We start from the raw sequence: 52,546 nt of genomic DNA on the forward strand, positions 1-52,546 counted from the left end.
AAGCTAAATTATGCAGGTCATTTTGGGATGGTTGTCAGGAGAGATATATAACTGAAAAAAATAAGTTTGTTAATTGCAATACTTTTTTTTTCCCTCTATTTGAAATGCTAATTAAAAAGACAAGTGGATGATCATGAAGTTTATGCATCTAAACAAAATGTTAGTCCTCATTTATAATACACCCAAAGTTAGAACAAATGTAGTAAATGATGTTGCTGTCTTCTGTGGAATGAGATTGCATGACAGCTAAAAGATGGGCAGAAGCATTTGAAGGAAGTCACTATGTGTTATTGGTATTATTATTCATTCTAAACTTCCTTAATACTGCAGCTATCACTGACAGTTCAGCACCTTGGCTGTGAGGTTCTCTCACAAGAAGCAAAGATCCTCCACAGTACATCCGCATTGTTAAATGAAGAAATCTTTCCTGTAAATTTGCAACACAGCACACCAGTGTTTATTTTAACCATGTCCTTAGCTGCACAGATCTACCTGTTATACACATACTCATAAAATGTAAATTTAAAAGAGGCCAAAAAGGAGTGTTATGCAATTGAAACAGTATTCTGAATATTGTATGTTCGACTTTTAAAAGTTTGCTTTTAAAAGCAAAACTTTTTAAAAAGTAAAACTATGTCAGGAATCAGACAGTAATTGATTGAATTGATAATGCAGGTCAGTGCTTTAAAGGAAGCTGATGGTAAATTTAAACAGTAAACCCCAACCATAGTTTTAACATTTGAGAGAATATGGAGGCAGTAGAGTCACTCTACCTTCCAGAGTGTGGCAATATACAGTTCAAGCATACGTCTCCATTCTCAGGGTGCTGCCCTGCAGCTTTCCCAGATCAAAGCTCCAACTCTGCCCAGGTGAGCCTCAGTTCACCAGCCACCAGCCAGACAGGGTAGCCAGCCTAGACAGCCAACTGTAGATAATCAAATCCTCAATTTGTACTGTAGAGGAACCTCTCATTTCCAACAGGTTAAAATTCAGCTTATGCAAACTCATGTCTTTGTCAGGTTTAGGTTTTGCATTCACACAAATCCACCTGTTACTGGTGTGATGAAGTTTTTTCCCCACCACTGCCCTGCTTGCCTTGAAACACACATCTGTCCTTCCTCAGCCATAATGTGGAGGGTGGGGATGAGGAAGGAATGTGCTTGAAGAAGCAGTGAGGGACAAGTTGGATGCAGGAAAAGCCATCAAGAAACAATGACAGATTATATGGCTCCATATAATATCGTAGTGATAACAGCAAGATTTGTGCAGGAGAAATAAATGCCCAGGGCACCACAGCAGCTAGAGACAATGACACGTGCTGGCCTGCAACTTTCCAAACCTTCCAAATTCAACAGCGGGACTGAAGAGGACCTTTATGTGTAGAATGAAGAACCCTAGTTCTATACTGCTTCTTGAAATAGCTTTAGCCAGCTGAATTACCTGTGTTTTAGGATATGTCAGTCACTAAAGGCTTTCACCAGACTCAGTGCCTACAGGGTCTGGGAACAGATGCACCCTCAATTTGACCCGGAGTGACACCAAAGTGGAGGCGTCACCTTGCAGCCGACGGCTTGGTGGATTGTGCAGGCCCAAGACAGACACCCACCACCACTGCAGGATCGGGTGAAGTCCCAGTTTAGCCAGATCCCAGAGTTTCACATTAGGATCCATGTCTTCAAGAGTCCATGGTGGAAAATGTGATGCAAAGGCTCTTCAGTTATTGATGAAGGCGAGCTGCTGCAGCCTACAAATACCTCTGTGTGACTGGGCGCTGTGTGACTCCTGAGGGATTCATAGCCTGTGGCATTCCACAGGCAGCGTGACACCTGCTCCTGGGGGAGTGCTGGCAGCCGAGCCATTTCCTACTCGTTTCATGGCATTTCTCACACAGCCGAAGAGCTGAACGTGAACTAGTGACAGCAGAGGAGTTCTAATGGAGCCCGTGACGTGCTTTGCACAGGGACAGGCGCTTGGCACACCAGAGACCAAAATGGCCGGACCTGCCACTCGTTCCATTTAATGTGAACACCTGCAACATGAGCAATCTCAGCATAGAGAACACAGCGCTCAACGTGCCGGGCCGCCGAGCTCTCTACCCCGGTGGGAGGCACAGAGCCACAGAACCAATTAGGCTGGAAAATACCTCTGAGATCATCGAGTCCAACCTATACCTGATACCACCTCGTCAACCAGACCCTGGCCCTGAGTGCCACATCCAGTCTTTCTTTAAACACCTCCAGGGACGGTGACTCCACCACCTCCCTTGAGCAGCCCATTCCATTACCTAATCACCCTTTCTGTGAAGAATTTCATCCTAATGTGTAACCTAACCCTCCTCTGGTGCAGCTTAAGGCTATGTCCTGTCTTCCTGACTATAGAGCAGGGGAAGGGGCGGTCAGGGAAAGCTCAGAACTGGCCGAGCTCCCACCCCGGCGCCCAGCGCTGCGAAACCCCAGGCCAGCGGGAGCGCGGGGTGCCGAGCCCCGGGTGGAGCCGCCTCAGCGCAGCGGGAGCAGCCGCCCCAGCGCAGGCGCCGCGCCCCCCGCCAGCCCCGGCCGGTGGTGCCCGCGGGCGGCGGGGGCGGGGCGGGCGGAGGGGCCGGGCCGCTCCTTCCCTCCCTCCCTCCCTTCCTTCCCCCGCGGGGCTGAACTGCGCAGGCGGCGGCGGTGCTGGCGCGATGGCGGCGGGAGACGGCGGCGACGAGGTGCGGGTGCTGCAGAACCTGCGGGGGAAGATCTGTAAGTGCGGTACTGCGGTGGGGCCGAGCGCCCGGGGCCGCCGCGCTCAGGTGTCGCTCCTGCCCCGGCTCCCCACCCGGCCCCGCTGCTGCCGCTCTCTCCCCGCGGCGAGACGGGCGGGCGCTGGCGCGGCGGCCCTGGAGGCGGCGGGGCGGGGGCGGGAGCGGGAGGGCGCGGAGGGGCCGCGGCGGCCACGGGCCGGGTACGGGTCGGGCCGCGCGGAGGCGGCCCCGTGGAGGGGCTTTGTGGCGGAGCGACGACACGTGCGGGGCTGGGCCGGGGTCTGTGCGCTCCGGGGCGGGAGGGAGGCGGGGTGGGTGGGTGAGCGCATGGATGGATGGACGGACGGACGGACGCGGCGGCGCCGCGGGAGGCCCGGAGTGGCAGGGAAGCATCCGTGGTTCCGAGGGATCCCTGGAGTCAGCGGGCGGGCAGAAATGCCCCCTCCTGCCCGGACCTCGGGCATTAGAGTCTGTTTGTCAGGCTGAAGTTGCGAAATTAGCGATGTGCAGGAAGTTGGTGGTGAAGGGCTGTTCTGGAAGCGGTCACCAGTACTCCCGTGCTTCTGTGCAGCGTGTGTGCGAGCGGGAGGAGGCGGAGAGAGAGGCCGCTGGCCTTATTTTGGTGGCTGGGAAATGCTGACTGCCAATACCGATAGCCTCGGTAACGTGGGAAGCCGGCGGATGGGCTGGGAGGAGAGCTCGGGGAGGCGCACAGATAGTGAGTGCGGTGCGGCTGGGGAGCACTTCAAAGCGAGTGGGAGAAACAGGATGTGCGGCGGCTTCCTGAGGGGTATCGGAGTACATTCATAACGCTCGGACGCGGCCTGGTTGTTTCCTTTCTCACGCAGCCGATCGACTTTTTTGAGAATGAAGCGAAACAAGTTGAATCGGGCATGGCGCTGGGGTTGAGAACCGGTTGTGAAAACATGTTGAAGGATTAGGTTTGGTGAAGGAGTGGAGTCGTGTTTACTTAAATATCGTCATGCAGCCTAGATGTATTTACCGTGTCTTCAGTAAATAGAAGACTGGCTCATGAAAGCAGGAGATGGCCTGGAGTGGAGCTGGAGGTGCTCTCATTCTGAGGTGTGAGCAGTAAGACGTGGTTGGGTAAGCAAGGCTGAACACACGCTGGGATTTGCTGCTGTTAGCAGTTAGCACAGAAATAATACAGGCCAGCTAGCCTTTAAAAAAGCATAAGCATAGTGTTAGTTTTGGGGTTAAAGCATGAATTCACAGAATCATAGGATTATGAAATGGTTTGGTTTGGAAGGGACCTTAAATATTTTCTCATTCTGATGCTGGTGCCAAGGACTACCTTCTGGTAGACCATCTCAGAGCTCCATCCAGCCTGGCCTTGAACACTTCCAAGGATTGGGGCATCCACAGCTTGTCTGTGCCAGTGCCTCACCACCCTCAGAGTAAAGCATTTGTTCCATATAATTAACCTAAATTTCTGCTCTTTCAATTTGTTCCCATTACTCCTCATCGTGTCACTGCAGTTCCTGATGAAAAGTCCCTCTCTGACTTACCCCATGAGATATTAGAAGGTTGCTGTGAGGTTTTCACACAACCTTCTCCAGGCTGAGCAGCCCCACCTTTCTTAATCTGTCTTTAGTAATCTCTAGCAACCAATGTTTTATGTATTCCCTAGGAAGCAGGTCATAGTACTCCCTAGGAAGAAGGACTATGACCTGCTTCCTAGGAATACATAAGAAATTGGTCGCTAAAGATTATTGAAGCTGGCTTATTTTTTGATACTATTCTGCTTCCTATCTTTTATCATAAGGTTTGGTCAACACTGGACTAGATAACATTCAGTGAGTTTTACATTTTGGGGTACTCGAACCTGATGAAAGTTTTCCACTAAGCATTAAAAAACAGAGCAAAATGTCTTGAGACTTATGTTGAAACCATATTTCAGCATAATAGTTGAATAGTTTTACTATTGCATTATATTAGAAATACTAGAATTATGAATTATATCTATTAAATTATTAAAATTATAAATTTTACTATTATAAAACAATAGTTTTATTGTCCCATTTATGTGTTATAGATTGAGCCTGTGGTTGTACCGTAACTTTGAATGGTAAGTTAGCTGACAAAAGAGTTGGTAAACAGAGGACTACTTCTACAAGACCCTTCTTCCTGGAGAATATATGAAAAGTTCATTGCTAAAGATGAACCTATAAGAGCCCATTTGAAAAATGTGTGGAAGTAACAGCTGCAATAAAAGACATGTCTTGAAACAGTGTGAAAATCACTTTGTAAGCATACTTATTTCTTCTAAGAAAACAAAAACTGTTTCAAAACTCAATGAGTTAAATAAGCTGTGGAAGCTTCGGCACCCTCTGGTGCCTAGATGCTCTTTTGGCTTCTTTGCACTGCAAATACTGCGTTATTTTCACTTCTTGCTAGTATTTTAATACTGTGTTTTGTAGGGGAAAACCCTCTGAATGAACAATAATAAACAAATGTAATAATGTAATCCTCCTTGATCTGGAGGGATTAGCAGTAATAGACCTCACTTTGGAAGGCTGATGTTCATAGTCTGAAGGAATTCTTTATAGCATATTTCTTATAAGGAAAATACATTTTGGTGCCCAAGCTTTGCTGGCAGTTAAAACTTGACACTGACTCATTTTATGTGTGTTGCATGAGAGAGCATGGTAGTTTTAATGAGGTAATGTCAGTTCCGTGTAATTCTGCATGTATAGAAAATGCCATCTGCAGAGAGTTGTTATTTATACTGTGTTTTGCAATGCAGAAATCAGTGGCAAAATCTAAATTCAGTGATGTTATACAAATCATTACACCAGATTTAGAACTGAGACACGTTCTTAAAGGTGGCATAAGCAGCCATGGCATACCTAACAGTGAAGAGCCTGAGACATGTTTTCAGTCCTTGGTACACTGTGGGCTGTTAATGTTTGCAGCCAGTCTTCTGCCTCTGGTTTTCAAGTGATGTAAGATGAATTGGTCTTGCCTGTTTAAGACCCTGTAATATTTTTGGAAAAGGTAGTACTAGTCTTAAGCAGGTTTTCACCAAAAATCCATTCAAAGACTGTCTTTCCATTTTGACAATGCTTTTGTATTGATGGCTCTATTTTGTATGCCATAGTAATGACAAAAATGCTTTACAAAGGTATGTGGTGTCAGGTAGCTTTAGGCATATCTGGTAGTGCAGTGTTTTCAGGCTGTGGCTTTTGTTTTCATTTTATGCCGTACAGAAGTACAGTAAGTGATTTTAGTTGCCTGATTTATGGAGGGTTTACTGAAACCTGCGTTAGTGAAGAACTTGGAAAAATGTCCCAGTTGTCTCCTAGAGTTCATTTGACAAAATTCAGGATGCATTCTTCTTCAAACTTGGGCTGTGTTTTTGAAAGTGCATTATTGGATTTTGCTGCACTCCTGGTGTGGAATTTATTGTTGCTATATAGTATGTTTAGTCCTTCGAAGCAAATACTTCAGAGTTTGTGTGCATAAATGTCTTCTGGCAGGGACCCAGAACAAAGACATTTAGAAGATGGATAATAATTGCACACTTTAACTCAACAGAGGATATTATATATATGTACTGAAAATGTAAACATTCAAGCAGATATCTGATGCTGTTAATCTTTGATTTTAATGCAACCATTATAGCTTTAGGTTTCTCAGAAAAAGAAAAATGTAGTGTAATTGAAGACTTAAGTTTTTTTGGTTTTTTTTTTTTTTTTAATAAGGAAATAAGCTTCTGTTCACGTCTCAATCTGTCAGCATGAAGTCTGGTGCTTAAAAATAATGCATATACTTCCTCCTCTCCTGCATCAAAGCTGGTGAAAAGCTTGTTGATGCTTCTGAGAGCACAGGTTTTAGCTGTGGAAGTTCCTTAAGTATCTGTTCATGCTTTCCATCAGTGTACATATCCCTGACCTGGAAAATATCATGATTGAAGTTCAGTCTCTGTTCCTGTTAAACTGTCACATTCTCTGCTCACAGACAGTCAGGGAAGACTTTTCCTGTGCTGGGCATTACTTACTTACCTTCCAAGGCTGTAATAGGTTAACCTAAATTAACCATCTAACACAAAAAGAGTGTGGAGGAGAGAAAAGACAGAATTTTGATTTTTACATCTTACCAGCATAGAGAATAAAGCTTACTCACTGTGCTTCATATCTGCATTTTTAAAAATATAAACATGTATGACATTTCAAATCCAGTTTCAAACAGTGCTTTCTGAAAGATCTTAGGCTATTCAAACATAAAGGTAATTAAAACTCAATACTTGGATGTACTTTTAATCCTATTTTTAATATCTTACATAAATAGATAATGTTTAGATAAAGCTGATTCCACATGTCATCAGGGAGAGGTATTTCCAGCAGCAGGCAAGGATGGACACTACTGTGAGAGGTCCTGGCTAAGACCTAATGCAATTCTTGTTGCCTGTGGTATGGACAACCAAGTGGAACAGGGACAGATCACCTGCTTGGTTTAGGACCCTTTCATGGGAAAGAGTACCAGAAAAGCTTGTAATTTATTTTAACAAAATAAAAGGCAGAAAGGGGTCTGTTTGGTCTCTTCAGACGTTCGAAGTGGGAGGAGACATTTGGGCAGAAAGTCACTGTTTAATCTAGAGAACATGTTGCTATAAATTAATGTAGATGTCTGTAGCATTTGGATTTTGGAAGAGCTTTCCAGCTTCAACTAGTTTTAGCTATGATTGCTCAGAGAGAACCATTTCCTAAGAGATCTGTCTTATGTTCAGTGTGTAATTGTAGTGGCCTAGATTCAATACCCAGCAAATCTTTTTATTCTTGTGCTGACAATTTCTCTTTCTTATTGAAAACTTCCTTTTCTTTTCCATGTTGCATTGAATTAGGAGGTGATTATTTCCCCCTTCTACTAGTTAGGAAAAAATGAACAGTACTCATGAGGGATATATTTTCAAAGGCTCAGTCAACTCAAAATCTGCCATTCATTGTGGAAAATTAAATAAAGATTTGATGGGCAAGTTCTTATTAATCAGCTTCCTTTAGCCAAAGTATTTGCAGAGAAAATACCAAGTGAACAATAGCTCAGGCAGATTATGTCTTGATGTTATGACCTAATGCCATATGACCTCAGGCTGTGAGTGTCTCGGATTTAGCAAGTTGTGCAGGGTCAAACCAGAGAAGAGACCTTTCAAGGGAAAGTGCAGGTGCTGCAGGAAGTGGTGTTCATGAGTCAGTGTGTGTCTCTTCCTGTCAACTCTCATTCCATATGAAGCTGGATATAGCAACTTCTCTGCCCTCTTGAATCTTACAAACTGAAAATGAATAGCACAATGCATGCTGAATGGAAAAGTAAATTTTTTGAACACACTAAAACTGTAATATTCTTGTACATAATATTTTGTAAGTTTTTTCCTGCAATATTTATAGTATTTTTTTTAATTTACAGATGATGCCAAGCACTTAGTACCCAACAAAATGAGAGACTTTTTCTGTACCATAAACTTGGACCAGGAAGAAGTTTTTCGTACACAGGTAGTTGAAAAATCTTTAAGGTAAGCTCAGTTTTTAAATTGATATGAGCAAGACTGCCCAATACCAGTGTATGTGGCTTTTCTGTACTACTTTAAAATGAGAACTGACTTGTGACAGCTGCTCAGAGATGTTACACCAATGTGTAAATCATGAGAATGTGCAAGAAGTCAAAAGTGAGTCTTGTGAGCTTTTAAATGAGGTATGCTAGAATATATTTCACTATTACTCTATTCTGTTAGAACAGAGTTCTTGCTAGATTGTTTTCTGGGGAAAGAAATCCACTTGATACTTGCTTCCCATGTAATTTCCTGTTTCTGACAAGCAGTTGAACTGTATTGGTGGAATTCTGCTCTTACTGTGTATCTGGTAAAACCTGTTTCTAGAAGAAGGAACTGGAGCTTTGCCATGTATGAGAGTTTTCTGTGCTGTGGGGTGTCCCCTGAACAGATCTTGTTCTCTCCTGTAATTCTTGTTCTGGGAGCTGTAACAGGACCCACACAATGCCTTGCTTTGCTTCCCTGGGCACCATTTGCTGTAGATTCTGCTACTGTCTTACAGCCTTAAAAGGAATCAAGCAAAAAGTCAGGATGGTGTAGCTGCAGTAGCGTAGGTGCTTGCATGTCTCAAAACTCTGAAGTTCACAGAGGACCCAAAAAAGCATCACTGCAGCTTCATTGTTCAGCCTATCTGAGTGACAGTTTCAGTTATGTGGAGGTGACATTAAACCTTTCTTTTAAAACCCAGTCTGTTCAAACTCTTGAAAGTTATCTTAATTCCTTTTTCCAGTGGTTAGTATTTCCAGTGATTTTCCAGTGTTAGTATCTGTTCTTTGAGCTCGCTTTCCAGATGTTTACAGTATAGGAACAGCTCCGATGTCAAACTTAAATAGGAAATTTAATTTTTTCAGAACATTGCTTCAGGCCCTCCTTATACTTCTGCATGAAAAGCAAATGCCACATATGTACAATCAGGAACAAATATTTTGCTTATATTCCTAATCTGTTACTGCTGTAGTCAGATCCATAAAATTTTCAGAATTTACCAGGCTGCAATTGAGATGGATTGATTACCAAAACAAAATCTATTGAGTAATCCTTCAGAGAAAAATGTTAGAGAAACTGTATTGATAAAGCAGAAACTTAACATTTCCCCTTCAAATAGACAATAGTTTGATGAGCAAAAAACCCCAACCCAACATATCTCTGAAAGACTTTGCTCTCTGATTTTGATGTTCATAATGGAAACCCTAGAAGTTACTACTATGGTTAGGAATAAGACCTGTTACATGTGATGTGTATACAGACATTTTACTTATGTTCTATTTTAAAATTATTAAATTTATGTGCTTTCATCACCTGATAAAAGAAGTATTAGTTGAGTAATAAAATATTTGATAAAGTAAAACACCTTAGCTCCATCAAAAAAAATTTAATAATATTGAAGTTTTAACTTAAATTTAATTGCAATGTCATTAATACTCTACTGAGGAAATTAAGTGAAAAATCTCACTATAACAAAACAGTTGGGGAGAGAGAAGTCTCAAATAACATGCCTCAAATAGAGAACTTTTCAGGTGATATGCAATTAATATTTGTAAGATAACAGCATTGTATTAGAAGTTAGAACCTGGTGTTTTAGAATTGCTCTTTACCTTTCTGTCTCCACTGACTTCATAGGTGACTTCTTCATCCTCTGAATTAGGGGAAAGTTCCATACAAACCAGTGGAATGTAATAAAATAACTCATCCTCTATTAGCAGCAACATGTGTTGGGGGCTTACACTGGATTGCTACTGTGTATGCAGTTATGAAGGTTGACTCTCATTCCAGAAACTTCATTACAACATCTTGTTTCTTATTGCTTTGTTAAACTAGAAACTGTACTAACCTAGAGATATTGGGACAGGAGATGAAGGCTCCAATCTCTTATTAACCTGAAAACTTTATAAATTGCTTTTCAGTAAGGTGTAGTACAGTATAATTTTAGTCATAGATGCAGCTTTGAATTTCATCATTTTATTTCATATTGTTTGCTTGATTTTTCTTTCACACAGTCTATTTTTTTCACTGTACTATGGGTTGCAAATTTATACAAGTTGTAATCTAAATTTTAGTCTTGGGAATATCAGCTAATTAAATGTCTGTGGAAGTAATTATCACTAGAATTAAAATTAGTTTTGAGTACAGTGATTGAAAAGTATTAAGAAGTGGGTTTTTTAAATGTGCAAATTGGTTTGGCCTTCCACCAGAACTAAAAGAGTTGTTGGAGTGCAGATGTAGAACAAATGACTTTCCAAAGTTAAAAAAAAATTAATACAGAAGTGAAAGAGGGATATTTTGGCTAATGATGCAAGAAATATTTCTTGACGTGGTGTGGGATTTCTGTGGGTTCTGAAGAAAAATTTTTTTTCCCCTTGGAAAGTTGAAAGGATATCTGTGAGCCTTCTCAGATGTCTGTGGTCAAATATAAGGAGTGGAAGGGGAATTGTGGTATGTGTGTATCCTCTTTTTAATTTTAACTAAATTCAGGTTCTTTTTTTCCCAACTGAACTTTGTGGTAGTGCAAGGTTATAGCAGAAATTAATTCCCTTGTTGATGTAACCATTTCTTTTACTAACTGACAGACTGGGGCATTGGTCAGTGTCCTCACAGAACTGCCAGGTTACTGTACCAAGGAAGGGAAGAGGAATGTGTTACAAGTGGAATTTAATCTTCTGTACTACTGTAATCCAGTTCTTCCTGTATGGTAGTCTGGTTGTCCTCTGAATTAGTGCTATCTTCTAATTTTGTATCCATCACACTCTTTAAAGTTCTTGCATCAAAGTCACAAATGAAAGTACTAAACTGACTGAATCCCTGAGGAACGGGATGAGTGAGTTCCCCACTTTAATTATTCCTCATTGGTGTAAACTGTTGTACCCCATCAGCGTATTCCGTATGTACCTAAGGATTTCTTTACTAATACACTATATTCTTTACCTTAAATTTTCTCCCTGTGCCTCATACTTAGCTGATGAATCATCTACTGATAACTGCTGTTAATTTAAAGAAAATGTATCAACATGAGTAAAACTACGTACTACCTTCTATTTGTGCTCATATTACTTTCTTGACAAATCTGAGACATAGTATAGTGTTGAAGTCAAAATAACAATAAGGAATGTTAGTGACTATTCATCCTTTGGGGGCCAGGGGATATGTGTAGCTGCAAATTTTGCTCTCTTAGGTGGAAGATAAAGGTGCTAAATAGATTACTGGAAGTCTCTGCTTGTAGTCTTCATCCCAGCCTAATTACAGTTTGGTGCACAGGGTCCCATAGGTCCATCCAGAATAGGGACTTAAACCTTTGGCACTTGTTGGCATGCACTGGAGTCGGATGTTCCCTTAAGAAGTCTGTCTGAAGCTGAACTAGAGCAGTTCCCCCTGACACCAATGCCAGCTCATTATCCCACTGTTCACTCTTTCTGCTGTAGTATCTCTTTGTTTGTACTGCAGCAACTTGATTTGTATAGCTGTGAGGGAAAGGAAATCATGGACTTGACCTAAGTTTAAAATCAGCCTTTGTTTCATCCTCGGTTTTGGTCTGAGTTATTGTATCAATACAATTAAAATGAACTGTGATGGTAGTAAGGAAGTTGAGGCTGTTTAGGGCTGTGCTGCTGCTAAAGGTAATGCTTGTGAGTTTGTACCTTCAGTCATGGTGCTGACGGGAAGAACCCAGCCCTTGTAATCAAAGCAGAATTTGTTGGCTTTGAAATAATCAAAAAAGACAGCTGAATTTTTCAACTGAGAATTCTTAAATTATTTCTCAGCGTAGTGCAAAGGCTAATACTCATTTGTCTGCTTTGAAGCCTGTGGTAAAAGGTCTGTGTTTTAACAAAATGGCATTTTCACTTGTGGAATTCCTTATAATGAATTCCTGCCCTTAAAGTTCTTGTTTCTAAGAATCTGTTCTAGATATTTGAAATACTAGATTTTTCAACTGTGTTCTTTACCACTTTTCAAGTTAGTTATCAGGTCTTCTTTTTAGTTCGTTTAATGAGCCATTGTCCTTAAGCATGAGGTAGTGTTTTCTTTTTCCGTGATTATTTTGGAGGGATGAGAGTAGGGATGGTGACCTATTCTTCCTGGGGTGGGTAGTAATATGAACTGCTTGTTCCAAACACAAGCAGATTTGTCTTATTTGTATAAGTTTAAGAAAGTATTGTAGCAGTGGTGTCAGAATGATCCTTTGCTGGGAAACAAAAAAACCCCAGCATTTGTTTCAGGGTTTGGTATAACTGTTGTCACATACTTTTCTGCATAGAAGTAGTTTCATGAGCATGAGCATCTTTCCCCAGTGATATTAATATTGTGAGAAGCAGTTGTTCCAAAATAGCAGGTTTTTTCTGTGGGTCTGCTTCACTTTTAGAATTCATTATTTACAGTAACACAAACAACATTGACTTGTTCAGTTTTGCAATACAGTTTTCTGACTACTGGGTCTGATTACATTAATAAATACTCCTTAAGTTTAATGAGAGTATTAATTCTGGGAGTGAAGATACTAATACATTGTATGAAATATGTGTAACACAGAGGAACCCAGAGTCTTTTTCTGTACAGGGCTGTGCAGATGGCAGTTAAATAGGGTGAACTGTAAACATAATATTGGACTTCTTTCGATGGAGAAATGTGGTGATCGTTTTGGTGTGAGTGAGATTGTGTGTATTTGGGATTAACGTTTCTCTTTTTCACTGCTCTGTCTTAAAGTTTCTAGTGATAATGACTTGTTACAGGTCTGAATCTTAGAGCAGCAGTTTTGACATAAAGTTAGAGCTAAACAAATGCCAGTTACTTAAGTAATCAATAAGTTGTGTTTAAATGTAGTTTAATCATGTACTAAATAAGAAAATGAAATAAAACTTGTGCACGTCTCAGGAAGTCTAGAGAACCAGCTAGAATAATTTCAAGACAGAAAAATAGAATTGCAGAGAGACACCACTCTATGTGTGCTCTGATTCTTACCTTTGATTAAACAAACAGAAAGCATTGCCATGTCATTTTGTGTTCTTGTATTGAAATGGTTTGGGGCACCTTTGATGAGAGCTCAGGGTACTGCTAAGGGCCACAGGCTGGCACAACAGAAAAATGCAGCTTTCTATATAAATTGCATAAAGTGTTTCTCTATTTTAACTTCAAATCTTTCTTTCCAGTCCTTATTTTGGAGAGGAGTTTTACTTTGAGATTCCAAGAACATTCCAGTGGTTGTCCTTTTACATTTATGATAAAAGTGTTTTACAGAAGGACCTGCGTATAGGTAAGTGTCTATGAGGTGCTGCCTGCATCTTGCAGAACACTTGGTTGTTTTCAGTAGCATTGTCTGTATTCACAATTCACATTATTCATCATAATTCACAATTATTCACAATTACTGGTGAAGCATCTTTCAAAACTTTGTATAGTGCACTTAAATGCTTCTTTAAAGTTGGAAAAGAAGGATTTTATTTCCTTGCTTCATTCTATTATACTAAAATAAGTTGGTTTCTTAGGCTTAGTAGGACATTCATATTCCTAGAACAGGAAGACATTTTATAGTCTTATTGTGGTCTGAATACATTTTCAAAAATTCTCTTCATTTCTTCTCCTCTTTTTCTTCATTGGAATATTTGAATAATTTTCCATACTTATAGATGTTTAAATAATAAATTTCGGAATAATTCCACAGTAATTACAACTGTGGAATTTTTCTTAAAACTATTTACAGAGAATTTTTTTTCCTGTCAGTGCAACCTGTAACTTAGTGACTTGTGTAGCTTAAGTGAAGAATCCCGGGAGGTGGATTTCTAATTCTCTTTTCACTGCATAATGATTTTATTGCAGCTGCATTTTGGATACAGTTGCTACAAAGCTCTAATAGTCTGCTGTGGAAGAAGCCTTTGCTTTACTTGAATTGAGGAAGGAAATAATTTGCACCAGGATGTCAGATAATTTGATGTAATAACAGCTTTCCAAATAGCAATCAGAAGAGTAAAAGGCATCTACTTCAGTTTCCTGTTTAAACAATCTTGAACACCGTTTTTGTTCTCGCAAATCTGTTATTTCCAGCCTTAAGTGTGTTCTATATTTTACCTTCTTACTCGTGATATCCAGAATAACAAATAATAATTGATGCAATCAGGCTTTTTATAAACTATTTTCTGCTTTACTTACCCATAACATTCCTTGTTTTATGTTCTTCATATAGAATCATTAACTTAAAGGAAAACTTAAAAGAGCGTTTACAAAAAATCAAATTTCAAACAAATTAAATGTTTGTTCTGTTCAGATGAAGGTAATATTTATGCTTCTCTTCCTCTGCCACCCTCCCCCAGGAAAGGTATCAATCAAAAAAGAAGATTTATGCAACTACACAGGAAAAGAGAACTGGTTTATGCTTCAACCTGTTGATTCTAATTCAGAGGTTCAGGTAACTATTAAATTGCACGTTTACATTTTGAAAGTTAAATACAGGTAAGGACATGTGATGGTAGAAGATTACATTGAGCTGTAGGAGATAGGGCTTAGCATCTGTGTTTCTTGTGAGGCACTTGTGTCTGCAGTTTGGTTACAGAATAATACACGCTACACCTAAGCTGGTATTATTCCTCATGGTACTTAAAACTGGCAGAAGACGTGAAGCAACTGTTGGGAAATGTCTTAACAGTATTTTGATATCAGAAATACTTGTAAGAGGAGTCATGTACTTGAGGCACATGAATGGATCCTAAAACTCTTGAATGTTTTTTTTTTTAGTCATTTTTGGTGTTAACTGAAATAATGGCTGATTCTGTGACATTGAAATGGTTAGTCTCCAAAACCTGGAGGTACTTGTGCTGTGCTCATTTATATTACCTGAAACAGTTTCTGCATTCAGTATCAAACAGCTTGCACTGCACAGCTTTATTTCAGCCTGTGGTTCCAGTTCTTCAAACAGGATTGTTTTAGGAACAGGTAAAAGTGAGATGGCTCTAGAAGTTGTAGCAATTCTTTTTTTGTTTCAAGAGCAAAACAGAATTCTTGAGAATCTCTTAGCCTTCTTGCTGTGATAAGCTATTAGATTTCAATGCTGTTTTTTCCAGATTTGCCTGAGGGCAAAAGTCTTAAGCTTGACAGTGTTTGTATTTTTTTAGTAACCTGAAAGTTGCTTTGTGCAGGGAGAAGCCTGGCTACTTTTACAAGATCTGAATGTGCGCAGAATTCTCATATTATTTCCACAGATGATTGATTTGTGAGCCATAAGTTTAGCCTGCAGCTCTTGGGTATAGAAGGGCATGTGGTTGCTTTTCATGAAGACAGATTTTCAAAAGGTCTGAATACCAACTTCCTCTTCTCTGAAAATCAGTCCTCTTTCAGTTATGATAGAATGGAATAGAATGGTTCATTTGAAAGGGATATAGAGATCTAGTCCAGCTACACATTGTCTTCTTTGAATTGTTTCATGTAATCAGTCTGAAAATTCTAGAAACCATTTTCCAAATGAAAACTGAAGGGCAGTTTCCACTTCGACTTAAACATTGTCATGCTTGCTGTGTTTTTTCTGTCATGAAAACATATTGAGAAAGGTATTCTTTTTGTCATAGTACTACATGAGAATGTGAAAATTCAACTAGAACATTCCATTAATAGAATTAATAGAAGCTCTTATTTTCCTATGACTGTACTGTGCAAAGCACTGTCCTGCATGACACTTGCATAGAGATGATCTTTTCTGTTCTGTATGCTCCTCATATTTATCTTTTCTTGAGTCGGGGCATGTGGGTAGGTTTCTCCTGTCCTGCTTTATTTTTCCATAAAAGTCTTCAGAGCATAGCTGAGACAAGTTCCCATCTGCCACATATGGCTGAAATCTTGTTGGTTTGGATGTGCTATACATTACATATTCTGAGATGTCCAAGATTGTTGGCTGAACATGGCTGAAAGTAGCAGACTTTTATATTGTAGATGTGCAGAAAAAGTGCATGAAATATTTATAAAGCTAAATCAGTTTGGAGGGGAAAAAAAAAGTTATTCTCCTCATGCCACCATACATGTAGTTGATTTTTTGTTTCTCTGGTTCCCTCCGTGAGTATTTTCCAGAATTTACGATGTGTGCAAGGCAATATGATAGCAGAAAAGTATTTTGTGTTCCGTGAATATGTGCAGGACACTTTGCAATTGCTTAGTTGAGGTTATTTTTGGGGTTTTCCTTAAATCTGCATTTATTTCAAGAAAAATGTTCTTTTTATGTACCAGTCATCTATACTTTACATGTTAACTTTGGTATAATTAGCAGCCTGTATACCAGGAATGTTAGTGGTGGAGACCTTTAGAAAGCAGCTGCTCTGCTCTGTGTTTTGATAATAGCTGGTTTTTGTTCTGCTGCTGTTCACAGTATTATGAGTTCATATGAATCTTGTTTTCTTCAAACTTTTTCCTTTCTCCACTAGTTCTTGAAAAATAAATAGAAATGTGGAAATACTAAGTAAATAAACCAGAATTTGAGAAGTTGGGTGAAACAGGCCACATTTAACTGCAGCTGGAACAAACTTGTTTACATATATTAGCTTTTAAAAAAAAATTCTTGTTTTCTAAAATGCAGCATGCTAGTAAATTTTTTAGAATTGCTTGACCCCTTTTTTATTTATAAAATCTTCATTAATCTGGTTTGAAATTGGGTCATTTGATTAAACACATGCACCTTTGATCTGTATTACTCATAGCAAGAAACTTTCTATAGAGATTTACATATATATAGCTTTATACCTGTATTTATACATAGCTAGAGTTTTTATAGAGATCTGTAATTGAAAAACACATTGGTAAGATCAAGATCTTTCACACACTGTTACAGTTTTTGAACACTCACTGTTCTTTTTCTTAAAATTGGTAGGATTTGTGTTAATAAAACTTCATTTTCCTATAGTAAGTACCTGAAAATTGACTGTTAATCCATTTGTAAAGTTAAAATGGTACCTACCTGCCTTTGAACAACCCTGAGATCTACTGAGGCAAAGTGCATTCACATGAAGTCACTGTTTATTATTTATTGTATAAGAATGGCTGATTTCTCTATTTTAAAGTAAAAACCTTCTGTACAGCCACATTTAAAACCCACTTGCACATTATGTCTGAAGCTCTGATATAGATCTGCAGATCAGCAACTTTAGGAAACCATCATGCTGCTCCCCACAAGCAAAATGACAAAAATGTTCTAAAACTCTCCATGTTAGGGAAATATTTACTTACAGCCATATTATTGTAGTCATCACAGTACTGAGCTGGGAACAAACTACATCCACTGGTAGTTCTCAGGAGCAGAAATGTGCTGTTTTACTCCTACTGTAAGCAAAAAGATGATGTTGAGGCCATCTACAGCATATGTTTTCTAAAACAAATGATAGTCAGCTCTTTTAATAAATACTAATAATGCTTGTCTTTTCATTTGTCATTCGAAAACCTAGCCTTGTAAGGCTGTTGGCATGCTTCTCAGTATCCTGTTTTTATCCTGTAAATCTTTTTTGGTAATGGAGTTTCTCTGCTTGACAAATACTTTCTTAATGTACCTGTGTTCCTGTCCCTGTAGTAACAGTTTGTAAAACACTTGGCAGGCATCCCAAAGCAGTTAGTTTGGAGCTGCCTTGTAAAAGAAGCTTCATTTCTCCTCCCATGTGACGAACAGAGAGGGAAACACAGCCTTTGCCCCAGGGGATTTACAATAAAAGCTTTGCAGTTTTATGTCAAAACATTAACTGCTAGAGAAATGTGTGCAAGGTCATCTCAGGGTTTTACATCTATTTTAGCAGAAAGGCAAAGCTGTAGTTCAGATTATGACTTGCTTCCTTTGCTGCTCTTGCAAATCACCTTCCAAAACTCTTCCCTGAATTCTGATTGTGAGCAGACCAGTATCATCTGATGTTCCATTTAGCAAACAGACAAAATCTGAGAATACTAAGGAGAGCATTGTTAAAGAAAAGACTGTGTCACTGTGTGCTTATCTTAGGTGTGAAAGCCAGCACAAAGAGCCAGGCACTGAAAGGAGTAGCAGGTATTGTTCAGGCAGTAGCTGTTTGGAGCAAGTACTAAATATTGGTCATCCCAACAAAGTTGCATATCATGGTTTAGTTATGGAGCCTTTTATTGAGAGGGTGCAGCCCTTGCTGCTTTCTGAAGTTAATCCATGTTGTGCCATAATTTATGGATTCTTTTTCGTAAATACATCCTGGTATATCAGAAAAAGAAAATGAGGAAGCTGGGTTTAGCAATTATTGCCACCTTTTCCTCTCTTTTGGTTCTGTTGACTGTTCCTTGAGTACATCAGCAGTCTTCATGAGATAGTTGAAAACTGCCCTGGGATTCACAGTACATTTCTAAATTATCTTCAGTCTGATGTGATGGACAGGATTTCACAGTGGATATTAAATGCTGCTGGTTATGGCTATTGCATGCTATTCTACTTTTCTAGGTGTACCTACCTGCCTTCAGAGTCCAAGGTCATTTAGAACTTTTTGCTGAAGTGGTCAGAAATTCATGTCTGTGCAAGGGTTCATGCCATGCTTGGGACAAAACAGCTGAGACTTACTCTTGGTAATTGCACATGCTGGAAGAAGTACTTGTGTGTGTTAAATCTGTGAGCCTTGACTGATTCTTGTGCTGTCTGCAGATGAGATAGTGCTTCTCTATAGCATTGTCTCAAAGTTCAAGTGCATCCGTCATGCTCTACTTGCAGGATTTGTGCTTTAGATGAGGTATTTTCTTCAAGTGGTTATACTGTAATTACTTTAAATAACTCTTAACTATAAACTCTATTATTGTTCTAATTCCTACTTCTAAAACAAATATTTTTAAAATTATTTGTGTTTCTCTCCTGGTTTTTTTTCAGGGAAAAGTTCACCTTGAATTAAAACTGAATGAACTGATAACAGACAATGGATCCGTGTGCCAGCAACTAGTAGTACAGTAAGGAAATATATTAATCCTTTAATCTTTGGTTGTTTGTTAGAATGTTATGGAATTTGTCTTTCCTGATACTGGATGTCTGCACGTCTTGGTACCAACAGCATTTCTCTTTCTACGTGACTTTCTGTGGAATCTGCCTTACCAGGAGATGAGTATATGTCTGGGGAACTCCAGCAGAAGTTTTTCATAGGTGTTCATCTCTGCTGCCAAATCCATCCCTTTTACTGGGACGACCAGGATTAGTGTCTTGTAATTCCAGTTGAATTTGGTCTGGTGAGAAAGCTAGGAGTGTGCAGTGCAGCTGACAGCTAGAACTTGGAGTACTGCTGTTACTGACCAAATTACTGCTGCTGGTGGTATTTTTGGGGGTTTGGTATGGTAAAATTTATTGCTAGTTTTGCTTTAGAATTATTTTCTTCTGGTTAACCATGGTAAGAAATTCTTACAGAAAAATGAAGTACAGGAGTTGTGGTTCTGGAGCAGCATGTTTGCCACATTTCATTAAAACAAGAGCAGCAACTTAAGGAGCTTTCACTACCAAACTTAGTTTTGGCTCTGAAGTGTAAAACTGCTACAGCATGTCAAAGAGCATCATAGAAACATTAAATTTTCAGTGTATTTGCTAATGTAATTTTCATTTTGAAGTTAAGATGATGTTCTTGTCTTAGTCAACTCTAAGTAGTTGAGTTGGAGCAGGACCCAGCAAAATGGTCTGTTCGCTGTTCTCTAGCTTGGTATGAAGGTGGAAGCTACTCTGTGATAGAACTAAGCTAGTGAAACTGCTGATGATTTAATGGCTTAGGCTCATAATTCAGGTAAGATGGAACTTGCTGGACATCAAGGTATCTTTATTATTTAAAGATAATTTGGAATGTGTCTGCTTTTATAGTGGGGTAGCGGCATGGTGCACTGTGAGTCCCACTGCTCTTATTTTTGTATCCCACTAGCAGCACAAAGCAGAATGAGAACAGCTTTTTCCCCATGGACTCTTCACCACAAAGCTGACTGGAGCTTTATGACATTGTGTTTTATTCCCAACTTTCTTAATTTTTAGAAATTTTTTTATTTTTATATGGTCACGCACTTCAAGTTAGTGTTTTGAGTTTTTTATTTTAAAAGCTTGCCTGGATTTTTCACATGATAAGGAAAAGTTGCATTAGAAAGTTACTGTTGCAAATTGCAGTTTTGAGTAGGAAGTGGTTTACTCACTGTGCCCTGTCTTGGGATCTCTTTATGACGGAGATAATTGATCAAAAGGAAACCAGGCTTCTCTTTTGGCTGCTGCACTCACCCACTCACTGCCATGTGGGAGAGGATTGTGCGTTAAACACTGCAGTATTACATCAGAGCTGTTGTCTGAGGTTATGAAATGCACTAGAGTTCCTTGAACTAAAAATGTTTAGTAGGATTTTACCACACATGCTGCTGCCCTTGAAATAATTTATTGCATTAGTAATATATTGTACATAAATATGTTTTGGATGTACATGCGAGAATGTGAGAAGAAATCACTCACTGAATGTGGTATTACAGAAATGGTCATGAGGGCATTTTTGGGACAGGTTTGACCTTAAAGCATGAGGAACTTACACATTATTAAATTAAAGAGTATTAAAGAGAAAATTAAACTCCTTAAAACCCTGCTTGTTTTGTAAATTTCCCATGATAGTTAGAAAGTGATGCGCTTCCTGCCATTTCACTAGTCACCAGGCCCTGAGAAGACACTGAATTAGTAACTCCTTTAACAAAGCTGAAAGATAGAAAGGAGCAGAACCATGATAGAGTAAAAGAGAGACAAGGAGTGGGCACAAACGTATTTGTGTCTCTGACGCTTCTTTATCTGTTCTAAACTGGAAAATAATGGCTAAAGGAAAAAAATTATCTCTGAAAAAATAACTTCTGACATCCAGGCTATGATACTTGCCTTTCAGGAGCAACATTTACTTCATGTTCAAATTAATGGTTTCTCAATGCAATGAGAATTAGATGCATTTAAACCTTCACCAGTTAATTTTTTTCTAGGGTAGGAGAATTTGAGATACTTGTGCTGGCTTCTGTGCGTATTTGTCAAATATCTTGTATTTATTCTAGTGCTTTTCCTCAAGGTCAGTATTAATGAGTGAGAGAGATGTTTTTTGTGTTTGGACTTAGTTGGTTATTTTTTCTTATCTATATTACATTCTCACAGCCAGTGAGTTTGTCTGTACACTAAGCTAACAGTCTAGAAATGGAGCCCCAGGTATCTTTTTCCAAGGCCTTTTAAGTGTCAACTACCCAATTATAAAATGGCATCTAATTCACTTTTACTTATAACCCAATAACCAAACGATTGTGTTCCGCACTGCAGACTTTTCCATCCAATCACGTAATATTACTAAAACTCATGAAGAAGGTGGAAGAACAAGGCAAGAAAGAAGGTGAAAAAACAAGGCCCGAAAACCTCCATCTTGTTATGTGTATATTACTGCATTTTAAAACCTTAAAATCTAAATTGTCCACCAAGTGATGTAACACACTTCTATTCAAACTACGCATTTACATTCTCAGTACTGTCGTTCAACTTTGGAAGCCTTTTCCACAGCCTCAGGTCAAATACAGTGTTCTCTTGTGGGTCTGTGCCTGTAAGCACAGAAAGCATGAAATTCTCTGTGCCCAGGGTTTCAACAGGTAGTTAAGTTACTAATGGATACTGCGTATTCCCTGAGAGTCCAGAAATTCTACAAAGATGAAAAATAGTAGCTCCAACTTCCATTACACAAGACTAAATGTGGTGTTAAGTGTGCACACAGTAGCAAGTAATTGAGAGGCTGTGATTCTGATCATTACCTTGTCACCTTGTGGCTGAACCAAAATCATGACTGGCTAGACAATGGATTCCTGTTTTGGGTCTGTAAACGTGGCTGTAGAAGCTTTTTCTGCTGGTCTTCTAGATGGGTTTTATGATGAGAATTGATTTAAAAACTCAATTCCAGTCGCTTTTTTTGGCCTAAAGCATAGTTAACTTTCTTTTGGTGAAGGACTGTCTTGGAACTCATGTAGAGCTAAGCCTAATGATTTTACACATAATTTTTTTATTGACTACAAACTTGCTGTTAAGTTTCACGCAGATACGCTCACAGACTGTGACTTAAAACTGTGTTTTGTCTCTGATACTAATTTCCTCTTCTAATGTGTGAATGAGGAGGGGGAAAAGTGCAGGAGATTACCTGGTGACTCAGTTTTGGTTGTTTTTTTTGAAACCACAATGTGGTGTATAGTAGCACATTTCAAAAATACATGCTTGCAGGTCTTGCTGGGAGTCCCTAAGAACAAGTTTGCATGGCCATTGTTTGCATATTTGCTGCTGCTGAAATAGATGATACATGAACAGTTTCTTGGCAAAGTAGGCAGTTGGGTGGTGGCACCTGCTTTTTCTGGGATTAACAGCCCTTCAGCTCTGAAAGAAGGTTTTGTGTATTTACAGTGTGTATACTTCAAAGTCCAGAAATAGTTTATTACAGCCAAGTTTTGACTTCATTGCACATACTTCTCTAAATGAATTACACACCACGCTCTCTTAAATTGATCTGTCAGTTTCTTACTGTCCTGTTTATACTTCATCTGCTTGCATGAAGTTGTTCTAGTGAACGCAGCAATTTTCATGATATGTACACACAGATCTTAATGGCTGCAGTTAGGAAGTGTCTGTCCTTGGAGAAGTTCAGTTGATTTGAATGATGGAGGTAGAGTCAGTCATTGGGGGGGGTTTATTGTGGGCTGCATCTTTTTAAGGACTTATTTTCATCTTCTAAGCTGAATACATGCCGGTTATATCTGAAAGCCTCTCATTTCCTGTATGAAACTCCTCTTGCACAACAAACTACTGAGATGAGAATTAACGTAAACTGAAACGTATCTTATGCTGTACTGGAACAGGACAGTAGTTGGAAAAAAGTTCTGTTACCTGTTGCTTAGATAGTACATAAGGATATAGTACTCTAAAATAGAAAATAATAGGTTCCTAAGTTCCTCTCTACTTCTTCAAACTCTGTTTATATTATCTATTTATTTATGGCTTTTGAAGAACAACTGCCTAGCTAGGTAGAGGAAATTATTTGTCAAAGCTGAAATATTTTTATTGTATGTTAGAAATGTATTTATTGTGATTGTCAGAATAGGAGTGTATATTTAGTGTTATTTTGTTTTTTGATTGGTAAAAATGTTCAGCGTTTTGTTGGTGGCGATTTTGCTGGGATTTCTTGTTTGGTGTTTTCCTGTTAAAGGAGACTGCAGTTGCAGCACTTTGCCTTAGTCTTTGAGGAAAGGCAGTATTCCTGTGAAATTTGCTGACTGGCAAACTGAGTGAGGTTTTTTTTATTCCATTCGTTTCCATACCAACTTTTCCATTTCTGTTAAGTCTACTCTAGTTTGGCCACTTCAGACATCTTCAGAATTTTTAAACATGTTTACTGGAGGCTGTTTGTTTAGTAGCTTAAAAGTATCAGTAATGATTCTGTGTGGTGTGCTCAGTCCCTGGGGAGGAACAATACAGCTCGGTAGTGCCAAGTTGATTTAACAGCTTCCTATCCCTAATGGCTGCTTGCGTTTGGAGCTTGGAACGGCTCCTGCATGACCAGGGTAATTCAGTTTGCCAAACTCACAACTGCCTTGCAACCTAAAAGCTTCCTGTGAGGGTGGTAAACAGAGGCAGCAGTTCAGCTGACTTGGCTGTACTGTCACATATGTGTCTAAAGCAGACACAGGCAGCACCTGCAGACTGAAGGGATGGATCTGACTGGCTACCTTGGAGCAAGAGGTGGAAGGGGAGGAGGTGAGGTAAGTTTGGAACAAATTTTTATGCCTGATAGGTGTGGAAGAGAGAGATTGGGGAATATTAGGAGTTGATGGTCAGGGGAGGTGTTGGACCAGGGCAGGCTGTCTAAAAAACTAGGCAGATCATATTTGCTGGCAAGAGAACTGGCACTTGGGCAGGAGGTGCTAGAATGAATGCTAGAGCAGCCCCACAGGGAGACCAGCTGGAGCATGAAATCATCTTGAAGTGATCCAGAAATTCTAGTTTTGCTGTAAGGCTGTGAAGTTGTCAGTAAAATGTTTTTCAACTCACAGGAAATCACAAACAAGTTTTTCTTTTGTTTTTGTATGTTGTGGTCAAGAGAACAGAACAAGCTGTTTGTGTAACCAGAAGTTCTACAGACTCATATCTGTTTGCTAGAGAAATTCAGGAGCTTTGTGAACATGTCAAAGACTGTAAGAAGAGAAATTGTGGTGTTCTTGTTAAAACAGCTGAATTCTCTTCAGATAAGGTTGACTGATCCATCCGCTATGAGTTTCCTATGAGATTCAAATTGCGACTGATTTAGAGGTACGCTCAGCACTCACACCCAAAACTGCAGAGCCTGAGGAGCTGCAGAGAGTATTTTATATGCTGCAGGATGCCCACCAGTCTGAAGGAATCAGATCAGATACCCCAAATGACTGAAAAGTCTAGACAGTTTAATTTTGTTACCACTCTTCTGTGCCACTTGTGTGTTGGAGGAGGAATCAATTAATGCTTAGGAAACAACTAGATGTTTCAAGAACCCATTTAAATGGTGGGTTTGAAATCACTGTAGTGTTCATTGTGATTCAAAAATTATTGAAATGCTGAAGGCCACGTGCTTGATAACGGGAAGAAAAATAACAAATGATTGTGCAGTGGTTCAGCACTAAATGTTCCCTGAGCTGGCTGAGACAAAGGGACTTTTGCGGGGGGTAAAATACCATCTGGTTTATAATTGTGCATACTCCAAAGAGGGTGGAGTTTTGAGGCAGCACAGGAGTGTTAGTGTCTGTTGTTTCCACACTTGTGTTTGAATTTGCAGCTCCTATTATTCTTTTGACACAATTTTTCTACAGTACATAAAGCATTTATTTAAAAATGTGTGCAGCTACATAACTTTAACTTGATCTGCAGAGCTTATTATTCCACATTATATTAGAATATATACTTAATTGTTCATATGAGTTTAGAGAAGTCTATTTTCTCCTTAAGTTGCCTAGGTTTTGGATTTTATTCAAACTAGCAAATTATGACAGCTGAAACTTTCTTGCATTAATCTAGTTAAATTACTGCAATACAGCTAAAAATACATTATTTTAAAGAGAACAGGAATACTACATTCAGATCTCACTTGTGTTTTGTTTATGAAATTTTGTAATCTGTTGAATGTTTCTGGCCTTAACCTACAGTGTGTATGGTTACATTAGAGTATAATTTTGCTAGAAAGTCTAGTTTCTGCTATGAATTTACAAACTCTTGTGCTTTACTTTTGTTGTTCCAGCTGTTTTTAGTTAATGCTCATATGTGGCCAGCATCTGAAGGTTAGGCAGCTTGCTGACCCAGCTCTGTGTTGCTGCTGTGGTGACTGAAAGATTGCAAGACTTTAGAAAAGATCCAGAAAAGGTTTCTCTGTCTCCATGAGCATTTCTCTGTCTCCATGAGTTGCCAACCATCCTGTCCCTTTTTCATCAGTGCCTGCGTGCCTGTTAAACACCAGTTTACCACTTACTGTATGAATTACAGAAGAAAACAGTATTTTTAAAGGGGACACCATTTAACTCTAAGCATGGACTATTGTGAAAAATACTTTCAAATTTATTTTTATAATAAACTTCAAGCATTATTTCAAAGGTAGAGCTAGAACACTATATACTATAATAGATTTGGATAATTAAATATAATTTTCAGATTGACTTTGCATTTCTCAGTGTAACTCACCATGTAATTTATCCAAAATGAAATATTTCAATCCATCTCAATGCCTTCCAGCTATAGTTGCTGCCATTGGTTGAGGCCAGATTGCTTTTTGTGAGCCTTGAGAAATGGAATTTAAAAGTTAATGAAATCTGCAATTTCTCCTAATACATAGCAGTTCGTTTTACTTAGGATTTTGTCATTCATATGTGATACTGGAATGTCTTTATCAAAGCAGTTCCAAGAGTTTTGTTCTCACAGAGCTCCTCAAGTCTGATTGTATACTTGAGCATTATTTTGTGCTGCTATCTGGAGATCTGCTTCAGGTACATGCAGTATGTTGGATCAATGTATAGCTATATCTGTGTGTAATACAGAAGGACATAAAAAGTTTTCAGAAAGAAAGCATTGTTTGGGTTTTATTTTTTTAAGCTAAATAATTGCTTTCCTTATCTGTTGTTTGCCTTTTCCTTGTAGCATAAAGGAGTGCCATGGATTGCCTCTTATAAACGGACAGAACTGTGACCCTTATGCAACAGTCTCTCTTGTGGGGCCTTCCAGGTAACATTTTTGTATAAAATTAATAAATCAAAAAATGCTGGGATGTTGAATTGGAAAAGAAAGTCATAGGTTTTAAGCAAAATCTTTAAAATACAGAGAAATCTTCCAGTGCTCTCATGCATGCGTCACATCTCCAGGGATACTGTTCTCTCCTCTTCCCTGCCATGTGCTCAAGACTGGGATGGTGTTTGGTCTGTCTGAATTGTCTGCACTGATCAAGAGCCACTTGTGACTCGGTTCTTTTCTTATATTTTGTATTGGACTCTTGATTTCTGCACTGTACTTCCTGTTACTTTATGTGAAATTCCTGTATGTCATGATACAGTCAATTGCTCACTCACCTTCCTCTCCTCAGTGTTTTTTTAATGTGTGAGTTTCTTTGCAGCAAATATGTAGTAATTGGGAGGAGACAAGAGAGGAGAGGTTCTGGAACACCTTCAGGGTGCTGAGTTCAAAGTCCCCACAGTTCAAATGTCTCCTTGTTTGGGATCAGTAATCCTCAATAACTGCTGGGGTTTTTTTCACAAGGAAAATCCCCTATCCCACACATTCACTATGTGCAAATCCCTGCCCAATAAGGAGGATAAGTTTCAGTTGCTTTTTTTTTTTGCCACATCAGACCCTTTCCTTTCTCCTTTGCTGAGAAATTGCCTTTGTGAGCATAGTGCCATGATGTGTTGTACCAGACTTGCTTGGCTTAAAGACTTTGGAAGGATTTTCCCTGAGTAAGCTCTGCATGGAGCACTTTTTTTCTCCTTGGTAATAAATTATATTTTTTAGGTTTGTTTTGGGATTTTTTTTTTGCTTTGTTTGTTTCTTTGGGTTTTTCCTAAGAGGACTAGGGAGGCTTACCCATTATACTTAAGAACCATGGGGCCAAATGGCAAAGAATGTAAATTGACATACATTCTCTGTTTGAGTCCTGTGATATGGATGAAAGTGGGAAAATGTTGGTCCCACAAAATATATACCCTGTTAGTATGGGAATATATGTGGAAATCTGACGGAAATTCCTAGTTAAGATTTTCCAGTCTTATGCACTTGTGACTCATGTACCATGACTGGAATATTTGTGTCCAGTGCTTGAAAATAGGTAGTTGATACTTAGGGCAATTTTTCATCTCCCTTGTCTGTTTTTCTCACATATTTTATATTTCTTTTGGAATGCCATTTTATACTACCACAGCCTTTTGATAAATAAATAAATAAAATTGTATTGCTTTATAAAACTTGTAAAATTTAAAAAAAAAAAAAAACCAAACCAAAACTAACCCACAAGGAAGTGGAGGCAGTTGTTTTGTTTGACCTTGTGCTTTTTCATATCTAACATGAGCAGCAGTTGCTTTCAAAGAAAACCTTCAGTGTCTTGAGTGTAAGCCTCTGTCTGTAAAGTAGTGTATGTTTCCCCAGTGAAAGAGAGAGGGAAAAACAGAAACTGCAGTTAAACAAGACAAGGAAATGTGTGCTCATTAACTTCAGGCAGTGTTAAATAAATTTAAATTTTAAATGCATTAGAAATAGTTGATGTATTTTAATTAATATGTGTAAGTTCTACCTGTTTGTGAAATTAAATACAACTTTTGAGTTGGATAGATGTACGGTTAGCTAGATACAGTGTTTAAAATTTTAGCTCTTCAAACTGTATTGTGAAGATGAACTAATTTTATTTTGAAATTTTCCTCATTGATCAATGTGAATTCTAGAATGACAAAAAATGTTGTAACTTAAATGCATCTTGACAATAGAATGTCTTTATAATTGTGTGTTTAAGTTGTCTATGGTAAAAATTTTACCACATTGGAACAGGAATGACCAAAAGAAGACCAAAGTTAAGAAGAAAACAAGCAATCCGCAGTTCAATGAAACATTTTATTTTGAGGTAACTTTTTGTATGCTGTTCTTCCTGTTTATCTATTTTATGCAACCCTTCAGATATTTTTAAGCAAGCTGAATAGCAGTACCTAATGCAGAAAGCTCTCTTCAAGCAAATTTAATATCTTTAACTGGCCTCTCAAATATAAACGAATGACATACTTAAATTTGTCTGCCAGACATTAGTACTCCCCTCCAGTTGCTGTGTGAAAAATTACTTTCTCACAAGCACATATATGAAAGTAATTCTCTGTCTTGAATCACTAGATGTCATCTGTTGCCATCCAGAGTTCTGAGATAACTTTAACCTATCCCACAGACTTCAATTTAAATGTTTTCAAGCTTGACCTAGAAAATCCAAACAACTTATTTAATAAAGTAATATAATGATTATACACAAAAAAAAATCTGTTGTTATTTAGGAGTTGATTTCGATTCTGCATGAGTTATCTGACAATAAACAAAGTACAAGTTTAAATTTTCATCTGATTTGTGTCAGTAATAAAAATCAGATTTGCATTTAAAGCATGTTACGCTGAGAGTTGGAAGGCGTACAACTATTGCATATGCCTCAAATGTATTATAATTTACTGTGTTTTTATAAATCCTGATCCTGCTGTGGACTTGAATGAGAAATAGCTGCATACCTATGCAGAGTTTCAGTGCATGTGTATGCCTCGGTTGACCTGCTCAAGTCAGATATTAGGATAAAAATGTGGTTCAAACCACTCTGGTAACTTTTTGACTTAAGATTTATTTGAGTTAGATTGAGAATGCAGTCAGTCAAGAAATGAGGAAAGTGCAGATGAGAAGTTACAAATGTGTTGTAGCTAGGGCAAGAAGAGTGGGCTTCTTATTTGTTGTTTCTTTAAACATTTCAGAACTGACTTCAATGCTTTCATGGGGCTCATGCTAAAAAAAATAAACTTTTGCCAGTTTCATGTCATACTACTTGTTTTTTCTAATAGATCTGTACTGTAATTCCCTCGTATATCAGCTAGCCTTCAGTAGGTTCCACCATGAACCCTTCTTGACCCATTTTTCTCCTGCTTTCTGACAAAAGCAGTTTGTTTGGTCAACTGACCTTTTTCCTTTGTATGAGGAACAGTAACTATTTACCTATGCTAGAGGCAGGGAGGGTTTTCTTTGGCTTTTGATATCCACAGTACAAAAAGTATGTTAATAGGAGGAATTTAATTGCAGGTAACCAGGTCCAGCAGTTACACCAAAAAATCCCAATTTCAGGTGGAAGAAGAAGATATTGAGAAACTGGAAGTCAGGTAAGTTATGTGGATTAGGAAGTGATTTCATTGAATCATTAATCATAATATTTGATCATCAGGACAATGAATACCCCTTTTATCTTAGTTTAGCTCCAGAGAATTACTGATTAGACTTGTAGAAGAGATGACATAAGAAAATTTCTCTTTTTTTTACTTGTATTTCTCACTGAAGATGAGTTTGTTTTGAAGTAAGTAGTGGTTGAGTGTATCTAGCAGCCTAAACTTACTTCCTGTGCCTGTTAGTAAAGAGGTATGAGTACCTTCTATCAAATTATATTCATTTGGGGAGAATATTGGTAATAGAACTTGTACTGAAACATATCAGCATACTTGATCCTAGTCTATAGCTCCAAATATAGTTGGCTGCTTTAATAAAAGTGGGAAAAGCCTCTTCTATGAGATTCTTAGAATTTCACTTTGCTTTTTAGAGGAACATTTGTGTTTCATATTTTCCTTGCAAATGCAAATACTCAAATTATGTTCCTCTTTTCTGCTGCTTTACCCTCAGAGCAGGTCTGTCTGTATTTATGCAATGTAGTTAGAACTGCAGAGAGCCCTGTACTCAGTTTCTTTTCTTTATTGTGTTCCTGCCCATACATGCACCAAATCTGCTGAATGACAGAAAGTCTTCAATGCCAGCATATGTTTCCTAACAGGCATTAGAAGAAAAACTTAGCAGTTAATCCAAATTGCCATTATAGAACTAATTTACATGCATTTCTAGCTATTAGCTTCATTAATTAGAACTGTATATTTCATTGTAGATGCAAATATATTTAGAAAAATAGTCATGCCCCAACAAATCTAGTTCTTTTTGTTTTTTTTTTTCTGTTCTTAACAACTGCTGTCTGTCAGAAATGTCAGAGAGGTAAGAAGAAATAGAACAAACCCAGGGTGCATGTCTGGAACCCGATTCTGTTTGAGGTTGTAAGCATACGAGCTGCTGCTTGGAAAAACAAGCGCATGTGTTGGTGTGGCATTGCAGTGTGCCAGATTCTAGCAGTTAGGTAGATATTTAATTATATTGGTTAAGAAGTTCACTTGAATTACCTGAGAAGAAATGTGCACAGTTTTGGGGGTGGAAACTGCGCAGAACCCGTACATTGTGCCGGTATCACTTTTATTTACTGATGCAAGGTCTGCAAGTCTTAACTTTCACTGTTTGTTTCTTTATCTGTTCTTTATGGGTTAATAAGCCACTTGAGTCCTCTTGATTTATTTAGAATGGAGTGAGATTTCTAACATTTGCTGCCTGCATGCATGTGGATTAGTGCTGTAAGGCAGTTATTGTAAACTTGCTTATTTCTCTCTGGGAGAAAAGGAAATTAAGCAGTGTTCTTGTTTTCAGGGTTGACCTATGGAATAATGGGAATCTGGTCCAAGACATCTTTCTAGGAGAAATTAAAGTTCCAGTGAAGGTGTTAAGAAATGATTCCTTTCAAGCATGGTGAGAAATGGTGGTTCAGAAGTGAATTTGCTTGTGTCTTGCACATTTTCCCTTGCAAGGGATATGTTTTATTCCATCTATTCATTAAATGGTGTCTTCCTGTTCTAATCTAGGTAAAACATGTTTCTAGGGTTTCCCTGCTCAACAAATTAACCTTGTCAGCAGGTACATTTATCTCTGCTCTTCCCCCATCTGCACACAGTCACAGAATAGTTGGTGTGTTTGAGGGGGAAGTGCGGAGAGTGAAGGGAGGATGGACAGCAACTGTCTTCTGGTCAGGCTGCTGGATCTGTGTGTACTCTTCAGCATACCCAGTAAACCTGAGCTTCTCGGAATTGCGTTACTTGTAATTAAATTCCTAAGTCAGACTTCCAGAATGACTGATGAAGAGTTTATTTGATCATTAAGTATGGCTTTTCCTTCTTCCTTGGGGAGGCTCCATAAATATCTTCTAGAGCCAACCCAACATCATGTCAGGGGAGGAGGCACAGGAACTGGAAGGGTGAGGTATGAAGGGAGTTCAGGAGAGAAGCACTTGGCATGGGACATCTCAGCACCTTCTGATGTTTTTGGGAGCAGAAGCCCATCTCTAGCTCCTTTACTGTTCCAAATGCTTAGCAGCAGGAAGGGATGAGTGCAAGGGATTTGAGTGCCTCCAAATGTGTAAAATATTCTGCTTTTAAGTGAACCTTTCAGTACAGGAAAAAGCACTTTCATATCCACACAGAAAACACATGCGGAGGAAGCACATAAATAGGAGCTGAATGTAACACAGGTCTTGACCAGGAACCATTATGGCTCTACTCCATGTACTCACCTCAGGCTCCAAGTGTCTCGGGTGTTGAACTCAGACTCTAGGTGTTTGATTGTGATCCTGTAGGTGTTTGTGTTGGAGTTTCTATTTTTTGCAGTGTATTGCAGACATGGGCTTGTTCTGCCAGTGTCTGATCAACAGCTGTATAACCATATTAACATAAAAACAGGCCTCTGTTAACAACCTGCTGAGAAAATGATTGGATCAGCATGCGCTCATTTGCCAGTGAGCTGTGTTTGTGTAGCTTTTTGAATTGGCCTAACTCATGTCTAGGTCTCTTGAGTGTGTCTGCTAATATGCTTTGTAGGCACACCTTGCATTGAACATCCTCATATCCAAGTATGATCTGCTTATCAGAAACAGTTCTGTGATTAAAAAACCAAATCTTTTATACTATTGCTAATTTGCATAATATGGTTTTGAATGCATCTGAAGTACAGCAGAGAAATTATCTGTACAACTAATTATTTGGAAAATAAGCCAAAGAGTCATGCTGTTAATTCTCCTGGTAAATCAGTTTTATTTTATGTTAGCATGCCTTCAAGGACACTGCAGCTGATTATGAAAAAAAGAAGTCTGACCTCCTAGTTGTAGAAGTCCAAATATACATGACTGTAAAAGAATATTTGGAGATGGGGTTTCAGTTTGTTGGGCTGAGTGTTGAAACTACTGTGACACCACTTAAAAGCTGTTAACATTTTTGTAGGGCTGCACCTTCCATTGGAATGCAGTGAAACTGCAGCCAATGACTACTTCAATGTATTTTGTATTAAAGAGTAGGAAAAAAGCTGCTTTTTCCCTATATCTTGTTTCTTAAGAGTGGAGCCTGTTAATATTATGTGTTTTTTCTGGTCTTGGACAAGACCATTTCAGTTCTTCACACTACCTGTTTCATCTGCAGTGTCCAACACCCTAAATATAACCTAGATGTAAAAAGAGATGGCCCAGTGTAATCTCAAACTATTCCTGCTATTCCCTGTTAACTTACAAAAAGTATATCCTATTTTAATTTGCAAAGATGTGAGAAAATAAATATAAGTTTCATTATGTGTTAAAGATTAATTAAATGCTGCTCATTCTTTTAGTTTTGTGTCTCAAGGGGTTTTTTTTGTGCATTTTTTGCCAGTTTTCAGATACTATGTATGCATACTGAATGAAGTAGTTGAATGTGATACTTCACTTTATTATGGAATTAGTCAAATGAATGAAATAGGTATCTAATATTTCATAATTGTCCTGTTGCTTACAGGTACTTACTTCAGCCAAGAGAAAATGGGAACAAATCTAAAACTGATGATTTGGGATCACTTAGATTAAATATCTGTTACACTGAAGACTGTGTACTTCCATCTGAGTACTACGCTTCTCTAAGGAACTTGCTGCTAAAATCTTCAGATGTTCAGGTAGTTTAGTTGAAGATTTCATTAAAGCGAAAACTAAAAATGGATTATGCAGTTGTTAGACCATATGAATTAATCATATCTAGATAAATAGATAATTTGTTTTGTTTCTTTGTGATAATTATTTCTGTCACACACAGATGAAGAGCTTCTAGGGCTTTTACTTCTGCTTCAAAGTACCAGGATTTTGTTCTTATTTTAGAAGAACCAGTGGAGACAGGGAAATAACCTGTGTTGTGTGCCTGAAGGAGATAAAATACATTTTTCTCATTGGTTGCTCTTTTCAACATTGTATATTTCCTGTTGGCTTCTTGGATTTAGAGGTTTTCCAAGGACACTGATTCATTGTTGGCACTGAAGGGCAGATAATTAATAAAAAAGGATCTACTTCAGAATTTATTTCAAATTCTACTTCTGAATTGCTTCTGCCTTCCCCAGGATGTTAATCAGCATGACTGGATTTCTCACCAGGACATGGTGACAAAGAGGGAAGTGTGGTAAAGGGTTTGCATAACATTGGGACAGGAATCAAATTGTAGTAACGAGACTTTATATTCTTAGGTCTTTTACAGCTTTTCATCAATTCAGTGTTAGTGAAGTACTCACAGAGGAGAGGAAAGCTAGAGGAAGCAGATGTGACTGAAGTTTTTGCTGACCCATATTAAAATACTGCTTCACTGGAATTCAGGAATAGCTGAGTATATAGGTAGCAGAAGTCAGCAGCTGTCTTTTCTACTGAAATAATTTCATTTTTCTATTGAAATTCTCGACTGTACAGTGGCAACAAACACTTTAGGAGGGTGAGAACGTTATTTTAATGTCTTCATTTTACTGTTTTTACTGTTTAGTGATTATAGTTTTAAAAGATACATGACATAGTAAAACAGTTGCTTTCTGCCTCTGACTTGGGTTTGTGACAACGCCATAGTTTAACCCTTTAGGGAGAATGAGTAGGATGAGTAGCTACTGAATTCCATTCTTAAATGTATTTATAGAGTAGATAATACTAATTTTCAATTGAAGCTTTTAATTGCCATGTTATACAGCAAATACTGAAACTTTCTGTTAACAAACTCTGTCTCTAGTCTCATTAGATTTGATGTGTATTTTTTCAAATACACAAAGAATATTTAGCTCCTTTACTCAGATTTCATATTCTGCTTTTTCACAGCCTATTTCTGCATCTGCTGCCTACATTCTGAGTGAAGTGTGTCGAGACAAGTATGATGCTGTGCTGCCTCTGGTACGCCTGTTGCTGCACCACCATAAGCTAGTTCCCTTCGTTGCAGCAGTGGCAGAACTAGATCTGAAGGACACCCAGTATGTATTTTATGTTGATGTCACGCTTTCTGAAATTAATCTTAAATTTTCACAGGGCTTCATGGTAGAACACTGATAAGTAAGCCCTTTGGTTTATTTCTGTCACATAAAACTGACTAAATATATTAATCTTTTAATGCTAATTTTTAAAAACATTCATTAAAATCACTTTGAAGCTGGGAGTCATAGTTAAGGGTGCTGGGCAGTTTGGTAAAACTTCGTCTTAGAGTACACAGTTTATATTTTAAATGTCTGTATTTGGCCACTCTTCAAATTTTACTGCACATTGGATCAGAACTTATAAACTTAGATGGAACTTAGTAGATGGAACATCTTTAAATTGCTGACAATCGTATCCTGTTTCCTTTAACACATGGCTTAAATGAGGACTACTCTTTTTCTGCAGAGATGCCATGTAATTAGGAACGTGGCCTGCATGCCTTGCAAGTAGGAAACACGGGTGTTTTTCCAAGTAGCAGCATATGCTCTGTGAATTTGCAGCTCTGTGGTTAGGAGGGAAATAAAGCAGATGTGAGTAGCAGCCTCTGGGATGCTGGGTCCTGTCCAGTGGAGGTGTGGGAGGGATTTTGTCACCACAGGACAGTTCATTTCAAAGCACTTAGTCTTGATTTAAATAATGCAAGACAGCTTAACTGTGTAGAAAGAAAATAATTTTCTAAACTGCATTTTAGTACACACATTCTGTTGTATTTCAGCTATAACAAGGGGAGCTTAAACTAAATCTCTCAGATTAGAAAGATACGTTTTGCACAGCTGACTGTCAGTTTTCTTCAACAACTGTAATGAATAAAAATGTTACCTTGGATTACATGTGTTTTGGTTTAAATGTCTGGGTTTATTGGTGTTGTGTAGCAGGGTGCTGTAGCTCCAGGTTTTTTTCACCATGACTACTGTAGGAGGAATTGCATATTCCTGTGGTACAATTTTCATTATTTTGGGTTTTTTTTCAGTTATTCTTTCTCATGTTTCATACTGCACTATAACTTTAATTGTATAAAATTTCTTAGGATTTTTCTTAAGGTTTTATATATGTTTCTGGGTTTGGTAATTGCTGTAATAAATTCTTGTTTATACTTTTTATTACTGAGTGCCATTGCAAGCTTGGTGTATACATTCTGGAATTTCTGATTGAAATATATGACAAATATTTTAGCAAGATAGAGTATAAATTGAATTTTGTAAGTAACTGAACTTGCTTTTTCCCCTGTTCAAATAAAATAATTTCTTTTCTTACAGAGAAGCAAACACAATCTTCAGAGGCAACTCATTAGCAACTCGGTGTGTGGATGAAATGATGAAAATAGTGGGGAAGCACTACCTGAAGGTTACTTTGAAACCTGTTATTGATGAGGTAGGTTATCCTCCTGAAACTTCTTTGGGGTCGCTCAGCCCCCTGTGGTATCATTGTCTGTTGCATAGACATTCTTGTTTCAGCTCTGTGGTAGGAGTCACTCAGGTAGGGGAATCCTGAAGGAAAAATTAACTTAGAAATAATTGGTTTAGTGGGAAGAGCTGTGTTTTGTTATTTACGTTCCAGATGCTTCAAAATAAACAGTCAATGAAAGTCATTCCAGCCTCCAACACATTGCAGAATTTGCCCATGTGATGCTTTATGTAATCAATCCATTTGAAAAGGCATAAACAAAAGTGAAGATGATCATTTCACGTTGTTATGGATGGTTAGGACCTATTTAGAATTTTATTCCTAAATCTAAGAATCTGGTTTTAAATGGGTGCGTTTCCATCCTTTTTGTCTCAAAAATTGAACTCCTATAGTTTTGTTTGTTTGTTTCAGATATGTGAGTCTCCTAAACCCTGTGAAATAGATCCCATCAAATTAAGAGAAGGGGATAATGTGGAAATTAATATGGTGAGTTTCCCATCTGGTCTCAAAATCTGAAAGAAAAGCATTTTTAAAAGCAGCTCTTTGTAATGGAAAATGAGTAACTTATAGTAGCAATATAACTGCTTTCAGACTAAACAAAGAAAAAGCTGTGTTTTCTTACCCCTCTTCTTGAACACAGCAATGGATAAGTCCAGTGGAAAATGGGACAGAGAGGAGAAGCTAAAGATGACAGTCATTCTTACCACTTTTTTGGGTGTTTTGACTGCTGATGTCCTGTACTCAGCATCCTAGATTATGATGTACCTAATTAGAACTGCTCTAACATTTTTCATTGAAGTTTTGCTGCCTGCTTCTCTCTTACCAGAGTATGCTGATGTTTAAGGCAATAGTTGCTGCAATAAAGTTGGGAAGTGCTCGCTCCTTGTTGTCAAATTACAGCTTTGCTAGACAGTGCTTATATATACTAAGTAAATATCATTAAACTACCTTTTAACAGTAGTAATGCCATATAAAAATTGAGGCTTTTAAAATACTTTTTTTAATACTTTTTAAAAAGGCTTTTAAATACTGTACTAAAATTCAGTATTGAATAGTCAGACAGTAGTGTTATGTTTGTGCTGAGGGTAAAAAAAAAAAAAAAGGAGAAATGTGAATGTTCTTGGTCTGAAAAAATACCTTTTTTCATAATTGCAGGAAAATCTCCGCTACTATGTGGACAAAGTGTTCCGTGAAATAGTGCGGTCGAGTATAAGTTGTCCTACCGTAATGTGTGATGTTTTTTTTTCTTTGAGGCATCTGGCTGCCAAAAGATTTCCAAGTAAGTGTTCTCTAAAAACTTGAAAAAGTGGTATTCAGACTGAGAGCTTCTGCAGTTACCTTATGGAGATTGTTAAAATTCTTGTCTTGTCCAAAAGCTGTGCCCTGAACTTTGACAGGCATTTGTTTTTCTGTCAGGCTGTAAGGTATAGTGAAACTTCATGGTCAATCAAGAGGCATTTTTTGTTTTCTGATACAAAAATATAGCAAGTCAAAAACTGCAAAACTCAGAGCAATTGAGAAGTCATCAAAAAAAGTACAAGATAATAGAAGAAAAGCATAAGCAATACGGGAATTGATTTATTTGAAAGATATTTAAAATTTGTAAGAGCTAGTCTGTTTACTGCTTCTAAAGAAGCAAGATGCGAACATGAAAATCAATTTGGCATTTGCATCTTTTCATGAACTGTCACTCTGTTAATGATGACCAGCACATTCATAACATCTGTGCCGTTAGCTTTAGAACTACTATAGCTAAATGAGCTATGGGTAAGGAGGGTGGATAATAAGACTTATTTAATGTGTTTGTAAATATGACCAATATTAGAATAGCTTTATTCTTTCAGAATGGTTTTAATATAGGAGTAATGAAATGTCCTGTCATAAGCTACAGGTGAAGAATATGTTCCTCTTAATGTGGAACATTTCTCTGATCTATGTTTATCACTGAAACTGAGCCGTAAGTTGCTCTAGTTTAGACAGTCCTTTCAGAAAAGCTGACTTACCAGATCAGATTGAAGTGGTCATTAGAGTAACAATATGATCTCACTGTATTTCCCAGTATAAAAGTAAATATACCCAAAATATTTAATGAGAAAGTTCTCATTTACATCATCAAAATTATGTAACAGCGTGGGTTTATGGTGCAACTCAGAATTGCAATTGTATTTGTTCCTATGTATTGACTGTATTTGTCATGCAGCATTAATGTATTTGAGTTATCAGTGAGTAGCTTTCCAGGTGAATAAATCCAGAGTTTAGAGGCAGCTGCTGCAGTATTTTACTTCTGGGTGCAGCATCCAGCCAGACTGAATCAACTGTGTTTGTAAATGCTTGCAATCATCTCATCCTTCCTCCCAGTGGAGATGATGAGCCAGTTGCAAGGGAATAGAACTTCATCTCAGATAAATAAGCAATAAACATTCCACTATAAGGAGAACATTTCTTACCATGACCACCTTTCTCATTTCATGCACTTCATTGATTTTTCTATTCTATTTTAAAATATAAATGTCTCCTCTGATGTTATCTTCTTAAGGATTTTTATGTTAACTGTCTTCATGATTTCCTGTTAAGTTCAGTGCATGTTACATTTCATGGTTTTTCTCTGCAGATGACCCTCATGTACAGTATTCTGCAGTGAGCAGCTTTGTGTTTCTTCGTTTCTTTGCTGTAGCCGTAGTCTCACCTCATACTTTTCATTTACGACCTCACCATCCAGTAAGTCTTGTGAAGCTTTGTTCTGTTTTATTCGTACCGTCAGATCTGTTGGTGTTGGGAAGGCATAAGTTACTTTGAGTAACTGAGAAATAAGATGACTAAATGTCTCTAGGGTCAGTTTCCAAAGGAAATAAGATATTTGCAGTTCTTTAAGCATCAGATATTTCAGTCTTTATGGGATGTTCTCGAATGTGGAAGAGCTTTTAATATTAAAGATGCTGTGCTTCTTTTGGGAATGTGCTTCTTGGGTGAAATAGCAACATGACTGAGGTTCCTTTAAGGTATAGGCCTAAACTGCCTCGGTTCTTTCCACCAAGGAAGTTAAACATCCTGACACTTATTGCCATTTGGGTCTTAAGCAGAGGTTGTTGTATTATCCAGTAATTGGTTGGTTGGTTGGTGTATTTATCCTGGACACCGCTCACTGCAGTGGGTTGTCAGATTTTCCATTTTCATTTGTCAAGTAGATACACATTACAAAAAAATTTCAAAGACAGGAGTATCAAGATTAAAAAACCTGTATTAAATACAGAATTTATTGCTACATTGCGCTTCAAATGTATGAAATCTGCTGCTCCAGAGGTTATCATTATTACTTTATTTTATCTACTTAGGTGTGCTGTGCCTTCAGAAGAAAAAGAAACACTTACTCAAATTCATTTCTTTGTCATTATCCAGTTTTTTGAGTAAAAAAAATGACAGGACTTTAGCACTTGAGCGTTGAACAAAAGGGAACAGCAAGGCTACATTTGGAGGCTGTGTTTATAATTCTGTATTAAAATGCAGTCAGTGAGGTAGAAAACAAATCAAGTAAAAGCATTTTTATTTAGTTTTACCTGGAACTGTGAAAAAAATACGACTTCTGAATTTTGTCTTGTTTTAGGATGCACAGACTTCTAGAACATTAACTCTTATATCAAAAGCCATCCAGACTTTGGGGAGCTGGGGAAGTTTGACCAAAAGCAAACTTGTAAGGCTACTAAAATTCTTTCTCATTTCAAGCATTCTGTTTTTTGAAAGTTCATATGAGAGTTTACTTATGTCAATATACTTTTCCTTTCAGTCAAGTTTCAAGGAGACATTTATGTGTGAATTTTTCAAAACATTTCAAGAAGAAAAATTTACTGAATCTGTTAAAAAGGTACCTTTCAACTGTATTTTTTTTTTTTAGTGTTGGTGTGTCTGATCAATCTTCGTTATTAAAAGGTTGTGCTAGTGTTCAATTTTCTGCTAAAGAGAAAAAGAAAAGTTGTGGTCTGTTTCAGATATAAAAACCCCTCTAAACCAAAAAATAAGATAGCAAAACCAGTACAATAAATACACAAGTGTTACACAGAGTGGACTACGCTAATTTAGTTTAAAAAGTAAAGTGTGCATTTTCTTAAAGAGTTTTTATTGGCTCTGCTGTTTAGGAATTCGTTAAAGAAAGCTTGTGTGACTTCTGGGCATCCCTTGTTACACTGTTCCGAGGCCCTGCTATATGTTTTCATCTGCTGCATGAAATAACTGTTCTGTTTAAGGAGAAACTGTAAATTTATATTTTCAAAATAGCTTTTGGGGATTTTGTGTTTCTGAATACTGTATGGTTTTTTTCCTTAAGTTCCTGGATGATGTTTCCTCTACTGAGAGTAAAGAGCCCAGTGGTGTGAGCGAGCCAGTGCATCTAAAAGAAGGGTGAATACATCTTGAATTTATAATTTCCATAATAGAATTGACTTCAGTCTTTTTTCATTAATGCCAGGTTCAGATTAATATTTATTAAAATGTCTGATATACTGTATTACTATATTTGTAATTTAGACAATTCTTAGTATGTAGAATTAGTTTAAACGGACAACTGCGAACTTTCATAACTCGTCTTTAAAATGCTTTGAAAAGTAATTAAAAGCAGATGAAAACCTACTGAAGACTGTCTACATTACTGTTATTACAGTTCAATGTGTGGTCTGTGATGGTTTTTGAGGATTTTGAAAGTGTATTTTAAAAGAACCTTATTAACTTAGAATTATTTTACCTCCTGTATAAGCCTGGCCAGCTAAATGTTCTGCCTTTAAAGTTAGATCAAAAACTACCCTGTAATTGAAATATTTAACATTTATTGATAGAATGCTGTTATACAGATTGAGGTGAAAGTCAGTCTTCCTAAGAAATGAACTGTCTTTTGCTTGATATTGATCAAGAATAGATGATGATTTGAACAACATTCATGAGGAAAAAATGTTTCAATGTATTTGAGAAGCAGGTTTATAAGAAGAAAATATTTTTCTGTGAAACAGGCATCCAAATTTCAAATGAGGAAGAAACATGTCTCTTACTAAGATACTGAATAGAAATGGAGGAGGAAATTGTAGTGGATCAACACTTGGTTATTGGCTGTTGTTCAAAACAAAAGAAAGAGTTTGTAGTGAGTACACTTAAAGTGTACTAAATGCAGTTTGTCTGCCCTTGCTATTGAGCTATGTCCAGTGTCATTTCGTTGACACTCAGTTTCTGATGCAGATAAGGTTCCAAGAACAATCACATGGAGAAAGTGGCAGGAAGGAGAGAATCTTGTAGTTAGATACACCTTATTCCCTTTTGTGAAAATTTGGAATTCTTGATCTGAGTAAGTTATGTATCCCCTCCAAATTTACTGCTACAAGCACTGGTCTTGATTGTGTGTTTTTCAAACTGCTGTCTTGTCTTTGGAACCCTGTACACAATCACCATATTAGAAGGTAATCTTGAAGATCCGTTGTGAACAAGTAGTAGGTTTTCTTTTAATGTACGATGAAGTAGATTTTTACATGGCTGCATGATGAACAATGATGTCTTACCTCAATAAATGGTTTTGAAGACTAGTGGTTGCATTTGGTTTGATTATATCTTACAGAGAAATGTACAAAAGAGCTCAGGGAAGGACTCGGATTGGTAAAAAGAATTTTAAGAAGCGATGGTTCTGTCTAACAAGTAGAGAATTCACATACCACAAACAGCAAGGTAAATAATAATATTTATTTTACAATTATTTTTATTTTTCAGCATTGTCCAAGTGTTTGTAGCTTTTTTGTGCTTTTAAAAGCATGTAATTTTTTCTTTTCCTAAAATACCTAGGATGTATTTTAGTTATTTTTGCCTTGATTAATAGAGGCTTCTGTCTGATTCATACTATATTTTCAGTAATAAAAATGCATATTTTTAGAGAATGAGCTGCAGTGTTAGTGCCCTGAGATTACAAAACAGTTTTTAAAGATTGCTTCACTCCTCTGTTTACAATTTTTTTACAGATAAGGAACCAATTTTCACTATTCCAATCAAAAACATCCTTGCAGTGGAGAAACTTGATGAGAGCTCCTTCAACAAGAAAAATGTGGGTCAAAAGATAGTTTATATGTAATTCTTGATACGCTCTTTAAATAAAAAATTGTTATTAGTTTACAGAGTTAATGAAACACCATTACTAAACACTTCAGCAAGAAGTCTTTTATGGATGAAGAATAACAAGCTGTATGCAGTAGCTCCAAGAACATGGAAATTAACCTGGAAATTTGGCTATCTGCACCAAGTTTTCTGACTGATTTTGACTTTGTCCCCCCCTTGCCAAATTTCTGGAATAAGGGTTAAAACTACATGACCTTATTACAAAGCACTTGAAATTATATTATGTACTACTAGAAATGTACTACTACCAAACTTGTATTTATTCCTTTTGATGAGAACTTTCTACAATCCCTTCATCAGTTGAGATGGTTGTCTGTGCTCATGGCCTCATTCTGGCCCTGGAACACATTTGTTATTTCTGTTCTTATGTCAATCCAGACTTCTGAGGCAGTGATAAAAGAACAGCTGTCACTAAGGCCAGAGATGGCTAAAGGAAAGACTTCTGTTGCTGCCAGGATATGAAGCATGAAGGCCATGCTTTGTGAAATCTGGGGTCACACTTAAAAATATGTGGATGAAGAGGACAGAAGATGCATCCTGTTCTAATATATAAAGGTTCTTTCTTAGATGAGGAAGTGGTGTAGACAGAACACAGGGAGCTGTTCTGATGGGGCTTTTCTTCTCTGTGTAGTTGAAAGAGGTGAAAGAGGCTGTTCTCCCTTGTCTCTCTTAATTTGAGTTTGTGGAATTGTCTGAGCACTGAAATCTATTTTAATATACATGAAGTTGCTCAGTAACTGGATTTTTTTTTACTCAGCAAAATAATGTGTTTCTTCTACAGATGTTTCAAGTACTTCATGGAGAAAAGCCACTCTATATCCAAGCAAATAACTGTGTAGAAGCCAGTGAGTGGATAGAGGCTCTTTGCCGGGTAACGAGGTGCAACCAGAAGAGGCTGAGCTTTTACCACCCCTCTGCTTTCCTGAACGGGAACTGGCTCTGCTGCAAGGCCACCGTGGAGAGCACCGAGGGCTGCGCTCGCTGCACCGCGTAAGTCCCTGCCCAGGTGGAAACAGGCAGGCTTCCAGGGAATGTGGGAGTCACTGCAGCTTGCAAACAGGGAAGCAAGGCTTTCCCTGTCTAATTCAGCAAGTGATGCCACAGAAACATTTCACGGTGATAAGGCACAAAGTACTGGATTTCTGTTACTTTGTGTGCCACCCTGTGGAGGTAACCAGCTCAGCACGAGTATCCAGTGGCTGAGATCTTTTCATGCAGAATAATAGATTTAATTCAGATGCCAGGTTGAATGCAGAAATATGACACACGTAGATCATTTGTATGAAATAATTAAAATACTTGTTGCAGAAAGTTCAACCTGGAAGTCTTCTCTTCTTAATGGCTTAGTCTTATTTTATACAACCACTTTTTTATTTTAACTTCACATATTTTAGAGGAGTGCCCTAAGAAAGTCAGCTAAATAATCTTGGATGTAGATTCTGACAAATCATTTGGGTTTTGTAGGTATGTTAGAAAAATTAATAGCATTTTAAAATGCTTTACTATCTTTTTAGAAGCTGCTGATTTCTGAAAACAAATGCTGTGATTTCTTTTAAAAATAAATTTATCATCTGGGTAGGTTATATAAACTACATTCTAAGTTTTGTGAAGCTGTCTGAGTGATAAACATATTAAAAGGCTATGTATATTGAAAAATAATCAGTTTTTACTTACTTTTAAGAATTACTTATAGTAATTACCTGTCTCTTTCATCACCTTTTAGAGATGTACCTGCTGATACTCAGATTGAGATTGATGGAGACAGAGAGACAGAAAGAATTTACTCACTTTTCTCTATCAACAGATCTAAGCTTCAAAAGTTGGAAGGTACTCAAATGATAATTAAAAAAGTTACACTGATATTTAGTTCTAATTCTCTAGGCCAAGTACATCGTTTTGAACAATTAATTGAATTTAATGATTCACCTGAAAATAACAGAAAGGAGAGAAAGAGATTTGAATTTTTATCTTCTCAGTGCTTTGGTGTCTGATGTCCTTCAGGCATTTCTTTACAATAAATAATCAGGCATTGTTCTAATTGAATTTTCATATATGTTATATTTTTAATAGTTTAAACAGAGAGACTGCAACTGTAGGTGATTGCTGTGTTGTACCTTTCCTGACTATGTGATGAATTCTATTAGACGTGTTTTTGCTGCAGGAAGGCACTGAACTTCTCTTAATATGAAGAAGAGAGAGCTGTGGATGCTCAAGGTGCTGAACACAGCTAGCAGAGAACAAGCTGTAGAATTGTAAATACATTTGGTTGATATTTCCTCCTGCTCTCATCTTAATCCATTTTATGTAGAAGACAGAGTAACTTTACATTTCAGAATTTCAGCGTTACCATTTGCATAGGAGTTAGATTTGGTTTTTTAATTGTTAAAATTCTAAATGAGATGACTGTGGTCATTTTTGTAGAGGCTTGTGGAAGTATAGCAGTCTACCAAGGTCCTCGGAAAGAACCAGATGATTATTCAAACTTCACCATTGAAGATTCTGTAGCCACTTTTCATACACTTCAGCAGATAATAGATACAGTAGAAAAGTTGAATGAATCACATGAAAAATACCAGAAGAAGAGATCATCTAGTGCCAAATATGGTAGTGAGTAAGTATCTTATGTAACTTTGACATTGATAAATCATGGGATGAGGCCAGACTTGTTGGGGTAGAGATAATGAAGGTAGAGTTAGACAACATAGACATGGAGAGAGTAAGGTACCTCACTTGTAGTAATGCAGCTTTTTATCACTTGTTGAAGATCTGAGTTCTGGTGTGGATGCATCCATTCCTGTTGAGATTCCTGTAAGTGGTGCAGTGACTCTTCTGTGTCCTTGCAGCTTCGCATTTGAAGTGCACACAGAATTTATCCATAATAGTATGCCTACATCCTAACTTTTTTTTTTTCCAAAATTTTGGTTAAATAATTGAAGTATTGAGTTATATGAAATGGTCAAAATTTTACTGCAGAAACATATCTTTCAGGTATTTACTCTTTGTGTATATTTAATGTTTATATTTCATTTGCCATACTCAGTGATAAAAACTATTTCTTACGAAGGTAAAAAAAACTTTGTTCTTTGGAGTACATCGTTGTTCCAGATCACATTCTTTAATTCTCTTCAGTCCTAGCTTATGCCTCTGGAACACCACTAGCAAGTTTTTAGATTTTTTCTTTGCATCGATAATGATTGATTCACCAGGAAAAAAAGAAAAGCTCAAACCCTGATTAGTATTTGACCCAAGTTGTTGAGAAAAATTGACAGTGATTTAGAAGTCCAGTGTGAAAGCAAATGAGGTTTTTGCAAATCACTAAATTTCACGATTAATGATAGAAATGGGTTTTTTTGCTTGATAAATTTAAATTGCATGATGAGAACTAGAAAGCAAATGTTAACCTTAAAATTATTTACATATAATATGTTGTTTTTTTGCAGAGAAAATCCGATTGTTGGAAAAGTTTCCTAACCAAAACAAACTGGTCCACTTGGATGAAAAAGGAAACTGGAAATATTCTAGAGTGTTTTGGTTTTTTGTTTATTTTTTTGTTTTAATTCATTATATACATTTTTGCAAAGTATTTAAGAATGAACATAAATGCTAGTTGTGTTGACAATCTATTTAATATTTAATAGAAAAATACTTTCTTGGAAATCTGGTCTTTAAAGTTTATTCTCATTTTGCTGAAGAACTTGAAGTTCCAGGTTCTTGAAGTAAGAGATGTGAATAAATCTAAATGTTGTTTTGCCATTGTTGTCTTATTGGAAAGAACTTTCTAGACAAATAAGCTTTTTCACAGAAGAAAATCCACACTGCATTTGTTGGTTGGATTACATCTCAGTACATACACTGCAAACTTGCATGAGTTTACCATGAGTGCCTGCCCTGCTGATATGGATCTCGAAATAGAAATCCCAAGATCTTATGATGTGGAAAAGATCTGAAGCTTCACACTCGATACATTTGACTTATTTTTCCTTGTATTAGGTGTTGTCATGACTTGATTTATCTACAGTTGAAGTTTTATAGAACCATGCAATGTGCTGCAAATCATCTGGACAACAGATTACCAGTGTTAGTTGTGTTAAGTACTAAAGAAGAAATCAGGGAATTTACGTTGTACCTCTTGTTTACATTTGGAGTGAGTAATATATGGAGTGACATTAGACCACTATCTATTTTCTTTAGCATTTTTTAAGGTACATATTTTTTCTTAATCTAAAAAGAAGTGCAGGGTAGTAGCATTCTTGTTAAGTAGGTTTGCCTACAGATAGAAAAATTTAAGTGTGAACAGATTCTGGTTAAGTACTGATCAATTAACATCATCCCATGTATGATTTAATTTCTTGTTTTTATAAAAAGTAATAACTACGTCCAGCTCAACTTTTGACTACAAATCTAATAAATAATCTCTATTATAATCACTCAAAGCACTTTAGATATCTGGACTATCCCAGATTATTTTTAGATACTTTGTAGTATCTGCTTGTTATGATCAGTTGAATGATCAACATTGTTTTGTCTTTAAGCAATGCTTCAGTGAATATTTTTGTATCTTTAGTTACATGAATTTGTATTTGCCACTTAACACAATTTTAAACTGGCATTCCTGACTTCAGTAAGATTAATTTTTGCTCACTTCGTCTGAGAAGTTAGTTTTCTGCTGAGAAAAGGTATATGTATATAACCAGGAAGAAGCAAAGGTATTACTGTGGCAACTTTGCTTCATCAGTATTAAATACAATGGTACTTGTTGAACTATTATTTTTAATAAAAGTTGTATGTGGTACTTTTATTTTTAAAGCATTTTCTGTGGGGTCTTTTGTTGTTTTGCAGGGTGTTTTTTTAGTTTTGGTTTTGTTTTGTTTTGTTTTTCCAGTCACAATTTGGCCATATTAATTAGGAATGTAACTTAGAATAGAAATCCACAATTCTTGAAACAGGAAGCTGTTGAAATTACCACACAATTTATTTTACTGTTGTAAGAAGGCTTTCTAAAATGGAAGCAAGGTGGCAAGACAGGATTGTTTTAATACCAAGCTATTTTAGAACATCTGGGATTGAGTTATAGGATCTGCAACATCACAATCATTTAATTACCTCAGCTGGTTTTGCCTTTTCCTTTTTTACACATGTGATGTGTTCAACAGGACTTTTATTTGCCAACAGTTAAAACTGAGGGAGAATATAGCAATGCCAATAAATGTGTTTTGCCAAGCTAAAGGTAAAGATTAATTGCCATTAACCAAAAGTTGCCATTAAACAAAGTTGAATGTGGTTGAGTGTCAGAATTAGGTTTTGTTGTGTATGAATTAACCCTGTGGCAAACCCTCTTCCTTGCAGCCATTTTCTGTTTCATTGTTTTCAAAGTCAAATTTATGAAAAATTGAATAGTATACTCTTGCAATGTTGGGGTTTTATAATATGCACTTTTTTTTTTTTTTTTTTTTTTGCTTTGGTACTGGAATACTGAGAAATAAACCCAGAAGGCCATTGAATATTTGTGACCATTAAGATTTGATTTCTCATTTTATAATGTTTTAAAGTGCAGTAGATGTTCTAGAATTTAATTAGGTACAAGTAGGATGATAATTAATAAAAGCCTTCATTTTGATTAGTCTAGAAAAGTGATGTTATTCAGTAATTACTTCTGTTAGGATTGTAAAAGTTTTAATGTTATTATGATGATGTATTGTTGAATGTATTTTTATTTAAATTTTATTTTCTTATCGAGACATTAAAATGTTTTGTAACATTGCTTGAGAATAACTCAGAAATAAACTACAACAAACCTGAGATAAGCTGTGTGTTTACTGTGAGGCCTGGATGTTTAAAATGTTTAAACAGCATTTTTCAGCATTTACGTGAATGAATGGGAATTGCATGCAATTAACCTGGGGGATGTGGCATCTGCAGCATTGTTGCATTCTAAATTGGTGGCTGGCGAGAGTAGTGCTGGTTCATCATTTAGTGTAAGAGCATGCAGAGAAGCCTTAGGAATTGCCCTTTTTTGCTAGCATGGAAGCTTCTGCCAGGAGTTACAGTGCAAACCTTCCAGCCATTTTGGAATTAGTTTTGATTAATCTGAGGTAAGATGTATTAAGGCCTGCTATGAGTGGTATGCATCCATTTGCAGATTAGAAAGCAGAGGAATGTAAATATGAAGTTGGAAGTACAGGAGGAATTTTTTTTCTGTGAAAATTTAAAAAAAAAGAATTGTACATGTTCTGTAATGATTATAGCAGACTGATCCTTTTTTTTTCCTCTGCTAATATGTTGCCTTCTCTAACCATTAATTTGAAAAAAAAAATAATTTCAGAGTTGAAGAGTAGAGCTGTAAGAATTGGGAATAGAGCCTGTAATTCAGCTAAGTTACTTAAAAAGGCACTTTGTGTACCTAAATTGCAGACAAAAATGTTGCTAATTGGTTGCTTTACAATCAGAATAAGATTTAAAAAGATGCAGTGGCAACAGTGTTCAGGAAAGGCATATGCTTTGTAAGCAGTTATTTAGGTACAGAAATTAAGAATTTTAATTAGGTATTGGTAAGAATATTTTGTGTTTTTTTTTAATAAAAGCAAATATATGCTGAAATGTTTTTAAATATTCTTTATGTTAATAAATGTTTATGGCAAATAACAAAATTCATCCATCTTGCTTAATACAATTTTCCATAGAAAATCTTGTATATACTCAAGATTTTTAAGTGTTTGTCCATCATTATTTTAGCATAATTACAGTTGTAAATGCCATGCCAGTTGTATGAAGTCTAGTTAACAATTTCACCAAAAAGATGTAAATCATTATACTGATTTTAGAAACTTCATGGATTCAAACAATTTAGTTTGCTTTAAGGGGTTGTGATTTTGTTACCCACTTTCATCTTTTGTTTTTGTCATTCCTCATACACAGGGAAAAACAGCTTGAGAGAATCATAGAACAGCCAAAGTAAACCTACTGTGTGACTAGAATTCAAGACTTACAGGTCAAAATCTCTTACCTGGTCCCTCTGATTTCTCAAAAGGTCCGAGATATTCCATGCTTTATGGTGGCAAACTCCAGCATGTGCAGCAGCAGGGAGAGAGGCTGGTGCATGGATGGTGAACAGCAGAAGGCTCTGAGGGCAGCAGTCCCTGTTCCAGCAGTACTTCCCGCCCGGAGCAGGACAGGCAGCGCTCCAGAGGTCACTCCACAGCTGCCTGAGAGCTCAGCTGGAGCTGCCGGGATTTAGCTCAGCCCTCGCTTTCTGCTCGCTGGGACACTGCTGCTGCAGGATACAGGAACAGCCAGGGAAAAGCAGGGAACAGACAAAATTAGTAAGGAAACTCCTCTTTAAGAATCAAGTGATCTACAGTAATGCTCAGAATTGACAATTAGTGGCATCTTTCTTCCACAGACCTTTAAAGTACTTAATGAAAGAAGGGGAAGTATCTACATTTCAGTCTCTTCTTCCCATACTGGGTCACGTAAGGCACTATGCTTTGTATACCGATGCAAATTTGAAAAGTCCAAGAGAAAAGAGAAAACTTTTTGAAACACAAAACAATGATTTCTGTGACAACCAAAATAATTCATCTAGCTTCCTCCTGAGTAGTTCATATATATTCCAGTTGAATTCTTCCATTCTATTATGGTGTGACATTTACATGGGTTTGTTATTTTATTATTTTTGTATATACTTGAATTTTAAATGTATATTTTTGGCACTACCTTGGCTAAAATATAAAAGTAGAAAAGTAGGTCAAGGTAAAAACAAATGTGTTGTGACATGATACACAGGATATAACATCTACAAGTGTGAATAATGAGAAGATAAAGTTCACTTGTGCAACACCTCCCAGTAATTTAAATATATGAGCAAAGGGAGGTTCTATAGGCAAGTTATGTGGCTTCTCTTTCTAGTGTTTCTATTTTTTGTTTGGGGTTTTAGGAATTTTTTTGAGGAGGGGAGGTCTGGTGTGTATTGGAGGGCTGGATTTTCTAAGAGTGGCTTTTGGGGTCTATGCTGATACTAGGCAGGATCCAAATATCAGAGAGATGTTAAAAACAGTAAGACAGACTGTGCTACCTCACAAATTTATAGGAAGTGTCCATATTTCAAAATAGGTGGGGCCTGTGCCCCTGCACAGCAACAGAACAATGTAATTTGGTTTCCAGTTTTCAATTCAGAATGCAATTCCATTCTCAAACAGCTAACTACAGTTGAAATATGCAAAATTTTATCTTCACAGATTTTCTAAATTAAAGAACAGATATGAGATAGACATCTAACCTGAAGATCAGCACTGTTCAGGGGTAATAGTAATAGCTGAGTTTTACTCCAGAGTAAAACAATTAGCAAACAAAAGCACGGTATAGAAGTTCATAAAGCAGTCAGGGGTCTTTGTGTCTTCAGCTTTTAATCTCTGCTGCAAAAGGAGAGATGAATGAGCCAGGGTGTTGTGTGGAAAAATGGAGATGTTCCAAGGGTTTAGAGTTGATTAAAGCAGCTCAGCAAAGTCAGTATCTCTTTAGTCTCTTGTGACACAGGGTTTTCCTTCAAAACAGAGGTTCCGGTGCAGAAGTCAGTAAGGGTTTTTTTGAAATAACTTCTGTAAGGATTTCCCTTCTGCATATTATGTGTCATGAATGTTCATGTATTTCACTTGAAGAGTAAAGCACAATGAATTTAAGAACTGGAATTACTGCTACTTCTATGTCTTTGAGCTCATTCCTGGACTTTATGAAGTTCATGCCCAGCCATATAAATTTATAAGAATATTGGGATCCCTTTGCTATGCTGTGCATATTTGTGTGATTTCTTCCCTTCCAGTGAGATCCTCCACGTGCAAAAGCATGCAGCTTATTCCACCAATGTATTTCCCTAATTCCTGTTGTGATTTCCTTTATATTTCTGCGTGCCTGCTACATGCTTCTGTTTCACAGAAACTGTACCTATCAGCATTAGAGTCTGTTTTCCATTCTGCCAGTTGCATCTGGCAGCTTCAGTAAACCCGTAGGAGCTGCTACAGGTGGGTTTGTCACAGATGGTGGTGTGCTCATGCAGTGCTCTTCCCTGTGCTGTCTTCCTCTCTTGCAGCCCCACTTTAGCCAAGTCTCAGCCCTACTGGGCATTAATAGATCCATGTAGCATATTCCTATTGGGAAAGAGGTACAGAGAGACACAGATGACCAGAGTTTAAGAAATAGTTTTGGCAGAGAAGTATGCTTAAAATATTTTCTTTGGCAGATAAATTGACACAATCCTCAAGTGTTTTGATATATGTTAATCTATTGACAGAACAAACAGTAAGTGGGATAATACAGTCCAGCACATGTATCAGTTGGCCAAGATAAACACGTACTTACATAACTGTTCTTTGCATTATCATAAACCTGACATTTTTGTAAAAGCTTTGTTTTTAATAAAAATAATTTTCACAGAATCATTAGGTTGGAAGAGACCTTCAAGATCGAGTCCAATCCATGCCCCAACATTTCAACTAAACCATAGCACCAGCTGCCACATCCAGTCTTTTTTTAAACACATCCAGGGAAGGTGACTCCACCACCTCCTCAGGCAGACCATTCCAATACTTCATCACCCTTTCTATAAAAAACTTTTTCCTAAAATCCAACCTTTATTTCCCTTGGTGCAGCTTAAGTCTGTGTCCTCTCGTCCTGTCAGTTGCTGCCTGGAGAATGAGACCAGCCCCTACCTGACCACAACCACCTTTCAGGAGGTTGTAAAGGGTAATGAGGTCACTTCTGAGTCTCCTTTTCTCCAGGCTAAACAACCCCAGCTCCCTCAGTCATTCCTCATAGGGCTATCCAGCCCCAGCCTGCAGCATTGCAGGGAGTTTTTGTGGCCAAAATGCAGAACTTGGCACTTGGACTTACTAAACTTTATCCCATTGGACTCTGCCCATCCATCAACTGCTCCAGGTCTCTCTGCAGAGCCCTCCTACCTTCCAACAGATCATCACATGCTCCCAGCTTAGTGTCATCCACAAATTTACTAATGAAAGACTCTACCCTCATCCATGTCGTCAATAAAAACATTTTCAATTCTATGTTCTGGAGTAAACAAACTGGCAAAAGAAAACAACAAAAATGTCAAAAAGTTTTAAGAAGAAAGAAAAAAAAAAGGAATAAAATCAGGCTGTTTCCAGATTTATGAAACTCTGTGAGGCATTGTATATCCTTTTAAAGCACTGTCTGTGCAATATTCAGAATTTAGAAAGGGGTATAGAAAATGAAAATGTTCTTACGAGGCAAAGATGCATCTATATTCATTTGAAATGGGAATAAGTATTAGCAGAACACTAAGGTTGGGTGTCAAACACTTGGAGCTTTGAGTATTTTTATATGGAGACAATCAGAATT

General features: G+C 37.5%; 1 protein-coding gene across 2 annotated transcripts; it reads left to right on the top strand.

Annotated features, from left to right (window-relative positions):
• Positions 1 to 2,657: 2,657 nt before the first annotated feature.
• RASA2 (RAS p21 protein activator 2) lies at positions 2,658 to 47,982 on the top strand. 2 transcript variants are annotated; one of them, XM_005527054.3, is made up of 24 exons: positions 2,658 to 2,738; positions 8,165 to 8,270; positions 13,445 to 13,548; positions 14,603 to 14,697; positions 19,129 to 19,205; positions 26,416 to 26,499; positions 28,306 to 28,378; positions 29,575 to 29,651; positions 31,003 to 31,101; positions 33,165 to 33,318; positions 34,487 to 34,635; positions 35,893 to 36,007; positions 36,452 to 36,526; positions 37,196 to 37,319; positions 38,652 to 38,758; positions 39,642 to 39,728; positions 39,822 to 39,899; positions 40,359 to 40,432; positions 41,631 to 41,737; positions 42,025 to 42,107; positions 42,960 to 43,168; positions 43,902 to 44,005; positions 44,600 to 44,789; positions 45,619 to 47,982. In XM_005527054.3, exons 1-24 carry the CDS (start codon positions 2,678 to 2,680, stop codon positions 45,647 to 45,649), a joined length of 2,463 nt encoding a protein of 820 aa, XP_005527111.1. In that variant the 5' UTR covers positions 2,658 to 2,677; the 3' UTR covers positions 45,650 to 47,982. The 2 variants fall into 2 exon arrangements, with proteins under 2 accessions (XP_005527111.1, XP_087917131.1); XM_088061005.1 differs by lacking the exons at positions 2,658 to 2,738; positions 8,165 to 8,270; positions 13,445 to 13,548; ... (6 more) ...; positions 33,165 to 33,318; positions 34,487 to 34,635 and adding an exon at positions 35,065 to 35,166.
• The last annotated feature ends 4,564 nt before the right edge of the window (positions 47,983 to 52,546 follow it).

This window comes from Pseudopodoces humilis, chromosome 11 (genome assembly GCF_049639895.1).
Source record: "Pseudopodoces humilis isolate 2021_Gansu_Grassland_sample_001 chromosome 11, ASM4963989v1, whole genome shotgun sequence".
Taxonomy (NCBI): domain Eukaryota; kingdom Metazoa; phylum Chordata; class Aves; order Passeriformes; family Paridae; genus Pseudopodoces; species Pseudopodoces humilis.

What these genes read in the sequence shown, in the direction of transcription:
- RASA2 (XM_005527054.3), top strand. Translation starts at nt 2,678, where the DNA reads ATGGCGGCGGGAGACGGCGGCGACGAGGTGCGGGTGCTGCAGAACCTG. An exon ending in AATGATTCCTTTCAAGCATG is followed by an intron (nt 31,102 to 33,164) that starts GTGAGAAATGGT and finishes TGTTGCTTACAG; the next exon opens with GTACTTACTTCAGCCAAGAG. An exon ending in TAAAATCTTCAGATGTTCAG is followed by an intron (nt 33,319 to 34,486) that starts GTAGTTTAGTTG and finishes GCTTTTTCACAG; the next exon opens with CCTATTTCTGCATCTGCTGC.